The sequence below is a fragment of the Papaver somniferum genome, chromosome 8, assembly GCF_003573695.1.
Source record: "Papaver somniferum cultivar HN1 chromosome 8, ASM357369v1, whole genome shotgun sequence".
Classification (NCBI taxonomy): domain Eukaryota; kingdom Viridiplantae; phylum Streptophyta; class Magnoliopsida; order Ranunculales; family Papaveraceae; genus Papaver; species Papaver somniferum.
In genome coordinates this window covers 80,742,312-80,814,400 of record NC_039365.1, presented here as the reverse complement: position 1 = coordinate 80,814,400, position 72,089 = coordinate 80,742,312, and the positions used below count along the sequence as shown (strand labels likewise).

Sequence of the window (72,089 nt, the reverse complement as noted above, 5' to 3'; positions counted from 1 at the left end):
GACAAATGCAGCGACAGATTATTCGTACTCGGGTCATCAAATGGAATGGCCCGTGATGGTCCAAAAGTTTTGGTCCCGACCAAAACTATCGAGTCGAGGTTACCAATACACGAGATTATGGTGAATAAATAACCTGGGGACGCCTTGGGTTGTTAGCGTATTGTAACACACGGATCATTCGTACTCGGGTCATCAAATGGAATGATCCGAGGTGATCTAAGAGTCCTGAACGAGTCAGGAGCTAATCGTAATGGTCATTCGTACTCGGGGTGACGCCAGTGTGGAAGTGCCAAGGTGACTTACACTCGAATGGTCATTCGTACTCGGGGCAACGCCAGTGTGGAAGTGCCGAGGTGACTTACACTCGAATGGTCATTCGTACTCGGGGTAGTGGCAGTGTGCCAGTGCCGAGGTGACTTACAGTCGACTGGTTATTCGATACTCGTGGCGATGGCATGGTGCAAGTGCCGAGGTAGCCTAAGGGTTCTGGTGGTTGGAAACCAGCAATCGATTATCAAGGCATGAGTACTTGATATTCGAGCATGCAACATTTCTACCATCGCAAGTGTGATCGATTATCGAGGCATGAGTACTTGGTAACTCACTTGATCTGGGATAGTCGTTTGATGGCACCCAGGATATTCGGGTTATAGGACCTAGGCAAGACCTAATACACTTCCATTGGGTCGAAGCACCAAAGATGAGATACCTCAATCGGGACATGGCATTGGGCCCGATGACCCTCCTTGTTGAGTGTGTTCGACATATATGGAATATTAACTAATGCCTACTGTGAAATGCTTAGTATTACAGGAAAACATGTGCGCTAAACTACGAACACTCATGAAAGCGCACAATTTTTAATGGACTTAATTTGTCAAGGGCAAGTGGTACTTGGATGATTCATTTGGGAACCCACAGGGGCACGCGACGTATATCAGCAACCGGGGCAACACAATGGTGACGAAAGACCTACCAAGTCATCAGCATATGAAACTTGAATAACGCGTTAACAGGGGATAACATGAACCAAGGAGGTAACATACAAGGACACGGAAGATAAGAAGAGTAACTGTCTTAGTCGAGAATTGTCAACAGTAAAAGCTACGGACCGAGGTCACCAACCAAATGAACGTTGCAATGAGACGAAGGATGCAATGAGATTACGGAGTTTCCCGAGTCTCTGAATCAAACTAAAGATTGCAGCAATGAACTATGTTGTATCGACATCGCTAAAAATCACAAACAAGTAAGAGGCATTCGCGAGGCAGGGCAGGATATAGCTTACGGCTAGCCTTCTCACACCATTGCAAAATGCAGCGGAACAATGCGCCCAAGTGTGTGGACTTGCCAGGTCGATACAAGGAACTTATGGACTTCATCGTCAGCAGCAAGACCAAAATCTATCACCGAAGAAACGAGCTAAGTGTCGCTTATCTCTAAGGCTGCAAATTGTTTTAGCTAAAGGGGACATGTCATCCATACATTTCGGTTCCTCATCGGGCACTATACAATCTCAACTGATTACTCGTTTGAATAGTGTTAAAACAGGAGCTTAAGTACTTTGTGCACAGATATGGACGCATATCTTCGGGTGAGAATAAAGACATGGAAGCTAAGGAAAAGATCTAGTATGGGGATCAATTATTGTCTCGAGACTCCGCAAACGAATAGGGTCAAGTACGCGTACTAGGAAGGTGTTAATGGTATTCCTTTGCGCAGTCCCTTCAACAACATTGGAGAGTCACAACACCGCAAGAAAAATCTTTTGGAGGAGCGCGAGAAAACCCTCATATTTTGAAGCAAATCGAGGACACCAATATCGCCAACTGGTTCACAAGACATCTAAGTATCACCTATCTTAAGTAATTGTCTACTGTGTGTATTCAGTGGTTATTATTTGCGTAATCACAATGACTAAGGCAAATACGTATATTAGGAAACTTGACATGCCATTTAGATAACTTGAGTGACTTTCATATATCTTTTCACCTTAGATAAAAAAAAAATTCCTGATTTATACTATGAGCATGTTTAGTGAATAACATCGCGAGTACGGGAACAATCGGTCACATCCTTAGAGTCGTGTGAAAACAAGTTTGACCACAAAAATGCTAGAAGTTAAAAAACTCATTATATTTTCAAATTTAAGGATTAAATGTGAGCCTCTCGGAGCATAGCGTGAACCTTACATTGCTTTTTTCAGTTAACTGAATAGTCACACGGGTCGATTCACTGTGATGTTTATGCTAACAACAAAGTTTTGATTTCGCATCGTAATATACTTGAGATATAGAAATTATCATTTCTCCTCATAATCAGCAACTACTCATGTCCATCTGGAGAGTTTCAACTACGATTCGACAAGAAATGATGCCTGATGAACCAGTAAAAGTTTGAGCATAGACCACCAAGGAGAAACACAACAACTTCGAACATGATGAGTGCATGGCCCAGAGTCTAATCAGTTCGGGGATGATCCATGTATACTTCAGTAAAAAGAATAGCAATCCAGCACGAAGCGAGCGACGATTACCAAGGGAGACTGATTGCTCGGGGCAGAGGTCACAGTTCAGTTCACAATTATTAGCTAAGACTAGACAGTTCAAACCGACGGCAGCAGTGTTGCAAGGAATAGAATATCACGGCACGACGACAATAATCAGCAACCTTTGAACCAAGAGTTGCTTTGAAACTTCGCACAAGAATAGGGGCAAGTATGCATACTACAGACGCAGTTTGTATTCTTCTGCTCAGTTCCTTCAGCAACAATGTGAAGCCATGCAGCCCACCGCAAAGTACGTCTGATGCACCATTCAGCCAAAATTATCGACCTACCCCAACAAAAGACCCACAACAAAGGCAAACACCACCAGACTAGTATCAAAAAAGGAAGTCAGTTAAAGCCGAGAAGAACGACTCAACATCAGAATTTCCCAACAAGAGTGCAACATTGAAGCGATAGTCAGCAACACCAAGAGAGATGATCACCAAAGTTAGACACAATTGAATAGTCTCTTCGAATCATGGACCCTCTGTATTCAGTTGTATCGAATTCGACTCGTTAACACATTCCAGACACCAACACCATCTTGAGCAAGTGCTAAAACAACTGTCCCGAAGATAACCGCTACCATCCAGAAATTTCAACTCCAGATGAAGCCGGTTCAGAAGTATAAGTATACCCGAGAATTTCAAATCAACCCTTACAAGACGAGACACTTGACTCGGAGACGATCATCTATGAAAACACGATTTGAATTCGTTTACAAAATCGAGAAAATCCAGAGCCGAGTAAAGAGGAAATAATCACGCAACATCGAGTACAGTTGAAAGAACCAACCGGAAAGTACAACAAAGAGCGGAACCGAAGACAGTGATATGCCTAATCGGGAGGCCAGATCCAGACAGCTCGGAGCCCAACAAGAAGCTCAAGTAGCCATTATCAAGCAGTTTACAGAGAATCAATAAGTCAAGGCCCGAAGAACAAGTATCAAATGCAAAACAACAGCAAAAACAACCGCACAGTTGCATGACCCGAAGGATTTTCTTAAGGATTGCTCTTCGATCAAACCTCAAGAAAAGGGGCATAAATGTAGGAGCAAAATATGTAACGAACACGTGTCAAAAGATCAAGGCGGAAGTAACCTAGTTTAGATACAACTGTGTGTAGGAAATCAGATCTTCTCACTAGTTCTTATCCTGTCTAGTTAGCCCTAAGGACAGTATTGTAACTTGATTTGTATCCCTACCCTTTATAAGAGAAAGAGAGAGATGTTTGTAGGGGATCGACTTCTTCCTCCTCCTACAACTAGAGAGAGCTCTTAAGTTTGTAACACTTCTTCCATTAATGGATCTTCATGTAACACTCCGATCATAATGAAATCCCTTGGACGTAGGCTTCATTAATGGCCGAACCACGTAAAAACTCTTGTGTTCATGTTTACTTTGATGCACTTCATCTCTTACTTGTTAGTAGATCTCCATCTTAGGTATTACATCTCTTTGGATGTGGTTGTTAAATTTTTAGCAACTACAGGTGCAAAGCCCGATAACAAGGATGAAAGTCTACTGACAATGCTGAAAGTACCTCAAGTCACCTGACATACAAGAGCCAACGGAAACAAGAGATGTAGCAACAGCACCCAGGGAGACCTTAAAGCAATGCCAACAGCCTATATGAGCTTCTTTGATCCAGGGGCACGTGACATTTCTACCTAGCATCACCAACTACGCCAAGTACCACCCGCACCTCAAGCCTACGGACTCAACTGCAAGCGAGTAGCTGAAATCTCCGTGAGAGCAGGAAGTAAACCGTTAAGTCATGAAGGAAGCTAGCATATGACACCACAAACTACAAGCTTGATGATGGATGATCTTCGGCAGTAAGAAAAGATCATTCAGTGTACCTGAAAGACTCTACGTGGGAAATTACTTTTGTTCCCACAAGCTTCACTGCTTCGGCAACCAGCTTCCGACACCAAAAGGGGGCATAAATACAACACACAGCTAAAGAGTTTGCAAATACTCATATCCCTTACGTTTCGACAATATTCGCATACATTTTTAAATGCATAGGCATACATTCCTAAAATATTTTTAACTACAGAAAATGGCATATATTTTATAGTACATATACATACATTCACTTCATAATCTCATTTCGCATATCCTAAAGAGCCGGGGCAAGCACCACCACTCTTTTTGGATACCGATGTATACAATGGAGCACCGAGGCAAGCACTACCAGTCTCAAACATCATAATGGGGAAAGCATTTATGTGCAATCTCTCCGGACTCCCCCGTAAATGTCTATGAGTGTACGACCGGGGGAAGGCTTCTATAAGAAAGAGATATCCAACATGACACGCCTTTGGTAACTCAGCGAAACATGTGTTTGCAAAACACTCAGTTTTACACCACGTCTCTGGGAGTTTCTCAGACCCCCACCGTTCATTAATTCCCTGGCCCGGAGTTGGCCAACCGGGTGACAGGTCCAAACACTCAGCCTGCCTCTGCAATATTGAATTACACATTCACAAAAGGCAGAGGGCAAGAGCATTCACATGAACACATAACAAATCTGTACTACCTAACCATGTACTCATATTTCATATTACACTTATGCTTTATTTTACTTGAGATAATACAGGGGTTGGTCAAGTACATAACAACGAAGCAAACGAGAAACTGCCAAGCGAATCTTACCAACAATAATGATAGAAGCAATCACATACGTGTTCGGACCAACAAAGAAATTTAACCAACTGTGACGAGGGAAGCTGACTCAAGGCAACTCGACATACAACTTGCACTGCAGGAGAAATCCGACATAACTCCAACCGCAGTTCAACCTTGCAAGCCTGTGGATGTTAAAATATATTCAGCAACCGAAGAATAGGAGAAAGCAAACCCGTTAACGATGATACAGATGAAGTCTTAACTGCCATTGACGCCGCAATCAAGTCTCAAGTGGATTCTTCATTTTCTTTTCTTTACAGGTTTACAAATGAAGTAGTCTCACTACCAAGAACAAGAAAGTATATACTCTAATGACAAAGGAACGTGCTAATAACCAAAGGAGCTGCAGGAAGGAGCTTAATCAACCTCAATTGTTGCTGCTATGTACCTGCGGCGTGCCAACTTCATTGTCAACGACGCTGCAACGCCGCCATGCAACCGCAGCGTAGCCTGGCATAATGGTGCTGCAAATCTGACATATAACCGCAGCGTGGCCTGGTTTAATGTTTCGGCGCCCATGCTGCTATTACCCCAAGTGCCCGAAGCTGTAACACAGTGCTCATTAAAGCTCGTTGCCTGCTACCTCGATGTCGATGCTGCAGTCAAGTTGCTGCCACTAAAGTATGGACGTAGTTATTATTATCCGGCGGAATCATCAACCTTTGTTGCTACTAGCTAAAGAGCGTTCGTTGGTCAAGAGCGTTCGTTGGAAATTATCCGTCGATGTTGATACACGAAGTGGAGTGACGAAGAACAACCGATGCTGCTACCCGCCACGCTGCGAGAAGGGGGCATCATCGTGCACCTGCCAACTACTACCGAAGACGATGAAGCATGTAAATTAAAGCCGTCATAGCATGTCGGAGCTGTGTACCTGTCATCGTTGATGCTACCACCTGATACTGCCAGTAAGCTTGCAGAAACGAAGCTACGACGAGAAACTCATCTTCAATAACGGAGCACACGTGGGGCAGGCAGACAACAAAGAGCGGGAGAGCATACAACGAGAAAAGGGTGACATCTAAAGCTTCTGTACACATGATAACGCGGATTGCAAACCAACCATTGCCACTATTGACTCTGCACCAGTGGATGTTGCCAACTAATGCTGTTGTAAATGGGTCAGACTGTTACCTGATGCTATGTCAAGCTGCTACACTGACAACGAAGGTTGTCCGTTAGTCCATTAACATAGATTTATCAGCAACTGCGGCCATGAAGTACTCTCAGCCAGATGGATACAAAGATACATGAACCAAAGCATACCTGGTGACTCGAGCATACCACTGGAAATCTTTGATTCGAGCAGGTAAGTATCAATATCTTTTATTCGCAGGGACGTTTCACATTTTAGATGAAGAATAGGGGCAAGTATTAACTTCCCGCCCTAAGTAAAAATTTTCTGAAGTGTGAGCTCGAAGTAATTTTTGAATTGATCATCGGACCTTCCAAAGTGCATGTTACTTATAATACAGTGGATTCCTTCATCGGAAGCTGTCATTCGGCTTCGGTCCATCACTCCAACGGTGTATCTTCGGTCCACTGCCAAGTTAAAAGATCAAAGGAAGCACCTGATAACATGCAACACCGTTTTTACCCGAAGACAAAGATGATTACTGTAAAGCCCGATGACGAAGATTCAAGTAACCCGATGATACAATCACTATGCAATCCGATGACATAGCCTTAGTCCGATCATGCAGATGTATGAAGCACTCCCGATCATCATTCCAGTGATAGCTTCTGATCATCCACCACGAAGATACAAAGGTCTGTGACGATGATAGTTTTGGCATGCATAAAGCTGCGGAGGAGCACAAGACAACCCATGAAGGCTCACCGTTACTATTGAGGCACACACTTTATGATAGACGCATGAAGAGGGCTGTGAAGGACTACCTACACCGCTGGCTACCTAAGTTTGGATGATCATCTTATATATCTTCCAGTCGTTACAGACCTGTCAATGCTGCTGCTACAAACACGATACTAAGGAGCTACCACGATCCTGCAACCCAGTTGGTGCGAATTTCCGGACATAGCTGTTACCATCCATTAGAATTATCCACCGATGTTGCAGCATAATTGAGGACCGACGTAAAGCTCACCCACAATCTGAAGCATATACCAAGCAATCTCAAACAACCAATAAAAGTTGATTTGCCGATGATGATACAAACAAAGTCTTAACTGCTTGCAACAAGCGAGTCATGTTACGACGTACATAAAGCTACAACGCTGATATTGCAGACTTCTTTCAACATGGGCAAACCCACAACCAAATATGAAAAGACACCATTCGGATGAAAAGGACACGGTAATATGAATTTTCTTGTTGACAGGTATGCTTCGGAATTTCGATGAAGAATATGGGCAAGTATTAATACTTGGATGTATTATATTCTAGACCGAAATTCCTCCATAAAGAACGCAAAATCCGCATGGATGCACAGGTTAATCACGAAAGAGCAACGAAGAAGTGATTTTTCTCAAGGATCATTCACCAACAACCCTCGAGAGAAGGGATAAATTGTATACACCAAGAAATACCTTAACACGTGGACGGGGATTATGAGCTGAAGCTGGATACAAGCATACAACGACATACACCGAATCAGTTCTGAGTTAGCTTAAAATCTAAGCAGGTGTCATTTTAGTAATAAACAAGTATCCCTTTTCCCTGTAAAGGAGGAAGATAAGGAAGAGAAAGGGGAGGACTTGGCTTTGGTTGACTAGGGAGGAGGGAGAGACCGCTACCTCTAAAGAGAGGAGTAATAGCTGGGTTATCTCTCACTACCTTCGTTCCTAGGAGACCTTCGGTCACTCAATACCCATACTTTCACGATACATTTTCAGAACTTCATCCTCTCTAATGGAGTTCCTTGTAACACCAATGAATAATAATACCTATCTTTTTTTTACCCGTGGATGTGGACACTCCGTTGTCGAACCACGTTAATCCCCTTGTGTTAATGTCTTCTTAGTTTCCTGCACTTTCCATTTTTCTCATGATGATTGTCTATTTACATCTTATTTTCCATACTGCTTTATCATCTTAGTTATTTGGTTGGGATGCTAGAAAAATGGTATTCACACCTGTTTACTGTTAACAGGTCCAAGAAGCCCAAATCCGAGACAAAAATCCAAGGAAAACTCGTCCAAATTCAACACACGAAAGTTCACTAGAACTGGATTTTCAAAACAACTTTTCCCGCCATTTTTCAGTGTTGAAGATGGGATGCCCCATATCCAACCCGAGGGTGCACATAGCAGCTGTCTTGGGGTGCCCCTTATCCAAATGAGGGGTGTCTTTAATGATTTTCTCCCACGAGCACAAATACCACTTTTCGAGCCAATTTTTCCATGCATTTTATTTCTCCAAAAACATCTACAAAAAGATGAAATACCAAAATAAGTACAAAAATGGGTGCTAACAATATAGAAAATCGAGATCAAAATAGACATATAAATGCGTCTATCAACTACATATATGCAAGTACGCATACTATGCTTATATCCAATTGTTCTAAACTCTCATTTCAACCATTGAAACATTCTTGGAAGACGACAATAGCTGTCTCACACAAACTGTTAGCTTCAAAGCAATTTTCAAGTGATCGAATGATCAATACGAATCATTCCGAGCCTACAACAAATGACTGTCTCACACAAATCATGTAAGATGTTACAAGGCGATTTCACATGATCATCTTTTGACTTTCGTCAAGAATATAAGATGAACTTGGTTAAAGCGAAAGCTTACCAACACATATTTCGAGAAATATGTAACCGAGTTAAACTCAACTCGAAATATCAAATGTGCATAATTGAAGTCTATATAGATATACGACTTTTATCTCAAATAGGAGATAGAGTAGATAGACTTTTGAGTGATAGATGAGTTCAAGTCTCCACATATCTTTTGTTGATGAAGTTCCACAAGCTCCCCTTAGCAGTTCTTCGTCTTCTATCGATGAACGCTGTGAAGTCTAGTGCTCAACTACACTTTCTATCATAATCCGAAACTTGGCTATAAGTAGACTAGAAATCAAGACTTATAGTTTTGGCAACTAAACTTGACAAACAAGCTTGAGATAGCAACACTTGCGAGTTCAACCGAGCAGTGCTCTAACAAAGAAGGGTTAACAGTTACTAAGTAAAAGGAAACATGTGCAGCTATATTTGGTAAGTTATTCGTACTTATTTTGTTATAAGTTTAATTATGTGCATACTCCTCTAAAGAATGTATACTTGACATGTTCAATTAATTGGTTGATTTGTTAATTGATTGTCTCGTTATCATCCACGTGTAAATTCTTGATCCTTCTTATGTAATTTCCTAAATTAAATTACCGGTGGAAATTAAAATGTTACGTGCACATTCTTCAAAGAACGTGTACAAGATCAGACTCTTTTGTCTCCTTTAAATTGCAATAATTTTTTATACATCCCGAAAAATTCTCACGGTATGCATAGAATTACTCTTTAAATTACGTGGGCTTGGCTCTGTTCAAGTCAACATTAATGCCACATCAACAAATTTAAATACCATTGGATAAAAATTGATGTGTGTGGTTCAGGAATTTTATTTGAATCTGTTGATTTTGTTCAAGTTTATGCGCCAGATCCCAATGTTTGAAAACTCTAAAATGGATAAATTTTTAATTTTTATATAAATTTAGGAGAACCAATTTCATAAATATTCTTCTAAGGAATATGCTTAGTGGCCGACCGTAACGTGGAATCTATTTCTAATCATATATACATTTTTTTCCAGCCAAAAAATGATAATTCAAACAGATGCATGGCACCACTCTACATGTACAATAATTTTTTGGGACTGCCGCTCCTATGAGCAGTTGATGTTATTCGACAGTGTGTATGTGGCGCAGCCCATTATCAACGAACATAAAATATGAGCTGATGTGAGAGTATCATGTTTTGTTTTTTTTCTCTTTGATCAGTGATGTGCATAGTGTTAGGTGATGTCCTTTGACACTATTGGATTAAATAATAAATTAAAATTAAAATATAATTAAGAACACATATGGAGGGAAGAAAAATCTTAGAAATTGGACATAACAAGCAGAATGGATGGCATACGTTGCATAACTACATTGGTAGTGCTTTAAACATGACTACATTGGTTATGCTTTGAAAAAGAACCCGTCTAGGAGGGGAATGAATCAAATGATCATCGAAACATTCATTTTTATTTTTATTTTGAAGTTCGTCCAAATATAATTTCCTTCGAAGTTTAAAAGATGTCTCTGCCCCGGAGCAGTTCTTTTTTTTTTTTATAGAAACCAACCAAGTTACATTAAAAGTTATTATAGGGAAAGGAAAAAAAAAACGAACAAAACAAATGATAGAAATCACAATATCCCTAAAGTGATTTGGTATTGGGCAACATGTGCTTCTTCTTAAAAAATAATGACAAGAAAAACCCGTAAGAAAAAAACCTTAACAAAGAAAAGAATAGAACGCCACGGATTCGAAAGTGAAAATAATAATAAAAGAAGTATCAGCATAATCTAAATAAAAGTAAATTTTCAGTAAACTAGAAAGTTCTAATTTTCCTTGGATACTACCGAGAAGTCTTATATTATTGGCAATATGTAAGAGTTCGCGAACAGGTTATAAACATCCCAGTTCGCGATAGAACTATTAAGATGGGTTCATGTGCTATTCTAGTCACCTCATGAGTGGTATAAGTGCAAAGACGGTGTACCCAAAAATAGGTTGCCCTATGAAATAGGAGGTCCTACTAACGATTGGGGATGGCGGGTCCATTGTCACAATCGAGGATTTAATTGGTGAGTATAGAGGTTATATCTTCGAAGAAAAAAAAATTCATTTGGACCACCAACCCTTGAGCTTAATCTACTTAACGAAGAAGCTAGATTAACATATCTAGTATTGTCATAGCAATTTAGTTTGCGTATAAAGTTGATATTTACCATACGTAAAAAAATAAAGAAAAAAACTTTAATATTTGTAATTTTGTTGTTCACGCAGTTGGGTCAATCTAAGCTTTTTAAAGAAGTTCTACAAAATCTTGTGCGGTTGTCAATCAGTTTGGTTCCTTCACGGTACTATTGTGCATGGAACTAAACCCGATGAGAATACTCTAAGTCCTAATGGTTCCGAATCCGGGTTCTAATATAGTGGACCCGGGATCGGATTCGGAAAAAATCCTAGATTACAATCCGGTCCGGATACCCGTTAAGTATTGAAAAACCATCAATTTTTTTCTTGAAAGCTTAATATCTTCAAATTTTTCTTGATCCAAATTATTAATATTATTGGATAACGGTTATTACATGAAACTAGTTGGAAGCCTAACAAACTAAGCTTCAACAACATACTACTACATTAATTGGACTAGTTGTTGTGCTAGCCTACCAGCGAGCCTCATGGGTAACCTAACTAAAGGAGCCGAAGCGGATGGGTTTTTTTTATTCTGTTTCATATCTTCTTTTGACAACAGGAAAGCTTCCTCGACTAAATAGAGTTTCTTGGTTACCAACCGGAGATTTGCAAAACCTACAACAACGGGCTAAAGAGGATGAAAGGGGTGGGGTGGGGTGGGGTGGGGTGGGGTGGGGGGGACCTCCTAGACCTTCTGGCTCCAACGTGGGACCTCCTGAAACGCATGAAACTTTGGGGAACGAGGATGACCAGCTGAGCTAGGTGTCCGTTCTTAAACAGAAAAACATCAAAGTAAAAACTCGACAAATAATTTGAATTTTGTTAAACTGGTTAATAAAATAATAAATGATCGGGTTATCCCGGGTACACCTGATTGAACCCGATAATTTTTGTGGTCCAAATAGGATATGCCTATTGCCTGTTGGGTATTTAAATGGCTACTGGGCTGGGTCCGTTTCCAGGCAGTTAGACACCCATTGACGATCCTATTGTTGCCAAATATTTAATTGCTAATATTCCTTGTGTGGTCGTTATTGAGGACAATTTTTCTCTACTTGTGGAAGATCCTCTATAATTGAAGTTATTTCCTTTAAAGTGGTCTCTGATGTCCAAGAAGAATTAGCTCCTATTTTGTTGATGTAGTCCGCCAACACTTTACAATCATTGTATTCCGGAACATCTTTGCACCTGAATCAACGGGTGCAAAAAGATAGTATTAGCTCTAATATTTTTAATAAAAATGAAATTGTAGACCTTTTGTACTTTATTGCTTAGTTAATATATTTTACCATTCTCATTTAAAAAAAAAACTAAACAAAAGATATTGGCTTTAATATGCTTAATTCCTCCTATCTCGGGTTGGATGGATTCCCACTAGTGTTTTTCAGGAAAAAAAATGGTACGTTGTGTCAAAGGATATATTTTTTTTATTCTCTAAATATTTTATAAATGTAGTTTTATTTTTAAAATATTGAATAATACTTTCATTCTCTTCTTCCTAAAATTAAGAATCCAGAAGAAGCTTATGATTCTAAACCTATCAGTTTGTGTAACACTTTGTGTAAAATTATATTTAAGCTTTTAAATGCATGGAACCTCTATTGGATAAATAAAATTCCCCATTTTGATCTGTGTATGTCCTAAACAAACGGATTTTCAATAATGTAATAATAGGGCATGAATTAATTCATACACCAAAGAGAAAAATGAAGTTTATCTGAGAATTAAAATCGACATGTCCTTTCCATTTTTCAATGATGATCGATGTAATATGTATAAGCACTACTATATCATATGTCTTGTTAAATGTCTTTCCAGATAAAAACTTAAACCTTCTCGAGGAATTAGGCAAAAAGGTCATTTATCTCCTTACCTATTCATTTCGTGTATGTAATTTTTTTCACACTATCATCTTCCAACTGAAAGGACGATTCCATACATGGTACCAAAGGTTTCTAAAGACAGTCGTCTTGTCAACCATATTTGTTCTTCACAAATGACTATTTGAATTTTGTTAATGGCAATCTCATAGAAAGCAAAAGTATTCTTAGAATGTTGACTGATTTCAATTTTTCAGTAAATATGTTCTTATTAATTTCATAAAATTATTATTATAATTTTAAATTTTCAAAAAATAAAATTGGATGATAATTCACAATTATTTCGAAAAATGTTTGTTTTGAATTCGCTATTCAAAAAATTTCCAATGGGATTAAGGGTTGGAAGAGTCGAATCCTTAACCCTTTTGAAAAGAGTTTCCCAATAAAATTTGCTAACAAAATATTTGCTCTCCAAAGAGATTTTTTTTTTCTTTTTTTTTTTTGACCAAAATCCATTTATTTATTTGTTTCATCTATTCCATGGCCGAAACAGGAAAGGGGGGCATTTTATACCTCAAAGCATGGTCTGGTATCTATAAGAATAAATATGGGATTTGGTATAAGAAACATTAAAATTATAAATGAAGTTATGAGGGAAGAGAAGGTTATACCTCAAAGCATCGTCTGGTTTTATAAGAATAAAGATGGGGGTTGGGATTTAGAAACATTAAAACTATGAATGAATTTCTGATAACTAAGGTTGATCGGAGGTTGATTACCTATCCTAATTCTTTGTGGGAAACCATCCTTAAACTTAAATACTTCCATATAAAAAAGTACTTTGAAAACTGACTTTTGGCTTTGTAAAGGTATTTGTTAGATTATCGCTTGGTCGAACTCACAACTTTTGTTGTCTCAAACTTGTTGTAGATGTTAGATATACAAAACTATATCTTGATTTCTAGTCTACGAAAGTCAAGGTTTAAACTAGGATTACATTATAGTAGTTGGGTATCAGACATCAGTGAATAACCCTCGAAGGTTGAAGGTTGAAGGTTGAAGAACAAACAAAGACATTTACGAGAACTTCATCAAAAAAGAGGTATGCGAAGACTGACATATCCCTATTTACTCACGACATTTATCATTCCATCTTACGAGACAATGTCGTACGATATTAGTAGATTTAATATTGCAAAGAAGAAATTTCGAGTTTAAGCTTATCTTAGTTAAACTATCGAATAAATAATTCAAGCAATGGATGTTCGTAGATCCTTAGCAATCTTAGTTAGAAAATTTTATTGTTCGCTAACTATTTGTGTTTCAAGTTGATCATTTGGAAATTTCCCAAGAAACAACGCGTACAATATATGGCTAATTGGAATGTGTCAAATTAATCATGTGAGAAAAAAAATTTGTTGACAATAGGTATAAATACTTATATGTTTTACCAAAATCAGTCTGAACTCTGTGAATTGTATAGGTAAACCCGGTTTGCGAACCCTTTAATCTGAATTCTGGAATGAGGTAGGTTTGCAAACCCCTACCTTCTGACTTTCGCAAACTGCCGAGGTTTGCAAACGCTTGTGACATGAGTATCGCAAATTGTTAAGGTTTGCAAACCCTTGTGCACTGACTTCGCGAACTGTCAGAGGTTTGCAAACCTGTATTGTTCTAGTATTAGCAGAGTACATGAACTACTACATATGACTATGTTCGCTTTTGCTACAACTCCCACAAACACTTTCTGACAACTTTATTCACAAAATCACTTTGTGCTTGTGGATCACCGGTTAGTCTTAAGTTTTGCTGAAGACCGCTATGTGCTTGTAAGTTCAAAGGCTACTTATCCGCTATGAACCATCATTGTGCACTGTTCCAAAAACCTGGACCATATTGCATATCCTTATGTGTGATTTTAAGGAAGACTTCTCACATACTTACATGAATTCCTATTAAGAACATCATCTAAACTGAGAAAGTATTTTCTTGGATCACAAGCTACCTTAGCTTGAATCCAAAGCTACCTAGAGTCTTGAAAATCTATAAATAGATAGACTCTTGCAACAGGATTTCTCAATCCCTGGCACTCTTTTCTCCTAGTTGCTAAGCTTGAGTCATCCTCCAAAACCTAGGTTTCATCTGAGAAACATAACTGGGTTACGACTTTGAAGATTTTACTTAGGGATTCTTGAATCCCGATCACACTATCTTTACGTGATAGTACTTGAATCTCAATATTGTTCTTATTGGTCTTTGAGGTTTTCGTAATCTTGGATCAGGAACGAGATAGATAGAAATCACAAAGTTTTTTCGTTTCGGGCTTTGTGATTCCTAAAGATAAATATTTAAACTCTTTTTTGTTTTGTTTGGGTTGTTCTTGAGAGGTGGTTAATAATCCAAGCTTCTCAACTAACTGAGTGTAAGTGTTCCGAATTCGTGAGGTTCGGTGGACTTTACCTATTTCAACAGATTTCCAAACCTAATTTAAAATGAAATCAAATAGGCTTGTCTGTTAGAGGAAGATTGATGTCAAAAGTCTTCACTGAAGTTGAAGCAACTCGTAGGATGTGTAGGATGTCAACTAAGGGAATCAACTACGTCGAACCTTACGAGGTTCAAGGGACGTAAGGAACACGGTTGTGGCTGAATTTCTTGGAGGGTGAATTCGGTCTCTACTACATTCCAATCTGAATTCTGATAGTACGCTAGTGTCTGTAGAGGTTTAATGCAGTGTGGTGTTCAAAGCTGGAAAGGTCCACGGGTTTTTCTACAGGTGCAGTTTTCTTCGTTAACAAAATTTCTGGTGTCCTGTGTTTTTCTTTTTCTGCATTATATTGTTTATCTTTATGATAAAAATAACAGCACAAGTAGTAAATAATCAATCTAGGTAGTTTAAGTCCTTCTTATTTGAAATCAAAAACAGGACTCGTTCTTGTTGAATTCACATCTTAAAAGATAGATTATAAGTTTCATACTTGTTAGAATTTGGATCATCTTAACTCAGATACAACTAGATTGATCTTGGATATTGATTTTTGGGATCCTCTAAGAACTCTTCTACACAATGAGGTTGGTGGACTTTTGGTCTATACATTTGTCTTTAAAAAAAGTTACCATTTATTGAAAAAAAAATAACAAATAAAATAAATAGATGATGTTATATACCGTGACAGATGGCATCTGGAGAAATTTTTTATTGCATTTTAGCATGTCATTTCAGAACATTACCATCCAGTGTAGCCTGTAGGTAACGGGTGTTTCATCAACTTATATTACATACATCAAACACCATTTCTTTACTTTATCTTAGATATTTCTATTATATTTTCAGTTTGACTCCAATGATTCAATTGAGGCGTGTCACCGCATCCATCTAAACGGGGATGAAATTATTTGACTTACACACAGCAATCATGTAATGCAAATTCATTCCCGGTTTAGTTTGCAATTGCATCTAAGTTTGCTGGTATAAATAAATACTTTGAAAGTTAAGTTTTGCTCCTAATATAGGTAATTGATCATAAATATCATCCACCAGAGCATGTAAAGTATTGCTGCGATAATCTCCTAGCTCAACTATTTTCTGCTCATGCTCTTCTCTTTAGGAAGAGAAAGATGCAGAATACGCAGAAGGGGAAACCCATTGCAGATCAAGTTGTTCTTCAAATGGAGCAACAAAAAACTCCAAGATATACAGCTGAAACTGATGTTTGCAGTCATCCAAATTCTCCATCCACACAGCAAACACCTAGAACTCTTAGAAGATTGAATTTCTCAAAACCCAAATCAAGATTTGCCGAAGTGAATTATCCTCACCCAACAAAATCACCAATGTATCGTGAAACCGAAGGTATAGACAGTGCCAACAATTCGTCATCAGATGATGACGACGAAAACGAAATATGGCACCGAGAACACGAAGAAGAAAGAGATCATTTTAGGAAAAATAACAAGAGATGTGGTTGGAAAATTATAGCGGAATGGATACTTTTTGTTGTTATTACAACTGCTTTAGTATGTAGTCTTACAGTTAAATCATTGAAGGACCAAACAAAATGGGGTTTAGAAACTTGGAAATGGTGTTTAATGATCATGGTAATTTTTTCGGGAAGATTATTTTCCGGTTGGGTTATCGCGATTATAGTTTTTTTCATTGAGAAAAATTTTATGTTGAGAGAAAAAGTTCTTTATTTTGTTTACGGTTTAAGCAAAAGTTTTCAAAATTGCATTTGGTTGGCGCTAGTTTTATTGTCTTGGTCATTAATGTTTAGCCCTGATGTCCAAAAGAACAATGAGATTTTTAAGAAAGTGTTTAGGGCTTTAATTGCGGTACTTGTTGGTGCTACAATCTGGTTGATCAAGACTGTTCTAGTGAAAATCTTGGCTTCCTCGTTTCACGTGGCAACTTTTTTTGATAGAATGAAAGAAAGTGTTTTCTACCATTACATTTTGGATTCTTTATCTGGTCCTGCACGAGGTGAGATTGATCAGACAGTGCCGGCCAAGCGTAAGATTTTCGGACCCTCAAGGTATCTACAACTTTTAAACTGCTTTCTGATAAGTTTATGTTTTTAGCAAAGTTGGTTTCATGTTCATATTTTTGAATTTCTGGTAATTCAGTTACCTCCGATTATTCTTACACTTATCTTTACAAAGTAGTACTTGCACAGGGTTCAAAGAGCTAAACTTTTTGTATTCCTGGAAATCTGTTTTTTGGATCTCTAATTATTAGCACACAGAAATAGCAAGGCATTGACGCTTAACATTCTTACAATATGTAATTAGGTCGATGCCAACAAATTTGAAAGATGGGGAAAAGGTGCCTGGAGGAATAGGTGGTTCAAGGAAGATAGACATTGAGAGGCTGAGGAAGCTAAGTAGGCAAAGTACTGCTTCAGCTTGGAGCGTCCGAAGGCTGGTGAACTACGTCATGTATTCTGGTCTGTCCACAATCTCAAGGACAGTCGATAATTTTGAGACTTCAGAAATCACAAGCGAATGGGAAGCAAGAGTCACAGCCCAAAGGGTTTTCAAGCACGTCGCCAAGCCTGATGCCAAGTAAATATTACATTACTATTTCCTGCTCTTGATCCTTCATCATCACCTATATATAGCAAAATGCATCTTTTGGATAAACTTGCTTGTGGTGTTGTAGGTACATACTCGAGGAGGATCTGCTTAGGTTCTTAAGAAGAGAAGATATCCGCACGATATTGCCTTTCTTTGATGGAGCTGTTGAAACTGGGCAAATCAAAAAATCTGCTTTTCGGAATTGGGTGGTAATTAAGATTATCTTTTCACATATATATTTTCTTTCTTTCTTTCTTTCTTTTGTCATCAGCAAAAAACAATACAAAGACAACTGGTTTAACATCTGCAGGTACAGGCTTACATTGAGAGAAGGGCTCTAGCTCATTCCTTGAATGACACGAAAACAGCGGTTGAGCAGCTTCACAAGTTAGCTAGTGCACTTGTGTCGGTTCTTATTGCCGTGGTCATAGTCCTTGTGATGGGGCTTGCGACATCCAAAGTCATCCTCGTGATCACATCTCAGCTACTACTTGTGGGTTTCATGTTCCAGAATACGTGCAAGACAATCTTTGAGTCTGTCGTCTTCGTCTTTGTAATGCATCCATTCGATGTAGGTGACCGGTGCAAAATCGATGGTGTCATGGTAAAATTCCTTATCCTAGAGGCAACTAACTTCCCATTGTTATATATACTAGGCGTAAAGCTGGATTACCAATTTGGCGTTTTGTTCAGTGTTTATTTACTTTTGGATTGCCAAAGTTCTCAATTAAAGAAAATCTTGACAGCAATGTTCCTAATTTGGCAGATGATAGTTGAGGAGATGAATATCTTGACAACAGTGTTCCTCAAAATTGATATGGAAAAGGTCTACTATCCGAATTCTGTTTTAAGCACAAAACCGATCAGCAATTACTATAGAAGTCCCGATATGCTTGACTATGTTGATTTCATGATAAACTCCTCCACATCTTCGGAAAAGATCAATCTTCTTAAAAAGGACATACAAACGTAAGCAACACAAAAGACATTTCTAGTTTACTCTTTTTACAAACGCATTATTTGTATCTTTTGAGTTCATGTTGTGTCAGGCCATGATCTGTTTTTTAGTGCAGATTTATAGAGAACAAACCAAAGCATTGGGCCCCTAAACACGCATTGCTGGTGAAAGAAATTTCGACTTTGAACAAGTTGGATATGAGTCTCCTTGTGACACACACACAAAACCATCAAAATTTCTTAGAGAGAAACTTACGCCGGGCTGAACTCATTCTTGAACTGAAGAAAATCTTTGAAACCTTAGGAATCAAGTATCAGCTTCTTCCACAGCAAGTTCATCTCACTCATGTTTCCACGGCTAATGGAGGGGCACCAACACAACTTTGATGTGGTTATTACTGCACTGGATGAAGTCATAATCCCCAGGTTATCATACTTTCAGGGGCTATACACTATGATAATAATTAAATGAATGTCCCCGATCTTACTTAGTCTTATGCTCCTATTTGTGTAGAAGTGTGTATGATATTGCACCTTGAGTGATCTGTGTTGCTGCAGGCAGCATATTATTTATAAGATTCCTCTACATTTCAGAGGTTGCTAAAAGATGAATGAGTGTGTACTGTGTAATAGAGATTACTAGGAAGTTGATTTGGAACTTCTCTTGGAGTCCCATATCCATATGAGATTACATGCTTTTCTTAGGACATTATACGGATAATAAATAGCTTACATAAGTTTTATAAATTATCTCATTACAGTTTGATATGTTGTTGGATTTGCATAATTGAAAAGGAAACTCTAGTGCGCATAATTATTTCTTGTTCGAACAGAGAGGAGAAAAGAACAGAGAGAGGCAAGACATGGCGTGGTCTGTGGTGAGTCAAGCCCGGAGGCAGATATGTCGACGAAGTTTTTGCAAATGCAGTTTAACTCAAAAAAAAAGAAAAAAAAATGCTCTACCGATATGACGGTTGTTTGATAACCATTATTATAATATATTATAAGCTCATAATTAATTATCTAGTCAATAGTCCTTTATCCGAGTCTGTGTTAAAAAAATTATAATATATAGTGGATTTACAGTTTTACACCACATTAAAATTTCTATCAACATACGTACTCAGTTTTAATATAGATAAAATCCCTAAGAACGAAATGACAATCTTCCAATATGGAATTGTTGAACTAGCTAATCTGGTCTCCCCCACCCCTTTATTCTGAAGAGCAATGACATGCTTTGCATCACTCCTTAAATAAATATTGCTATAACCTCTAGCTTTACCTTACTTTACAGTTTCAATTAAGGTTATGCATTCAGCTTCTTCTGGATTAAGTGCTTGGCCTGCGACTGTTCTGCATCTTTTGAACTCCCTGTTTCGTTGAGAACAACAATTCCAACACCAGAACTATTAGTATCTTTATCATGAGAAGCATCACAATATACTAAACAACAATCAAGTGGGAGATTTTCATTAGAAGGAGCCGCTTGAACTTGAACAACAATACAACTACTATTAGGTATAAATGAAGTTAGGAATTCATTGGTATCACTAATCATCTTAGATGACAGTCTGACAGTGCCTAGAGTAATAAGGGGCTTATGTTGAAAAATGTGAAAGCATCTGTCCTTCCAAATACACCACGCAGTAGTTAAAGCAGAACAACCGAGAGCATCATTAGACGAAAGATATTTGCTAATCCAATCATAAACAATAGTGGCAGAATCTTGAAGCACCATATTTCCAAAGGGCAAAGAAGCCCAAACATATTTAGAGTAAGAACAATGCAGAATGAGATGTTCAACTATTCAGCAGTATTAGTATCACACATACTACAAGTATTATCCTGATTAAGTTTGAAAAAAGACACTCTATCCTAAGTTAACAGTATCCCTTCAATGCATTTCCATAAAAACAATTGAATTTTAGACAAGGGTAGTTTTCCAAAGATTTATATATATAGGATTTGGATGAGTATTAGGATCAGCAGAAGGTAACTCACCAGCTAAAAGCTTATAAGTTGATTTAACTGTAAAGGTACCATTTTTAATGAATGGCCAAAACAATTTATCTAATCCAGACAACGGAATTCTAATATTCATTATTTTCTGACTGTTGTCTTGAGTAAAGAAGGCTTGCACTAATTCTGAGTTCCAGGTGTTAGAATGTTTATCAATCAAACTGCTCACACACAGGTTAAGATTAGGATGAGAAATGCATAAGGGAGCAGACATGTTAGGACCCATGCCAATTATTAACAAAAGCATGAATGTTTTCACCATTTCTAATTTTCCAAATAACATGATTTTTAATGATACTAAGACCATGACAAATACTTTTCCAAACCCATGAAGAATCCTTAATATCTAGATGATGCAAAGGGTGCATGGTTCTTAAAGTACTTGCATTTCAAAATTTTAAACCATAACTCATCTTCAGAATGGATAAGTAACCAAGCAGTTTTAGCTAGAAGGGATACATTAGTAAACTTTAAATTTCTAAAACCTAATCCGCCTCTCATTTTGTGAGTGCAAACTTTTCCCTATTTTTTAGGGTAAAAACCACCATTTGAACCTTTACCCTACCAGAAGTCTCGTTGGGATTGCTCCATCTTATGAATGAGGTTATTTGGGAAAAGAAAGGAATTCATATGATATGTGGGAGAAGAATTTAAGACATTATTGACCATAACAGACCTACCAGATTGGGTCAGATTCTTACCTTTCCACTTAGCCACTCCTTTCGCGAAATGATCAGCAAAAAATGAGAAGTCTCATTTTTTGATCTTTTCATGAAAAGGGGGATACCTAAGTGTTTGAGATTAGGATAAACTTTCTTAACATTAAGTGATCTAATGAAAGAGACACAATGGTACGAATGCACATTCTTACTGAAGAAGCATCCTGATTTTTGAAAATTTATCACTTTGCCTGAAATGAGACTAAAATCCTAAATGAGAAACATTAAGTTGTTAGCCTCATCATGAGTAGCATTAGTATAAGAAGCAATCGTCAGCAAAGAGGAGACGAGAGATACTAGGGGCCTCTTTACTGACTTTAAACCCATGAATGAGCTGAAATTTTCAGCATGCAACAAATATATAGAGAAAGACTCCATGCATAGAATGAACAAATAGGGAGATAACAGATCACCTTGTCATAAACCTCTACTAGGTTTGTATGCAGGACAAGGAGAACCAGTAAGAAGAACAGAAATACTAGTGGTGCTAATGCATTGATAAATAATCTCACACCAAGAGTCAGAAAAACCAAAACATTTTAGAACATCAGTAAGAAAGGACCACTCCACACGATCAAATTCTTTAGACATATCCAACTTTAGACCCATAATACCCCATTTATCCTTTTTCCTTTTCCTTTTCATGGAATGAACTAATTCTTGGCCAATAATCAAATTATTTTGGATATTCCTGTTTGGAACATAAGCAGATTGGAAGAGTGATACAATTTTGCTTAAAAGATGTGTCATCCTATTTACAATGATTGTAGAAATTATCTTATAACTAATATTGCATAATAAAATTGGCCTAATGTCAGCAGGAGTAACGGGATTGTTGAAATTTAGGTATGAGAGACAGAAATGTATGATTCATTTCTTTAAGCAAATGCTTAGAGTGGAAAAAGCTTGGAACAGTTCTGAAAATCATTTTCCATTAATTCCATGTTCTGCTTATAAAAACCTGGTGGAAACCCGTCAGGCCCTGGGGCAGACCACGAAACCATTTGTTTTTATTGTGTCTCTAACTTCTTGTAAAGTAATGGGACTCAACAATTTTTCATTGTCATCATTAGCTATACAAAGATTTATGCAATTCAGAAATTTTTACTACGAAAAGGATAAGACGTAGTACCAATTGAACTAAAATGATTAACCAAAGGTCTTCAAGTTGATTTGTATCCTTAGACCATGGGCCATTGTTCGATTTGAGAGAACTGATATGATTAAAATGCCTTCTTTTATTGACATATGTGTGATACAAGTTGGTATTTCTGTCATGCCCCTTCATGAACTCGACTCTGGAATTTTGAGCATAAAAGTCTTCTTGGATTTTTTGCGAATGCTCCAACTGTATCTCCACTGGCTTAATAGCTTCAAGGTTCTGGATAGTATTATCTTGACTATTTATAACTTGTAGTTGAGTTCCAAGAGACCTGATGACCTTATGATCAACATTACTAAAGTGTGAAATATTCCAATTTTTCAAACCAGTTTTCACATTCCTAAGTTTATTAAAAAGTTGAAAAGCATGGGATCCTCTAATGGGGATAGAAAAAGCATTTTTAATGACTGAATGTGAATATGGATCACTGTACCAACACTTAAAGTATCTATAGGGTCTTTTTCCTTGATTAGAAAGAGTGCTTGTAACCAAGATAATTGGTAAATGATATGAGCCTATAAAGTCAATATGGAAAACTTTTGAGTTGACATAATGACTCAGCCACAAACCATTTACCAGTTCCCTAGCCAATATAGCTCTAATATTGTCATCACCAGATTGTCTATTAGACCAAGTGAAACGGGAACCACAAAACCTAAATCAGGTAAATCAGAATTATCGATAATATGTTGAATGATAGGAAAATCCTCAGTAGTAGGATTAGTGAAAGTAGACCTCTCATGGGAAAACATGGTTATATTGAGATCACCAATTAAAACCCATGGGAGATTGGCTTGTTTACCAATCCTGCTAATGTAATCACATTGTTGTAACTTCTCATCATGGTATACGGAACCATAGAGAAATGTTACAAGGAATTCCGGTTTGCTACGGTCATAAGAGATTATAGCATTTATCATTTTATCTGAATTATCCACTATTTCAAGGTTGAAACCACTCTTCGACAGTAAGCATATGCCACCAGAGAGATAAACTGGGGGAAATATCCAACTGTTAGGATAGTTGAATCTTCTCAAGTACTGGCTCATTTTAGTGGAGTCATTTTTGGTCTCACATAAAAAAATCACATTAGGATTTTGACTCTTAATAAGATTATCTAAAGCAGTTCTCGTTGTAGGGTTTCCAAAGCCCTGAGAATTCCACGAAAAGATTCTCATGATGAGAATGTTTAAAAACAAACAAGAACTGCAAGTAGTAAAATTTTGACAGACAATAAAAATACATAGGTTGAGAAACTGACTAATCCACTCTAGGACCAAGCACAAACCAGAGTCCCCGGGAGAGTATTCAATAATAATAATGATATACTGTATAGCAAAGAAATCAACCCAAGTTAATAAAACAGCCAAGTCAATTAGATGCCACTCAATAGAGCAACTAAATTGATTAGAGTCAATCAAATCAAAGAACCAAATTATAAGAGTGTCCAAGTCAATCAGTTGCAGCTCAACAGAGTAACTAAATTGATTAAAATCAATCAAATCAGAAAACCAAATTAAATCAACAACCAAGACAATCAATTGCAGCTCAACAAAGCAACTTGAATGATTAAAAACAATCAATACACAAGCACCCAAATAAGAGAATCTAATCAGGATTTCAGCAGATAGTGAATTGGGGATTATAATCACACAATGATAGTTAAACAACTTATACCTAGATGTGATGTTGTAAATCGGCTAGAAAATAACAATTGATAGTGAAACCTACGTGAGCAAGATTGTAATTTTTAGACAGAATTAGGGCATGAAAATAACAGGAAATTAACATAATATGAACCCGAAAAAAAAATAGGGTTTGAAAGTTTAGGAGAAATAAAATCAAAGATTAAAAATACCTTGTTAGCCGCCCCCATGTTATTAATCAGTGCAATTTCTTCCTCAACTGCTTGATCCTTCTCAATTTCCTCCATTTTCACACCTTCCATTGGTTCCATTTGGTTGCTAGAAGCCTCAGACTGGATGCTTTTCATCTTGACATCAGAGAGTTTCAGATCGGAATGTTTGGGACGAGGATTTGATGTTTTGAGAAGAGTAGGGTTGGATTTCTTCTCGTTGATGCTGCTTTGTGAAGAATCAGAAGTTCCATTTCGAGATTTTTTGTTTTGTCTCTCCTCGGCATTATCGATTTATTCTCTTGCAATTTCTACGGATAAGGGTCCATTTTCTATATTGGCATCCAGGTTATGAGTAGGGTCACCAGGAATGTTATCAGCTGCAACTTCTCCTTCGGGGCCAGCAGCAACTTCATAATCTTCTTCTTGTTCCAGACTCCACAGTTCGTTCTCCTCTTGAGACATAAAATCCAGTTGAAGTGCAAGTTGCTCACAGGTATCATCTGAGTGGTCCATGACCCAACATTGACCACATATATGGTACAACTGCTTTTCCCAGTGATATTTAACCCAAGCTTCTCCTCCAGAAGTTGTTTTTATCGATGCACCTCTCTTAAGAGGGGATATTATGTTCATTCTGATTCTTGCTTTTACCAATCTACCAATCCTTGGTATGCATTAGGAGGATAAATTTCAATTTTTTATTCCAAGTCATGAATAATCTCATCCACCAGGGACACATTTAGATGTTCCAACTGAAGATTTCTGAACTTGACAGTCCAGTTTTGATGAAGGAACTTTGCATCTGCCAGTGGAACTATGGGGTTGTAAATATCCACAGCTAGTAAGTAATATTCGATCGTCCAAGGAGTTTCCTTAATGATCTCATCTTGTTCTTTATCCGAACTAAAATTGAAAACAAAGATATTAGAACCCATAATTTTGGTTTCCTTATTTTTTATATTTCTTCCAAGTCGCATTGATCTCTTCTAATACTTCTCTGGCTTCCAAAACTTCGGGACAAAAGATTTTACCGAGCACACTGTTAATCCAATCATCAGCAACATCATTGACCACTTGAGTAGATCCAAGAGTTCTTCTTAGAGGTTTAGCAAGCCCAATATTGACTGTCTCACACAAATCATGTAAAATGTTATCAGGTGATTTTCACATGATCATCTTTTGACTTTCGTCAAGAATAATGATGAACGTGGTTTCCAACACATATTTCGAGAAAGATATAAGCGAGTTAAACTCAGCTCGAAATATCAAATGTGTATAATGTATAGTCTATATAGCTATACGACTTTGTCTGAATAGGAGATACAATAGAATAGACTTCTAAGTGATAGATGAGTTCAAGTCTCCACATACCTTTTGTTGATGAAGTTCCACAAGCTCCCCTTAGTAGTTATTCGTCTTCAATCGATGAACGTCGTGAAGTCTAAAGCTCAACTACACATTCTATCCGAATCCGAGACGTAGCTATATGTAGACTAGATATCAAGACTTATAGTTTTGACAACTAAACTTGACAAACAAGCTTGAGATAGAAACGCTTGCGAGTTCGACCGAGCAGCGCTCTAACACTTACACTCCTATTCACCACCACCCTTTCACCTTATTTTCACCTGTTCACTTCCCTCAGTACTTTGTAACCACCATCATTACTAGTAGTAACGGATGCATGCCCCTTAATTCTATTGTAAATGATCTTCTTTTATCCCTATAAATAAAGAGCATTTCTCTTGTAATGAACACATCTAATAAGAATTCTTCTTTTTCTTCTCTATATTTGTGTGTCTCCTTTTAGTTTATAACACGTTATCAGCACGCTCTACATCGAGCTTCGGAATTTTTAAGAAGAAAACTAGCAAAGGAGAATTGATACTATAAGAAGTTTTTCTTTCTAAAAGATTTATCTTAGTAATTGTTTATAAATCTTTCAATATGCATGCACGGTATAATTTTAAACCTTATACTAACTTTTGGTTTGATGTTTTGTATGTACTCTAATACAACTTTGATACATAAGCAAACAAAGACGATGAGTTTGTATAATTTGCAAGCACAGTGGATTCTTTTAAACAACATATCGATACTTATCTAATTTTATTTTTATTTTTACCCGTAAAGATGGTATTGTTGGTTTCTTTATTAACCCACTTTCTTGTACCAATTTTGTTAAGATATTCTTATAATATCTTTTAATTATTTTATTCGATGATAACTACATAGTTGATTATTGAATCAATTTAATTAGTCTTGTTTGGAATATTATTGTTTTGTCTCATTGACAATAACATATGAGTTCATAAATATGTTCTCATTAAAATGATTTTTTTCTGCGATGATTTAATATCTTCTCCGCACCAAGTTTTAATTTTTGGGTGCAATTGAATCAAGTCTAAGAAGACATGGTCCATATCTATGGGTGTTGGTGATCAATATTGAAAATTTGATTTCCTTTCCTCTCTATGTTTTTATATAAAGAGAAAGATAAAAAACATCATCGAAAGTTTACAATGTTTATTCCTTTAATGAAATTGTAATCACCAAAAAAATTGTTGTCATCGCAATTTAATTACCTATCCGTTAACTAATCACGTGCATGGCTGAAAATATTTCCCCTATATTTGGGGGGAGACTATATACTAATAAGTTAGTGTTAATTAACTTTAAGAAGTTATATCAATTTTTCTCCCATTATGAGCACATTTAAAAAGGTTGCCGTCAAATAGGCGTGAAAATATCGCATTTAGTTTTTCCATAAGCTTATACTATTCGAAAAGGGAAAACCAAATCACATTTAGAAAGCATGTTATGTTTTAGAATATGCTATGGATAGTGCTCTTATAGAGTCTATCATATTAGAACTCACATTCTCAAAATTAATATCTGCTCGTTTGAAGATAGGGAGATTATAACGCCGGTGGTACCAGTAAATTCTGAATATTCCAATATATGTATACACCAGAGAATTGTGTGGGATCGTTGTAAATCAATGATTTTTGAATATTCACATTAGCTACTGAATAACAAATGATGGTGGTTGTGAACCCTTCTACAGAGAAATATCGATAAATGTGATTGGTAGGCACAAAATCCGAATTATGTTGGATTAAAATCTCTTGAATAGCGCAATATTTGGATCCAAGACTTAACACCTTAATCGTGCAATCCTGAATTCTGAAAATTACAGGTTGGTGTAATCTTCATGTGTTATATGAGAAATATGATCGTTGTAAAAATTATTTGAGAGTTTGATTTTTTTTTCCTCAAACCCTAGGATTGGTTTAATATATAATGCTTTGTTCACCCTATATGATGCATTTGGCGTGGTAGTCCTTAAGGACTCGTATTGCATTCAATAAGAACTGTGGGTTGAATTCAGGCAGCCAATTTACTCGATTATGTCAGGTTTAACAATCCTTTATGTGTTTTTAGAAATTTGGTAATCCGGATTAATTATTTGATGATATCAACTTTATAGGTCTTTTAAGGAGTCCTTAAAATCACAAAAATCCACGTTTTGGCAACATAGATTTTTTAAAAAAATCTGCAGTTTAATATTATGTTTGCATAGAACTTGACTATGATAGAGACTAGAGTCATGAAGTTGATGCTTGTTTGTTATAATACTCATACAGTTGAGTTGACATCCATAAATTGTCAAAAGTTGCACTCTTTTTCCTTCGTTTCAGGTTTTGTCCCATGTGGTTTTTCCTGACAAGGTTTTAACGAGGCAACATCTTGTGGACGTTAAATTTTTATTTAAAATGTTGATATTGTGATCCTTTTCCTTTGTTCGTATATTTCTTCCTATTGGGTTTTTAGTGAGGCAATTTAATTCAACATGGTGGTCATCCAAGGGGAATTGTATCAATTTTGGTTATTTGGTGGATTCCCACCATAAACGAGGTCAATATGTTAGACCAAATCAACATAACCATCTCCTAAAATTTTGGATGTTCTTCTGAACCACATTAGGTTCAATCACAAATACGGGTTTTGTTTACATATTGTAATGTATACATATCCTGGGACTTTATTGAAGAAACTACATCAACTACTTCTGCAAATCATCTCCGAGAAGCTAGCAATTCAAGACACAAGCCCTCAATGCATTTAAAGAAGTATGAAAACTCGAGAACACTACTACTAGAAGACTAGCACAAAAGAAAACTTCATCAACTAGCAATTTCTTCATGAAGGAACAAACAATCTTTTGCATTCATGAAATTTGTTCATCGAAATTGGGAAGTCTCGCCTTAAATATTTGTAAGACAGATTTAATTGAAGTACTTATGAGGGGGAGCGCCATCATCAAAGGTGAATTTACTAGACTTTTCATGTTTTACTATTTTTCCTTCGTCAAGGTTTCGTCCCATTGGATTTTCCTTGTCAAGGTTTTAACTGGGCATCATTTGCGCGTCACTCTATACGTTTTGTACTTTTTTTCCTTCGCCTAGGTTTTTCCCTTTGGGTTTTCCTAGCAAGGTTTGATGAGGCACTGTCTAGTAGCGTGGTTTCATCCAAGGGGGAGTATTACGAATAAATATACAGTGGATTCACACCACACTTACACTCCTCTTCACCACCATCCTTTCACCTCCTTTTTTCCTTTTCACTTCCCCATTACTTTGTAACCATCAGCATTACTAGTAGTAATTAATGGATGCATGCCCCTTAATTCTATTGTAAATACTAATCTCTTCTCCCTATAAATAGAGAGCATTTCTCTTTTAATGAACACATCTAATAAGAATTCTTCTTATTTTTCTCTATATTTTCCGTGTCCCCTTTTAGTTTATAACAGATAACGGTTTATTTTAATCATAATTGGAAAAACTCATTAAAATCATAAATAGGAAAATATTGTTTTTAAAAATTATCATAATCAATTATTTATTTATTTTACAAAATTGATTCTGGGTTTATTCTTCTTACTCTAAACAATCCATAGAGAGAAGAAAAAAATAGCGAACTGAAAAAAAATATCTAGGTCCTCGTTCTTTCCTCTTCTTTTTGAGAGTGTTTTTAAGATAATCAATTGTTTAAAAATGGTGTTTGTGGATATTTATCATAGAAATAATTCAATTAAAATTGTTTATCTATTTATGATTATCTATAATCATACATCTACCAAACAAGGCCAACAAGAGGAAAGGTCATCCAGAGTAATCTATACTTTCAGGTCAAAGAAGAGGATCGCACGCTTCGAATACTTAGTGAGATAGGAGTTTGGAATGCATATGTGGTGAAGATCCATTTTGGTTCCCAAGTCCTTTACTTAACCAAAGCAGAAATGGGTCCCAAAATCCGTATTCTAGAGGCAACTTATTCCCTCGTATGTGTTTCTTCATGTTTCATAAGCGAGATTTTAACTGCGGTTATAACTGATACGTATCAAGATAACACCGAACCAGTCCTTAGATTTACTTAAGGCCATGGAGGAGCCGTATGATGCGGAAGTATCATGTGCGGTTCTACAATAGCGATAAAAGCAATGATTTTGTCACCTACTATAATTATCTAATAGTTCAAGTATTGTTGATATATTTGAGGGGCAATCCAAATATTTGGGGGAGGGGGCGTCAATGGATTTTCCCTTTTTTTTCGAGACGTCCATGATGTTGGACAACCATCTTGGGTACTATACTAGTCGAGTAAATACCTCCTTTAATAACTCATCGACTTCTTCCGTTATGATTATTTTCTTGCTCAGCGTATTCCGAATTTTTTGAAGAACAAGACAGAACTTCTCGTCAATATTTTACCTGTGACAAGCTATATCCGGATTTATCTCTGGCATCTCAACGAATTCTGAAAAAGCGGGGGTATAACAACCATACCCAATAATTTATTCGACAATCTGTATGGACTAACTCCAATATAATTCCGAGAGCACCAGCTTATAAAGAGAGCTCAATCAATAAATATACTAAAGAGTTATATCTCAATTTCTCAATACAATTTGCAATCGAACAAATAGAAATTTGTGAGCCCGATTGATATGAGAAATAAATTGGACGATACCAAAGACCAATGCCCAAGTGCTAATCAATTATTATCCAACAATCAAGGTCGTATTTACCAACTGATTAAACTACGCACAACCTGTGATATTTCAATTATATAAACCAATATAACGTGGAAAAAAATAATATAGACACTAGAAGTTTTGTTAACGAGGAAACCGCAAATGCAGAAAAACCTCGGGACCTAGTCCAGATTTGAACACCACACTGTATTAAGACGCTACAGACACTAGCCTACTACAATCTAACTTTTGACTGAATGTAGTTGAGCCCTAACCAAGTCTCAAACCGATTAAGGTAGAGTGGCGTTCCTTACGCCTCTTGAACCACGCCGGATTCTACGCACTTGATTCCCTTAGCTGATCTCACCCACAACTAAGAGTTTCTATGACACAAAGTCGAATACTTATAAACAAATATGTCTCCCACGGATAATTCTATTCTGATAGATAAATCTGTATCCCACAGAAGTACCTATGAAGTTTTTGTTTTGTTGATAAATCAAGGTGAACATGAACCAATTGATAATCCGGTCTTATACTCCCGAAGAGCATCCTATAACTATCAATCACTTAACAATAAATTAACTATATGGTAGTAGAAGAAGTTATTGTGGAATCACAAAGAATGAGACGAAGAGATTTGTGATTACTTTTTATATCTTACCTATCGGAGATAAATCTCGAGCAAATCTTAGAGAATAAAAAACTCAATATGATATAAAAAGTAAGATCATATCACGCAACTACAGAGAAAATAGTTGGGTCTGGCTTCATGAATCCCAGATGAAGTCTTCAAGTCGTTAACCTATAGTGGTTTTGGAAAAACCTAGGTTAAAGGAGAATCGACTCTAGTTGCAACTAAGACACAGGAAATTGCCAGGATTAGGTTTCCAGTTGCTAGAGTTCTCCCTTATATAGTATTTCAAATCAGGGTTTGCTTTCAATCAAATCTAATATAGCTTACTAACAAGGCATTCAATATTGACTGTTATATGAAAACCTGATTTAAGATTCAAGTTAAGTCTGCTTAAAACCAAAGCAATATCTCTCCACCGTTAGATGGTCTTAGCTTGTTATACACAAATGAAATATACTTTCATTTAGATATGGGTAACCGTGCCTAAACGTATATATTGAGTTGGCTCAATAATAGATAACTGAAGTTAGCCATATGAACCCTTTTGTCTTAACCACATTCATCTAACACTTCTAGATCAACCATGATGATCAATCAATCATGAAAGATAATAAAAAGAATCTAATTATGTTTCAAATAGAGTTGTTCAATTGTTCACTATTTCACAGAAACATATATGAACCAATTGAATCAAAATCGGATTGATTCATAAGAATCAATTCATGAACATTAAGCCACGGTTTGCAAAGATTGCATTTCTTAAATCATAAATGTATTTTTTCATGAGTATGAAAACATACTTAACCAATTTTATAACTTTAACCACTAAGTTTGCAAACAGGTACACAAATTATAGCTTCCGGACTTTGGTCTTGTCCAGCAGTTTGCAAACGGGTATGCATACTGATGTCCCATACCTTAACTCAGGTAGAACCGCTCACATACTGGTATGCAAACTTGGTTCCCGGACTTTAACAGTTAAAACCGTTCGCATGCTAGGTATGCAAACAAGGTTCACATACATGAATCATACCAAAACAGTTTGCATACTGGTATGCATGTTGTGTTGTATCCAGACAAAGGTTAATTGTTCTAAACTCCCATTTCAATCATTGAAACATCTTTAGAAGACGACACTAGCTGTCTCACACAAACTATTAACTTATAAGTAATTTTTAATTGATCGAATGATCAATACAAAACTTTCCGATTCGACATCAAATGATTGTCTCACACAAATCATGTAAGAAGTTTCAAGGCAATTTTCACATGATCATCTTTTGACTTATTATTTAGTTTCCAGCAAATAAATTTTTTCCAACTAAACTTGTCAATAATATGATGAACATAGCTAAAGCAAAAAGCTTCCAACACATATTTTGAGAAATAGATAACCGAGTTAAACTCAGCTCGAAATATCAAATGTGTATAATATAAAAGTTTATACAGTTATACCACTTAGTCTCATTAGAAGATAAAATATAATAGACTTCTGAGTTATAGATAAGTTTTAGTCTCCACGTACCCTTTGTTGATGAAGTTCCTCCACGCTCTCTTCAGTAGACCTTCGTCTTCAATCGGTGAACGTCGTGAAGTCCAAAGCTCAACTATACATTCTAACCTAATCCGAGACATAGCTATAAGTAGACTAGAAATCAAGACTTATAGTTTTGATCAACTAAACTTGACAAACATGCTTGAGATAGTAACGCTTGTGAGTTTGACCGAGCAATGCTCTAAAAAAATCTCAAACAAAGATATCTACATTCGGTTTCAACATTGTAAGCGAAACATTAAGATTGTGCACGGGTAAATTTGCCCTAAGAACATGGATTTTTTGCCCTCGTTCCTGGTTTGGAACTCAACAAGTTTTTTAATTGTTGGAGGGTCAACAATATCCTCCGATGCAAATGATTCTGACAGGATAGGTTTTTATAATTGTTATTTCTTCTTGATCCACATAGTGCGGTTCCCGCTCACCTCTGATTAACCATGTTCGTCAATTGCACTTTCATGACATTTATGGACTGCCGTATGGTCACTTTTCACCTTTAGGACTCCTTCAGGTGTGATAAACTTTAAACACTAGTAATTTAAGGATGTCCTCAACCAGTCTCGTCCTATGATCGCATTATAAGGAGCTCAGCGTCCAGCAACAAGAAATCGCCAATAATGAATTTGTTGCCGACACTTTTATGTTATTTTACTTTACCAATCTCCTTAGAAACTTTTCCATTAAGACCAATTTCAGGATTTTTGTTCTCTTCGATCAAATCATTGGAGAGGTTTGTAGTAGAATATGCTTGATAATTAGACACTCACAAAGCTACATGTATCTACAAGAACACGATGGACACATAATATCCCAATCCAAGCAATAATACCATTAACATCATTATGAGGGTAATACACATCAATCATAATTTCTACGATGAACTCGATCTTTTTGCAAACCAACTCAGTGTTTTTGTTCCCTTTTCACTGGAAAAATCAATGTGATTTTCCATGTACCATTCAGTTACTTGCCTTAGCTTTATACTGGTTTCATCTTCATCTGCTCGCCCGAATATATTAGGAAATAAGTGGATTTCCTGTTTTAGTCCTTTTCCATATTGAGATAGGTTTCTCTTTTTTGGTCGATTTCCACATTTAGGTCGATTTCCTAATCTAGGTTTGATAGAATTTAGGAAAGAGTTTAGTTTCCTAATAGGATACTAATACTTGGTGACCAAGTTTGTGTTCTCTTCATATACGACTAGAATTGTAGGTTTATAGACATCCAACCTAGAAGAGCGGCAAATCCTTGTGCTTAGGTTTTTGGTGTCTTTGTTGGGAGGGTTGAGTGCTACCGTGAACGTCAATATCGGTGTGAGAGAAAAACTTGTAGAGAGAGGATTTTGGTGTTTTACTGTTTAGGGTTTAGGGTTGTGCCCAAAACCAAGTTTCTAGAGTTTCCATGTTTCTCCTCTGTTACTAGCAATTGTGAAGAAAGCGTAGAAGAGAAGACATGAGTTTGGTTTGCGGAATGGTTTAGATAGTTGGTTTCTATGGTTTCTTCAATGGTGTTCTCGTCTTATTTTCGGTATTGGAAAATGCATGTAATGGTCTTTGGTTTAATGGAAGTTTTTCTGGTGGTGTTGGCCGTGGATGTAGCCTGTAAAGGTGAAGCACGTATATCTTGTGTTGTGGTTGTGTGTTCTTCTTTATCTTCTGTCTCCTTTATTATTTCTCCATGTTTGGTTCAAATTACCAATTGATATAGCACAGCGGAAACGATTTGAAATAAACCGACACGCGGGTAATCCACTCCAGTAAATAGGACTCAAAAGAGATAAACAACTCCAATCCAGGAGCAAAGTAATTGATAAACGATCAAGATGATCAATCTCTCAAAGAGAATCAAACAGGTTTTTAACCAAATGGTATTTTCATTTGACGAGCTAATCCAAGCTAAATTTCAATGACAAAGGAAATTGTTATTTATATCCAGCAAACATAAAACCCTAAATGATTAAAGTTACTAAACTAGATTAAGAGAATGTATTATTCTCATAAAACAAGATAAATCTTAACAAGAAACCAATTATCCTAATAATCAAAATACTAAAATTAATAGATATCCAAGATTAAGTCAAATCTTGGAATATATGTGGCTTTGCCCAAATACGTCCTATATCTGGCTCCCCTACTGAGACGAAACTCGTCTCGAGTTTATACTGGAAATGACAAATCGAAGAAAGAATCTTAATATTCCCACATCCTTTGAAACAGCTTGACCTCGAGTTGTGCATAGAAATCACTAAATGTTCGCAAAACAAATTTGAGTTCACCGCATGTTGCTTGGTGTTTGGCTTCAGGTGTATAAAATCCCGTAAAGAGGACGGTTGCACTTCATAATATTTAGCAAATAGGTCTTCATAACTATACATAGCAGATAAACCAGCATCTATTGACATGTCGGCTGCACCTAACACGTCTTTATGGTGAGAGACACAAATCCCAGATGTACCTGAAAGTGAAACTAATTTGAAATCTGCACATACATCTCTTCGTATCAATGTATCAACAGCCGGATCTTTTTGTTCAGTTAAATTTTTTAGCAAACTTTCTTCATCCACTGTCTCAAATCCACTGGACTTCACGTGTACTGTTTCTCCTTTGGATTTTTCTGGGGGCCGTTTACCCGGCATTAACTTGACTTTCGTTTTTTTCCATAAGAATTCACAAATGTTATCACGACATCTTGCTCGGACATCAAACAACCACGGAGCACCCAACACGACATCAAAATCAACTACTTCACAAAATATTGTATCGGAGTAACACTTACCAATTGCTATAAGAATTTTACAAACACCCAAACAGGTAACTACTCCTTCGTTGTTGCTTACCCATTTAATCTGGTCCGGTACGGGATACCAGTCCATCTCATAACCCAGAGCTTCCACCATTTTAATGGAAACCAAATTTTTTTCACAACCTCCATCTATAACAAAGTTTAAAAGTCTCTTTTGCAGTATATATCGACCACGAAAAGTATAGGTTTGCATCTGCATCTTGATTCTGCATATAAATTAAATTTCCCCCGGCTAGGTACTGCTTGGAAGGTTTGATGACTACCCCTTGATAGAACAGATACCTACTGTACTGTATAGCACTAAATTTAAATGGGCTTTTAGAGACCAGTAGAGTAAAATAATTAGTGGGCTTATGTAAGAAGGGAATAAGGAAGGGGAAATTAGGGGGAGATCCAAAAAAAAAATATTATCATTGTCAGGCCCACAATTAATTTTGGGTACCGTGACACCCATAATTATTTTTTTGACACCGATAATTATATGAAATTATTAAGAATCAATACATAACTCGTTATGCATACTATTTTTCAGGCATAACTCGTTATGCAGCCTAATTTTTCAGGGGTATAATTGGAAGCGCAACTTGGACATAACATATCTAAAAATCCGCGCCTTGGAATTCTAAAAAATTTATATCGTTGGAAATATTTTTAAGAGATCTACACAACGAGTACAAACAACAATATCAAATTTTTGTTTTTCACGAAAAAAATCGGAGTTGATCATCATTTTAGGCAAAATTTTCGAAAACTTGATACATAACCATTATGCAGCCACCAAAAAAGATGCATAACACATTATGCAGACGCATAACGAATTATGCAACCATTTTCTCGACTGCCTAACAAAGTTATGCATTTATAACAAGTTATGTTGCCATTGTTTTGGTTGATTTTAGTGCGTACATAAAAAATTGATGCATAATGCATTACGCAGCCATATTTTCCAATGCATAACAGGTTATGCATCAATTTTCTCGATGTATAATGCATTATGCAGCCATATTTTCGAATGCATAACAGGTTATGCATCGATTTTCACAACTGCATAACATGTTATGCAGATATTATTATTGGTGCATGACAAGTTATGCGGTCTTTGTTTTTGTTGGTTCCGATAGTGACAAAAAAGTTGCTGCATAACATGCTATGCAACGGTTTTCTGGACTGCATAACAAGTTATGCAAAAAGAAAACAAAAGAAAAAAACTGCAGATAGTGTTATGCAACCAATTTCGAGAATGCATAACAAGTTATGCAACAAATTTGTAGATGCATAACCTGTCATGCATCATTATTCACACCTCCATTTTCTTTTAAATTCACGTCACACGCACGCCAAACCCATCATTCGTTGCCACCACATTACCGAAACCAGTACATCGTCGCCTACGCTTGACCAGAAGTTTGGCCGGAAAGGCATCAAATTCACAGAGACTGGCAGCATTCCGACTGTTGAGCTTACCACTAGAAATGGCAGCTCACTGTCCTTACTAAACTAAACAGAACAATTTTTTTTTGAGTGTAAACGATATAAAAAAAACTAGTGCATAAGCACTCATTTACAGCCAAAACATATCCACTAGATGTTCATTCATCCACCAACATCTCTGTAATTCAAGTTCATTATCATCCACTCTACTAACACAAGAGTATTTCAACCCACATCATTCCAGTTGCAACAACCCATTTCTATTATGTAACGCCCAATCAGTTCATGCCTTTACACAACCAAAATCATCACTCACTCACATAATAACAAGCATGAACAGGCTCAAACTTCCTTCCTCTGTAATTAACAAACCACCAATCATCTCTATTTCAAATCTTACTAAAACCCATCTAAATTCTATAATCACAAAACAATTTCGCAATATAATCTTAAAATCAATCAAGAGAAAACTCTCAAATTGAACTCCATATTACCTTTATGTTCTGAATTTGTATCACCTCCTTAAGCGACAACATCACCATGATTTTCCTACCAACCCTTGTTTTCTAAAATCCCCTTCAATTTCAGATCCACCACCAACCCTTGTTTTCTCCTCTACATCAGTTCTAATCATTGAACTCAAGAACAAACCCTTCTTCATCGTAACGGCCAAAGCCCATCTCTAATTCGAATCAATACCATCTTCATCTTCTCAATCTTCTCCATACCATAACTGTAGTTTCAGAACACCACTCTCCACATCTCAACCCCCATCTTCTAAATCTTGATACATCCACAATATCTTCTGGATTGCAACACAGATTCAGATTAGAATTGAAATTCCTTGCTGCTGTAAATTTTTTCCTGTTCATCTGCAATCCTAACCATCACAAAAAACCATCAATTCATCATATCAATCTTCATAGCAGCAACGGACTCAAAACCCCCGTCGATCTCATATCATATTCATTACCAGTAACAATAAAATATTCTCTTCAATCATCACCATATTCGGCAGCAGCTTCAACTATCTTTCTGCAACAACACAACCGTAGCTCCATCGACCTCAAATAATCGCTCTTCTCGATCTGATTCAAGTGTTGATGAAGATCTGCAGTTGGGAGGAAGAAGAAAAACGAATTGAAGAAGTAGTTTCCTTTTGAAAAGAGTAAAACAGAATTTTATAAATTATGGGTTTTAGAATAATTTTTTCCCCAAAAATGGGGGCGCGCCTGAAGTTTTCTGTCCGTGGGTTTCTCAGTGGAAAAATCTGAGAGAATGGGTCTCACTGTAGTTTTCACAACAAGGAATGTGACCCGCTGCTTCCGAGTCTCCACCGTAACTAGGTTTGTACTTTCCACTTTACGAGATGATTTGGCGAACAACTGATTGACGTAGAGGACGAAACCAAACTGTACGCAACTTGAACGACCTTTTCATCAACACGTAATAAAAACAACCTTGATTGCCAAAACCGGAATCAATAATCGACAAGAGATAGAGATCTTACCAAACCGTGATGAACCACTCCCACGAGATTAACTTTTTAAACACAGGTCAAACTTTTTTTTTTTTGTTAGATAAAATACCTAGATATCACAGGACTCTTCAATTGATTCTTCTAGGCAACCCACAGATGAACATCACGGGAAAAGCCTGCTCTGGTAGCACCTGATATAGCACAGCGGAAACGATTTAGAATAAACCGACACGCGGAGAATCCACTCCGGTAAATAGGACCAAAAAGAGATAAACAACTCCAATCTAGGAGCAAAGTAATTGATAAACGATCAAGGTGATCAATCTCTCAAAGAGAATCAAACGGGTTTTTAACCAAATGGTAAACTAAATTTCAATGACAAAGGAAATGGCTATTTATAGCCAGCAAACATAAAACCCTAAATGATTAAAGTTACTAAACTAGACTAAGAGAATATATTATTCTCATGAAACAAGATAAATCTTAACAAGAAACTAATTATCCTAATAATCAAAATACTAAAATTAATAGATATCCAAGATTAAGTCAAATCTTGGAATATATGTGGCTTTTCCCAAATACGTCCCGTATCACCAATTGCCCTTTGCGATCATGTAATTCCCCTGCGCTCGAGGTGCTAATTTTCCCAACAATTGGGATCAGAGCCCTTGGACGGGATGGTGTGATTGAACCTGGAATTGAATGATGGTTTATTTTCCGGGTGGAGAAATATTGTTTTGAAGATAATGTTTCAACATGTATTTACACAAATACGGGTTTGTGATGTAATTTACAAATCGGAGGTTCAACTTGGTAGAAGTGTATGTTCTTTGTTTGGTTTTATGATGTAGTATGAGATGCAGTATAAGGCTGAATGAGTTGGAATATATATTTACATCTTGAGGAGTGTTAGTAATCATACACTATAAAGAATGGTTTACAAAGTTTCAAGAAAAGATAGGGCTGTGAAGTCTCATGTAAAAGCAAGTCCAGTAATGCTTCGAAGTTATGCATGAGATGTTATAGATTTATGTTCTTAAGTCTATGTTAAAGTATTCTTGATGGGTTTCACGTAATATCAAGAAAGTGCCCGATCTCGAAAGCATGTACCACGGTAATATGGGCATTCACACGATATATTTTCTAAGCGAGTATATTGGGTGCGATGGTGGTGATGAGTATGTCAGATTGGTTATGGCTTTGAGAATCGCTTAGAGGATTAAGCCTGTTAATCATGATGGACATATCTGATGGTTTGTTTTAGTTACACGTCATGACATGTACTGGAGTATGATATTGAAGTTAATTCTTCCTTTCGGGGTTAGAATTCAATATGTTGTTAGCTTATTGGTTCGGTAGATCTAGCGGTGATTCTTCTGGATGGTTCTCTTGGTGATCAACGGTGGAGTCTGTGCAAGGATTCGTTGGTGGTGGTTGAAGATTTTCATGGTGTATATGAAAAATGATCAATCTCGCAAGTATTCTTCTGATAGAAGATGGTTTGAAGACTTTTATCAACATCGTCATGGTGTTTTGATCGAAGAGGTGGTTCTACGAAGATGAAAGTTCGGGTTTGAGCTTCAAAAAGTAACTCTACGGGTATATAGAGATAGTGATCAACAAATCTGGTGGAACATGGTGGTGATTTCATGTGATCTTCTTATGCTTGATAGCATGATCCGAGGTCGATATTGTTAGGAAATAAGTGGATTTCCTGTTTTAGAACTTTTCCATACTGAGATGGGTTTCTCGTTTTTGGTCGATATCCACATTTAGGTGGATTTCCTAATCTAGGTTTGATAGAGTTTAGGAAAGAGTTTAGTTTCCTAATAGGATACTAATACTTAGTGTCCAAGTTTGTGTTCTCTCTATATATGACTAGAACTAGAATTATAGGTTTGTAGACATCCAACCTAGAAGAATGGTAAATCTTGTGCTTAGGTTTTTGGTCTCTTTGTTGTGTGGGTCGAGTGCTACCTTGAAGGCCGTGCAAGAGAAAAACTTGTAGAGAGAGGATTTTGGTGTTCTAGTTTTCAGGGTTTAGGGTTGTGCCATAAACCAAGTTTCTGGTGTTTCCATGTTTCTCCTCTATTACTAGCAATTGTGAAGAAAGCGTAGAAGATAAGACATGAGGTTGGTTTGAGGAATGGTTTAGAGAGTTGGTTTCTATGGTTTCTTCAATGGTGTTCTCGGGTATGTCTTGTTAACTCTTTGGGTCTTGTCTTGGGTTGCGGAAAGAGTATGTAATGGTCTTTGATTTAATGGAAGTTTTTTTGGTGGTGTTGGTCGTGGATGTAGCCTGTAAAGGTGAACCATGTATATCTTGTGTTGTGGTTGTGTGTGCTTTTTTTTATCTTCTGTCTCTCTTCTTATTTCTCCATGTTTGGTTCAAATCACCAATTTCCCTTTATGATCATGTGATTCCGCTGCGCTCAGGGTGCCAATTTTCCCAACAGAATATTAAGTGGATCCTGCCATGGCTGACACTATAATTACATGTATAGCGGCCAGCTACAAATATCCCGAACCTTTAGGAAATCCATTTTGACGTAAAACTCTAACTCTCAAGCATTTATCATCCTCTAGACCTAAAATTCTCAAATATCGACAATTTTCAGTCGTGTGACCAATGTCTTTATGGAAATCACTGTATTGTTATCATGTTTTTTGTGTATATCTGCCGCCAACGGTCGAAGGGGCCTAAATAATTTTTTGATCTTGTCATACAACTTAGTTAACCCGATTTTCAATGGCGTCAACTTTTTATCTTGCTATCTGTGAGTTATTACCTAGCTTCTCCTATTTCACCATGATTTTCCACACTAGCTTCATCTTGATCGTTGTGCTGCCCTTGGAGACGATTATTTGATTTCCCTTTTTCCCCTTTTGAGGATAATGGGATGATTTGTCTGTCTCTTTAGACTCCCCATCCTTCTAATCGTCCTTGATCCGAACGTACTCTTATGCAAGATTGTACAATTGCTCTACAGTTTTGGCCGATCTACGAACTAGAGAGTTGTATATCCTGCTCGAACGTATGAAATTCTTAATTATATGCCTCGATTATCTACTGGTCATTGATATCATCTACCTCGGACAAATCTTTCTTGAAGCATTAGATAAATTTCCTGACACTTTAACCCTTTTATAATTTAAAAAAAATAGTGAAAGAGAACTATATCAATCGTTGATATGATTATTTCCCAATCGCACGAAGTCTACAAAGTAGATATGGCGAGTACAGTTCGTTCCACTAAGATTGATGAAACAATTTCTAGTTACTAAACCAAATTTATGTTACAGACTAAGAAAAGAAATTTTGAGGAATTTTTCTTGTGATTTTAATTGAAAAGACAACTATGAAAAACAATAACTTTGTAGGCCAAGGAGAGAGATATATCTAGGGTTTTGGATTCCCCTACTTCTTATGTTTGTAAACTCAATATTAATAACTTTGACACAATACTCCAAATTAATCAAGGAAAATTCGAACCCAATCTTATGCCTTGGAGGATATAACGTTACAAATTATTTTTATGACTCTCGTCGTTATTCAAAAGTCTAATTTTCCTTCGCTTATAACGGATCAATAACTTTAAAGCCTATTCAAGACAATTAAACACAAAGCACGTAAAGAAGAGACAATTATCATGCAATTTTTAGCACAAAAGAGAGTAAATATATCAAAGGAATTAATTACTGAGAATTTCATATCAAAAATAGCTTCCTTCATAACCTGGAAAATAAATTTAGCTACTCATAAATTGAAAATTAGGAGAAAGTTGATTAAACATTGTATTAAAAAATAAACAAAATTGCTTATAATGATTTCCAGTTGCAAAATATATTCAGCGACTACACAGTACAGATGCTAAAGAGTTATCGCGACTGAAAAATAAACGATAATCTTTTTATGTGGTTGATTAAACCACTGTTTCTGCGACAGTTTTTGGAAGCTTAATGTTCTTCGTGTTCATGAGTTTTGCGGTAGCGGGAAACTTTCTGTAACTTATTTTGCTTCGATTCTAAGCCTCCTAGACATTTTTTCCTCTCTTTCTATCTCCCCAGAACCCATTATATACACCACAGGCTCTTCAATAGCTCCCTAAATCTTCAAAAAATCTTTTATTTTCTTTCTTGCCAGCCACGAGAATAATTTTCTTTAATAATTTTCTCACGCGTTAACTGGTAGCTGAAACAATTCAAGAACGTTCCCAACACGTTACAGATTGAGTCTAACTTTCTGTAACGGGAGGAATACCAATCAACTTTCTGTCATCTCAATCAACTCCCAAATATAGCACATATAACTCTTGAAAATGGGAGGAATACCCGAGATACTCTCATGTTATATTTCTTTTCTCCATGTTTTGATGTAACAGGCTGGTATGAATCAATTGGAGTGATTAAATCTCACCAAGACTCTTCCTAAATCACTCCAGAGAATTTCGCATAACTGAATTTTCAAATATTTGTTGTTCCCACCAAAAAAAAAATTACATAAAGAAATAAGGGGTGTTCCCCTATCCATATGAAGAGTGCCTTTAGTAACTGGGGTGTCTTTAACACTTTTCATGGGTGCATTTAACACATATTCGGGGTGCCCCGGCCCCCGAGAAATTTTGGAGGGTGACTTTAGCAATTTTTCGATCTGACTCCCAAAATATTTCTTTCTCAAAAATACCTAAACACACATAAAACCCCATAATTAGTACAAAATCGAGCAGTAACAATACAAAAATTAATAAAAATTCAAACACAAAAATGTGTCTATCAACAGCGACGATTGTATTTGTAATATGAACATAAATCTAAGATTCCAAACTACATTTTGGGTCATTAAGGATCTAAAATATCTACGAAAGCGTAAAATTAGAAGTTCTAAACAAAGATTTAACCCAAATTTAAACCCTCTTTGAGAATATATGCAAGAACACCTCTCAGATGATACATATATAATATTGAGTTGATTTGCAAATCAAATATACACACAAAAAAAAAATATAACGGAAGGTAACCGAAGAACATAATCAACACTTCGAAACTTTCGAATCATGAACGGTCATCGTCATATGCACTGTCTAATCTATCTCTGAAACTGAAAGTGGGAATTGAGTAAGCACATTATCTCCGAATGGGTGCCCAACACAAATAACAATTAAATTTCAAGTAATCACTAATTTGAAAACAATGCAAGTTTTATTGAAATCCGATATATTGAAATCCGATAAAACACGGATAACAAATAAATCATATCAGATAACAACTGTACGGAAATACAAAGTTCTACCAACTAATCTTCCGGCACACAATCACAACAAGTATATAGTTGAGTGATATAATCCTTTGGATTAGTAAGGTTGACTCGTGTGGATTCTTCAGTGATCATTAAAGCGCCCTCTTAGTCAGGTTTAGATTTGAATCCTTACAAGTATCTCATTCATACACGCACTATACATAGCAAGTACTCAAAAAAAATAAAAATGGGGGTATAATATTATATCCGACAGATGAATCTATCATGGAATTGCCCATTCAAACCATGCGTCAATCCAACAATCAATATTAGATTCTCGTCATCCTTCTCTATAAATACCAAAATACATTATAATATATTTTTCAAAGTAATTAAAAGAACATTAAACATCCATGTATGAGACATGAGTTTCCCTATAGAAATAGAGAATACTACTGCGCGCCCTTCCACACCTATATATTATTGCGTACCTTGCCGCACCTATAGATTTTCATAAAATAGATATAAACTGGGACATATAGCTCATACTAATAAAAAGGGAACCTTGTTTGTTACATGTTAATAAAGAGTAAAATATGTAACCGCTTTCCAATCAATGGAAAAAACACTTTTCAAAATAAGTAAATAATCCCAAAACACATGTATTATTTGTTTCTGAAGATCCAATCCAATTCTCCATTATGTCAAACTTTGGTATTGATTTATTGGTTTTACTCCCTACACGGTAGGAACATAACAGTACTGGTTAGGCTGGTCTAACTAACAGAAGACAATTGGATCTATCATTTATTAGTCATGAAATTTTCAAAGAACCTATGCTCTATCATTTTGACAGACTTAAGGCAATATCTCAAATTATAAATTGTGTAATACTAACTTAAGATGGACAGTGAAGTGCTTTTTTTTTTCTCAAAAGAAAAGAATTTATTAGATAGAAAGAATATACATAAGTTCTACCAGAAGTGGAGCAATTAAGAAGAAAGAAAAATAACATAATTACTGGGAAATAGCTTCACAGTTATTAAAGACTGAACTTGCAACGTTCAAATGCACTCTTCTGGCGGCAGCGTTGGCCCAATCTAAGACCAAACATTTCACATCATTACATAAATACGAGTCAGTTTTGAAGAAGTAATTCTGCTCAAAAATCTGTCTATTTATTTTCTTCCAAAGTGTAGACACAACTGCAGAAAGGATGAGACTCCAGATATAGTTCCATGAATTAGGGAAGTTCTTATGGTGCCAGCCATGAGCAAGCATTCTCATGTTCATTGGAGCTACCCAAGACCAAAGATTTCTTGAAATAACTGAGGACCAGACTGTATGAGATATTTTGTTGTGCAAAAATAAGTGATCATGTGATTTGATACCATCTCCATAGAGGACACAGGAATTATATATATGTATATACCTTTTTGTTGCATGATATCGATGATATTTAGATTCCCGTGAACTATACACAGGATCAAGAAGTTTATTTTTGGGGGGATTGGCTTGTTACAAATAAAAACATGAGGAAAATCATCTTCACCAAAATTCTACACTAATTTATAATAGAGAGAATTGACTGTAAAGGTACCACTTTTATGCAAGGTCCATCTTCTTGTGTCATGCAACAAGTCTAGAGCATGAGGGCAGTTACCGGTAACAAGTAGAAGCTCAACAAACCGATTCTCTTCCATGTCAGAGAGATGTCGTTTAAAATCAAAATATCAAGTTTTCATCTGGAGAAACCATGTCTGCTATCTTTGAAGACTTTGATCTTGATATCATATATAGAGAATGAAATGTAGAGGCTAGAGCTGCATTCCCTACCCAAATATCATTCCAGAAAGATGTTTAACTACCATAGTGGATGATAATAGTTGAGTTGACATCCACAAGATGAGCAGAGTCAACAATGGTCTTCCAACAAGAGATGCCATGAGAAGTTCTGACCTTGTCTGGAACCCAAAAAGAGAAGTCATCTCCATACTTATCTGCAACAATTGTATATCATAACCTATTTTTTTTTCAAGACCAAACCTCCAACACCGTTTAGCAACCATTGATAGGTTCATTAGCTTTAAATTGCAAACACTAAGCCCACCTATTTCTTTGTCAAACATACTACACCCTAGTTGATAAGATGAAATGTTTTAGAACCGACATTATATTCTCAGAGAAAGTTCCTCATCTTTTTCTCTAGGATTTTTATGACTGAAGCAGGTGCCTTCAAAAGAGACAAGTAATACATTGGTAATGAGCTGAGAATGCATTTTAGAAGAGCTAATTTACCTCCTTTAGAAAGAGATATTTGCCTCCATATTGACATTCTTTTATCAAATTTCTCAATGACAATATTTCATATTTTCTCGGATGTGGACTTTGCACCAAGTGGCATGCCGAGATATATGAAGGGAGATTGTTTGTGGTATAACCAAACTCAGTAACCCAAGTAGTTAATTATGGGACATCACAAATAGCTATTAGTCATGTTTTAGACATATTGACCTTCAAACCTGCAATATACTCAAAATATTGTAGTGCTTAAAATATATTGTGCAATTCTTATTTTTTGTAATCAATGAAAAATATGGTATCTAATAAAAGTGATTTATGATAAAACCGGTGGATGAGACAACAAAGCCACTAAGCTCTTTTCATGTACCTTGAGAATCCTTCCATGGCAATAATAGTTGGACAATAATCTCTTTTCGTCTTTAGTTTAGGTCATGCGGATTTAGTGTTTTAAAAATTAAATGAATCTTGTATCATTACCTAATTGTAGAAGTGAGTCTATAAAACATAACATGTTACCGGCATGAATTGCTCGATAACTACGGTGGATTCATTTGATCGATTAGAGGATATGTAGCGGTGGCGTTTATAATCATCGAATATTATTTTGTTTTTCTCTCCTAATTCTCTCATGCTTTGTTTCCATTAGATATGATTTTAAGTCTTTTACTTACCTATATTTTTTTTATTGTGATTAGGGTATCATAACGGAGCAGGGTTTCAGTTAATATTGAACCTTGTATCTATATTATAAAGGACAGTGGTGTTTTTACTAATCGATGACCATCTACATTTTGAACACATAAAGCGTGGTCCAGATTCATCTATCTAGAGACTTAGTTTGGGGATATAAACGATGGTCATGATTTAACCATCTATTTGATTCCCATAATTGTCAGGTGCGCGTAGTGTGCATGGTCAATTTAATTCCTTGCTACATTTTAGCAGTAAACATGCCGTTACTAGCAATAAACATGTCGTTACTCCTCTTCTCGACAAAACGTTTCTAGGGCTAAAATTCTGTGGTTCGTGAGATCTGGATTGAAATTTAGGCGAACATCAACTACTACTCTGATCTCTGGTTCCATGTCTTACATTAAACTTTGCTTGATATATCAAAGGTCAGTGAAAACCCTAATATTTTTATGGTTCCCTGTCTTACATTAAACTTTGATTGATCTATCAAAGGTCGGTGAAAACCCTAATATTTTTATTTGTTTTGCTTGATCTATCAAAGGTCAGTGAAAACCCTAATATTTTTATTTCGTTTTGCATCGAGCGGGAGTTTTTAGGGCTTTGGTGATTTCTAATATGATTAACAATTTTAGATAATGGAATTCTGTTTAAATAGATCGATATTCTTATATAGGTGGATTTTTGTTTATGAATTAATTGAGTAATTTTCCGTTGCAGGTTAGGTTTTCTTAGCTGGGAACATATTTTCGATTCTCTGAACGCTGGGAATGTATTTTCAATTCTCTTAAATGTAAGACTTCTATGCATTTTTTTATTTAATTTTTGTTTGATTTTTTTTTGTTTAGTATCAAGCGGCCATCCTACGGGGGTCTCTCTTTCATATAGCACAAACGATTGTTGGTCTACCTTATGTATGTGATTAACTTTCTTCTGTATCAGACGACCTTATTGGCCTAACTTAGGTGAGAGATTTACTTCATGTTGACAAACGATTGAACTACCAGAGATATTTTCCCTATTTGGATATACAGATTCAAGTCAAAAAGAAAAGGAACTCAAACAATGGCTGGAAAAAATAACTGCACTCGATATAAAATAAGATGCAATACCCAACAAAGAGATTTTCTGATCGGTATCTTTTAACAAAGGGGTATGACAAACCCTTTTGAAAAATATCCTATGTCGTTGGATAAAAACAATCAAATGGCCCGTAATTTCCATGACGTGGCGACATAACTACATTTATTTTATTCGGCTCAGTTAGCCGAGCCAAATTTCTCTCATCTATTTCCTAAAAAATACGAGTAAAAATGAATATTTACTTATATTTTCTCCATGAGAAAAAGCACGATCTCAATTAGTTTTTCTTTTTTCTTTTTCTTTCTAGGTCTTTCTTCTTCTTCTTCGCTTGCTCCTGCTCCTTGTTGATTCAGAAGATTGTATGCGATCAAAGAGACATATTCATCACTTCAACTTCCTTATACAAAGGAAAACAATGGTTACTGCATAATTGTTACTTATAGAAAACAAGGCCTGCTCGCGTCTGACCTTGACTATTAATCCACATTTTACAAACGGAGGTACTTTGTTTCTACTATGACCTCTAATACTGTTCTTGTTAAAAAATCGGATATTATCACACTATCATGTATTACATTCACCACTAATGTACTATTCAAATATGCTCACATGTTTTTCCTAAATTCTAAAGTATAACTATGCACAAGTCCAGTTTTTAGTAGAACCCTAGTTATTTCAGTTGACGGTAAAAGAAGCCTGACAATATTTTTTGTGATTCCAGGAGCGATGGATGATTTAGCAATCATGATACTTTGACTCCAATTAAGAAAAACCATAATCTAGAAACACCATATGAAGGGATGCAATTTAACAGTTATGAAGAAGCCAAGGAGTATTATACTGAATATGGACGACGCAATGGTTTTACAATTCGTGTTCGATCAACAAATAGAACTCGGAAAGGCTTTGGAGAAGTGACAGCAGCTTACATGGTATGTTCTCGGGAGGGAAACAAAGTAAAAGTTGACAATATAGAAGGAGTAGATAAAAAAACAGAAGTTGCAGTACTATACAATGTGGATGCACAACAAAGATGCAAATCCTTCTTAATGAAGACAATAATATGTGGAAGGTGATGGCATTTTCAGATGAACACAATCACAAATTTGTGTCACCACTAAAAAGAATGCATATGCGGTCAAATAAATGCATGCCAGAAGATGTAAAGGATATGACAGAAAAATTCCATAGAGAGAACCTTGAAGTTGGAAAAGTTCCTGTAATCCTTGAGGGTCAAAATATTGGATTTAATAAAAGGGATTGTTGGAATCATCTACGCAATGTTAGGCACAAAAATTTAGAACTTGGTGATGCCCAATCTGTCGTTGATTATTTACACAGGAAACAATGTGAGAATCCTCAATTATTTTATAGAGTTCAAGTCGACGAACATGGTAGAGCGGGAAATTTTTTCTGGGTGGATGCGCGATCACATTTATCATACGAACAATTTGGTGAGGTAGTTTTCTTCGACACTACATACAGAACGAATAAATATGAAATGCCATTCCCACCATTTACGGGGGTAAATCATCATTATCAAACTATCCAATTTGGGTGTGCTCTTTTACAAGATGAGACTGAAGTTACATTTTCATGGTTGTTTAGCATATGGCTTGAAGCTATGGAGGAGAAACATCCATCAGCAATCATAACTGACCAAGATGCTGCCTGGCCGGTGCTATAAAGAAAGTTTTCCCAAATGCGCGACATCGTTTATGCCTTTGGCACATTAAGAAAAAATTCCCTGAAAAATTATCACAAATTTATTTTAAGAAGTCAAAGTTCAAAGGAGATATGAAAGAATGTATTCATCATACTTACAAGATACAAGAGTTTGAAGAAAGGTGGAAAAAGATGATTATAGAGTTTGATTTGGGCGACAATGAATGGTTAACTGATCTATATGAGATTCGAGAATCTTGGGTACCTGTCTACCATAGAAATACATTTTATGCGGGTATTAATATAATGGGTCGCAGTGAAGGGGTAAATGCCTTTTTCAAATCATTTGTCTCATCAAAAACCAATCTCAGAGAATTTGCGATTCGGTATGATCAAGCAGTGAAAGAAATTGTTGATAAAGAAGATAGTGAGGATCTCATATCAGAGCATAAAATCCCGAATATTGATAGCAGAAATTTGATACTTAAGCACGGTGCTACAATATACACTCGCAACATTTATAACAAGTTTCATGAGCAACTATTAGACGCACAACGTTTCAAGTCCGATGAGATAGAAAGAGGGGATGAATTTAATACTTACTTAGTAACATCTAAGATTGGTCACCCGCAACAGTTCACTGTAAAGATAAAGCCAGGTACGTATGAGGGGTATTGTGAATGTCAATATTTTGAATTTAAAGGTTTACCTTGCAAACATGTGCTTAAAGTTCTTATGAAGCTAGAGGTAGATGAAATACCACCACATTTTATTCCGAAGAGATGGTTGAAAGGTGCCAATTCATTTAGGATTATGGATGAAACATTACTCTCTGATAATTATGAGAACTCATATTCATTTTGACTTAGTCATCTTTGTCGAAGATCAACTCAGCTGTCATGTTTTGCTATAAAGTCTGATATACTATATAAAATGGCAATTGAAGGCATTGAAAAAGTCTTTGCGCATATCAGGGATGAACATAATAAGACAGTTGAAGCTGATAGAACGGCTCCAATTTCAAGTTCTAAAATTCAAGAAGATACTGAAGTTGAGAAATTAAGTCATCCTCCATTTATTGCTGATCCACATATATCGCAGGTGAAAAGTAGACCTTCTGAAAAATCGAAAGGAAAAATAAATAGTTCCGATAGAATGTTAAGTTTTGTTGAAGCATCAGTACCCAAGCCGAGAAAGTGCTCTTTATGTGAGGAATCCGGGCATGACAAAAGAAAATGCCCACAAAAACCAGATAAAGAACAATTGAAAATTATTGAACCATGTAAGTGGTACTCTTATTTTGCACACACTGTTGAGTACATAGTTTCATATTTAAAATGATAAATGATTTGTATTTGAATGGATTTCCGTGTAGGTTCGACCAATGAGAAAACCACTTCACTTTGAAATGACATCACAGGTTTCCAAGAGAGTTCATATGGGTATTTATACAGATTTTAAGTTTGAGGTAAACTGTGCAAGCCATTTGAGTGTTTACTATTTTGGACTAAAATGACTTAGAATTTTCAGAAGCATATAATTGTAGTGGAACTTAATGTTGGTGTGTCTATGTGTTGCAGATCCACAAGTTTGATATCCTAATCCGTAGAAAGACGACGAGAAAGATGATGAGCAGTCAGAACTACATTGTCTATGTTTTGCAGAAGCCTTCTAATTTATGATTCAAGTGAATTTTATGAGCTGTTGATTCACGTTTTTTTATGTTTTATGAGTTTGGATTCAATGACGAATAAATGAATATTTTTTTTAACTGTTTCCTCGAATGATTTGGTATGTATTCATAAGTGATCAGTGAATTATATTGCCAACTGCATCTGTACAAAATGAACAGAATCTGTAAGACAGTCTCGCACTGAGTTCCAAGGAAAAAGCTGCAACAAACACCAATACCATAGTACATGGAGGCTAAATACTAAATTCTGAAGTAACAACGACGAGAATAGATTTTCATTTTTCTTTTTCGATCGAATAATACCTGGCTTTAAGCTCTTATATGAACAAAATGTGTCTCACTGCTAGCAGTGGTGCAAACTTCTCTTGTTAGGGAGCCTAAGAATAATATCAGTTGTTGTAGTTAGCTACGACACATTTTCATCCAAGGACCTAAGGCCATCATTTAACTGTTAGAATGGGACATAGATTTAGAGTTGTGGCAAGTGGGAAATAATATTCTTATTCTGCTGGTGCATGTGCTGCCAATTTAGAATACCTTCCAGGAAATGTATAGTATGTATCTCGGTAATCTTGTTCCGTGTTTGGTAATAGTAAGTCGATTGCCGCAGATACGTAATTTTAAGTTACAAAAATGAGCGCTTCCCTGAATTATTGTTCACCTACAGGGATGCCTTTCTCATACATTTTCATGTTACAAATTGCTATTATCTCTAATCACCTTAATGGAAGGGATACCCATGTACTGCAAATAAAGGTTTATGGACCTGCCCTCTTAGTATTTTCTTGCCTTCTCATTCTTATAATCTTTAGATTTTTCAGTCGTTGTTGTTTCCTTTTGAGCAACATGGAGCTTCTTGGATAGTTTATCCTATGATGATCTTAATGTACAAAGTACAAGGGACAATTTATCCTCTGGAGTTTAAGACAAAGTTCATATAATTAAGGTATACACAGCCATATATCAAGGTCCAGAAGTAAAATAGAACTCGAAAAGAAACGAACCAGAATTAGCAAAGAGGAGCAAGGGAAGAAGACGATAAATCTGGAAAAAGAAAAGAAAAAAAAGCTAACTGAGATCGTGTTTTTTCTCCGTGGAGAAAATATAGGTGAATCTTTATTTTTGTTTTATTTTTAGGAAAAAAATGATAGAAATTTGGCTCGTCTAACTGAGCCGAACAAAAAAAATGTGATTATGTTGCCACGTCAAAAATATAGACCGCCGGATTATCTTTATCCAACGGTATAAGAGATTTGTCAAAGGGGTTTGTCAAACCCCTTTGTTAAAAGATCCCGGTCCTTTTCTTATAGGTGAATACAGCTTACTCCCAAAGTTCATATTTGATATTGTATCAAATCAAGAAAATATCCAAATTAAGGAATTTTGTGTTTGATTTGTTTCCCCAATTGGTGTGTTCGTTAGACGTTAGTTTAATTGTGTAACATCTTGCTGTTAACAAAATTTTATTTGTTTACATAAAAATAGAGATTGTTAAGCCAAGTGATGTGATTTTCTTTGTTTACACAAAAATTGAGATTGTTGACCCAAGTTATGTGATTTTTTTTCCGATCTACTTAGTTGTTGCAAAATGCAAACCATTAAAGTTTTTTCTGGGCGTTTGTATTAGTTGCTTAATGTGTCTTTTCCTTACACTCTCAATCTGTTTCGCATAACTTTAACATTCTAAAAAACCCACGAAACAACTAGTACAAACCCTATAAAAACCATCCCCATTTATTCTAGAAATGAAAATAACTTATACATTCTTAACCACTCAAATGCTGAAACTTCATGGACTTGAGAATGGCTTCTTAGAGCATCCATTGAAATGTTAGTCTTAATTTTAATGTATCAGATATCTGTTTTAAGGGTTTGATTTTGATTCTAATTTATTGTCGGACTCAGCAATTGAGAGATGAAAAAAGGGTGTTCAATATATTGGTTTTTGGCGGTGAAAAAAAAAAATAGTATTGTTGTTTCAAGTTGTGGTTGAGATTGGCATTTGCTGTCAGACAGACAAAATTCTTAGGTTTAGTACTCAGATGGCTAATCATGGGGTTAGGAGTAAGTTTCTGTCTGTAAATTTGAATAAATCATATGAATATCCTTCTAAATCTAGCCTGTAAGGGGTATAGTTAAATCTTAGGATAGGCCATTTTCATTTTCATTTTTCATCTTATAAATCATAGGATTTGTTTTTTGGTACGTTGGTTAGAGAAGCTCATTTGTTCGATTGCAGAGATGATAATGATGATGAAGCCAATATTTTGGTAGTGCATGAGCTACTCTTCTTGCTGTTGAAATTTCATGCAAGAAAATTAAAAAGATGAGGATTGCACAAAAGACATATGAAGTGAGTCATTTTGTCAGGCAAGGAGACATTCGACGACAACCAATTTCAAAGTCAACTTTGGTTTTGCTCGATTTTTCTATCTTGAGGTACCCATATATACTTTACTGAACTATTTAATTCATGGTTGTTACTTGATATCTCCTTAGTTGTATAATTATACCCGACATGAATTTACTATTATTATATTGTAAGGTTTTTAGTCCGCTGGATACTAACTAACTTCATATGCAGGTAAACCAATGAAGTTAGTGCGGATCTGGGGTGAGAATAAGTTTAAAGAGGTAATCTAGACCATTAAATACCAAGCAGGCAAAGCTAGCTAGAAAATAGAGGACAGTGGTACTTGGCCAGGCATCATCAGATAGCAGAGAACAAGAGTGGACCTTAGCTCATTCCACTTAATAATTAAGTTTTTATGCAATTTGATTCTTAATACTCCCTCCGTCCCACTATTAAGTAACCTAGTTGAAGTTTGCACAAATTTTAAGGCAAACAAGGAAAAAGAGATTTTTAAGCATTTTTTACAATTATATCCTTATGGATAATAATTAATAAAATTTTGAAATGATTTATCTCTCAAACTACACCACGGATGTTCGCAAACTTTATACCATTGAAAAGCATTTTAAAACACCTACGTAACGAATATAAACATGCCTATCAAATTATGCATATTTCTTATATTTCTTATGATCAATTAAAAGGGTAATTTTAGAAATATCTCATTGTTTAGTGATATAGGTCACTTAATGATGAGACAAAATTAAAAACCAAATAGGTCACTTAATGATGGGACGGAGGGAGTATGATTGTGTACAGGGGGTAGTAAATTAGTGATTAACAGGATTGATGGGTAAATTACAAGTGAGTATCTGCATAATATAAATTATGTGACCTTGAGTTCAATAAACTGCGTTGTCTTCAGCTTACTTTCAGAATGTGGTTTAACGTTGCTTGAAATAAGAAAACTGAACCTGGGTTTTCAGTAAAAACCAACTTTACCAGAGACGGCGAAACTATAAAAGTACCTGGATGCTAGCATATAAAAACCTGAAAAATTGTTAGAGAAAATGAGTTTATAAAAATTGAGTTTATAAAATAGTTTGGTTTTTTGGTCTTGAAAGGATTGGAACTTAGGACCAATTGGTCACTAAGAACACTAGCTCATTTTCATTTATTGTGAATGAACCTTTAGTCCCACATAGGGAAAACTAAAGATGATACCTTTCCATAAGTATTGAATTTTTTGATATTAAGAGTGGCCCTTGGGTCATTAGCACTCTTGTGCGAGGGGGAGGACTTAGGCAATGGGCTAGTTGGTGCAACCACATATTTTCACACACGCGCGGTGCTTCACGCCGCCGTCCGTGCGGGCGGGCGGGCCGGTCCGGGCTCGGGCTCGGGTGTGGGTGTGGGTCTGAGTGTGGGTCAACCAAGACTTATCTTTTTGGGAAACTTCCTTTGAATTATTATCTAAAAGATTTTAAACAAATCATTTCTTAATCGTTGGGGGCGTCTGACCCAGCAGATGTTTCCTTACGTTTTACAAACACATTATGATGCATGAAACGTGCATGAACGTTTTACAAACACATTATGATGCATGAACGTTTTATAACCACATTATGATGCATGAAACGGATTAAATCAATACATGAACGTTTTATACTGTTTCGAAAAATTTGAATTAATTGAAATTAATTCCATTCGATTTAATGCGCATCAATGAGACTTCTCTCATTTCTCCTCTATATAAACCGACCACATTTTTCATTTTCAATTCGTGTCCAGAAGAGCTACTATCCTCTTCTTTTCGTCTTCTCCCCCTGTGTGGTCCTTTATTTTCATTCCGTGCGCAATTGCTGTTGAGGTCGTAAGAGTGGGCAAGTACTTAGTACTAACAGTGCTTGCAACGGGCAGTTTTATCCTGGATACGAACTTGACCACAGGGTATAGGCATCACTCATTCTTGAGGCGTACCGGTCAAATATCGTGTTAAGGACAGCGTGTTGAACACGTGACTCTGTCCTCTGTTTGCAGTCCAATTGAGTGTCTATTTACTTTCCAGAAATTAATCCTTTTATTCTAACATCTCTCTAACATCTTTCTTGAGTGTTTTATTATTACAGAAGCAACAATCTTAACACGATATTTCTGTTTTCTATCTGTAACAATGGGTAAGAACGATGTTCAAAGGCCAGCAAAGTTTTCTGGAAAAGACTTTAAGAGGTGGCAGTCAAAAATGTTATTTTTTCTGAGTTATCATGAGTTGGACTCCTATGTTCTGAAACCGTTTGATGAGTCATTGAAGAATGTTGGTAGTGAGTCTCTTTTTGATGAATGGAAGAGGAACAATTACATGGCTAAAAATCATATTCTGAATTGTTTAGAGGATGCTCTGTATGATTTTTACAATGCTAAAGAAAACTTTTCTGCTTTTGATTTATGGGCTGTTTTGGAGGCGAAATACCAAGCTGAAACTTTTGGAAGTAAGAAATTCTTGGTAGCTAGGCTTTATGAGTATAAAATGGTGAATGACAAATCTGTGGTTGATCAATTCCTTGAACTCCAGCAAATTATGAATGAAATTCTAGCCGAAGGTATGGTGATTGATGAAACTTTTCAAGTGTCTACTGCTATCGAGAAATTGCCTACTTCCTGGTCCGAGTACAAGAAGAAACTGAGACATGAAACTGCTGAAGTTACTATGGTTGAACTGGGTAAGAAAATTCAAGTTGAAGAATTGTTGTGCTCCAAGGACAAAAATGTATCTTCTTAAAGGGACATATCTTACAAAGCTCATGTGACTGAACACAAAGGTTTGAATGCTGATAAGAACCGAAACAACTCCAAGAAACCTCCAGGCAAGAAAGGTATGTTTCAGAAACCTAAATCTAGCATTAATAAAATTAAGGGTGATTGCTATGCTTGCGGAAATCCTGGCCATATGCCGGTTCACTGTAGAAACCGTAAGGACCTTAAAAAGAAAAATAATGCTAATTTGGTTGAAAACAACAAAGATGAATTTTCTGGCACGGTGTCTGAAGTAAATTTGGTAACAAATGTGAGAGACTGGTGGGTAGACTCTGGGGCTACCAAACATGTCTGTGGGAACAAAGAAATGTTCACCTCCTACAGTAAGGTAGGGGAAGGAGAGAAACTCTATATGGGTAACTCATCTGCAGCTGCGGTTGTAGGAAAAGGCAAAGTTGGGCTCAAGCTCACTTCTGGCAAGACTCTCACTTTGAATGAAGTTCTTCATGTTCCGGACATCTGCAAAAATCTTGTTTTTGTGCTGTTTTAGATGATAAGGGTTTTAAAATTGTAATAGAATCTGGGAAATGTGTTGTAACTAAGGGTAAGGATTATGTGGGGCAGGGTTATAAGACTGAGGGTCTGTATAAGCTTAATGTAAACTCTGTAATGAATAATAATGATTCTTCTGCTTATGTTTGTGAGTCTTTGAACGTTTGGCATGGTAGACTTGGACATGTAAATTATAAGTCAATGCTTAAACTAGCCAATGTGGGCTGCATACCCAAATTTAGTTTGGAAAAGGAACACAAATGTGAAATATGCTAGAATCAAAGTATGCTAGAAAACCTTTTAGCAAAAATGTTCATAGAAATTCTAAACCCTTAGAATTAATTCACTCAGACCTAGTTGACATGAAATCAGTTCAAACTAGAGGCGGTAAGAAATGGTTTGTTACCTTTATAGACGATGTACTAGGTACTGTCATATTATTGCTTAGAGGTAAGGATGATGCCTTAGAAGCATTTAAGAGGTATAAACTAGAAGTTGAAAACCAATTGAATACTACCATTAAAACCATTAGGTCTGACCGTGGTGGTGAGTACATAACTCCTATAGGAGATTTCTGTGTAGAACATGGCAAATACACGAGGTTACCCCTCCTTATTCACCTCAGTCGAATGGAGTAGCTGAACGTAAGAACCGCACCCTTAAGGAGATGATGAATGCCATGTTAATTAGTTCAGGATTACCTTCGAACTTGTGGGGGGAAGCTGTCCTCTCAGCCTGCTATATCCTGAACAGAGTACCTTTTAAAGGATCAGACAAAACTCCATACGAATTGTGGAAAGGTAGACAACCTTCTTTAGCATACTTTAAAGTGTGGGGGTGTTTGGCTAAGGTTCAGATCCCTAAACCTAAAGCAACCAAGATAGGACCCAAAATGTTGATGTGTCTTCATAGGGTATCCTGAGCATACACCTGCATATAGATTTATGGTTGTGAATTCTGATGTTTCTGAAATTGGTGTAAATACTATTATGGAGTCTAGGGATGCTGTGTTTTTGAAAATGTTTTTCCTTTAAAATCTGACTCTCGTAAGAGAGGTGTTGATCCCCTAGATGTTCCTTCAACCAGTCATTTACCTTTAGAGGAAGATGAAGTAGAATTTGATCTTAGGAGGAGTAAAAGGGCTAGAACCAAAACCTCCTTTGGACCTGACTTCATAACACTAGCAGAGTCTGATCCTCAGACTTATAGAGAAGCCATGACTTCTTCTGAAGCTCTATGGTGGAAAGAGTCTTGTATTAGTGAAATGGAATCCATCAAAGAAAATGATACATGGGAGATAGTAGATTTACCTCTAGGGTGTAAGGCCATAGGATGTAAATGGATCTTCAGGAGGAAACGTAACATAGATGGAACTATTCAAAAATACAAGGCTAGGTTAGTAGTCAAAGGCTACAAACAAAAGGAAGGTGTAGATTTCTTTGATACTTACTCAACCGTTACGAGAATTACTTCCATTAGGATGTTAATTGCTATAGCCGCGGTTCATAACCTAGAAATACATCAAATGGATGTAAAGACAGCTTTCCTACATGGTGAATTAGGCGAAGAAATTTACATGGAACAACCTGAGGGATTTGTAGTGAAAGGTTGTGAAAACAAAGTTTGTAAACCGAAAAAATCTTTGTATGGATTGAAACAAACACCTAAACAATGGCATGAAAAATTTGATCATGTAATGTTATCTAGTGGTTTTAGAATCAATGAATCTGACAAGTGTGTATATACTAAGCTTGTAAATGATGCCTGTGTGATTGTATGCTTGTATGTTGATGATATGCTTATACTTGGTATAAACATGGATGTAATTAATTCCACTAAGAACATGCTGAATGAGAACTTTGACATGAAAGACTTATGCCCTGCAGATGTAATCTTAGGGATGAAAATTAGGAGAAATTCTAACGGTTATAGGCTTAGTCAATCTCATTATGTTGAATCTGTAATTAGAAAATTAAATCATTTAGATTGTAAACCTGCTTATACTCCGTATGATCCTTGTTGTAAACTCAAAAAGAACAGAGGTAATGGAGTATCACAACTTGAATACTCACGAGTTATAGGAAGTCTGATGTATTTGATGAACTGTACTAGGCCAGACATTGCTTATGTTGTGAGTAGGTTAAGTAGGTATACTTGTAATCCAAGGCAGGAACACTGGGATACACTTTTTAGAGTGTTGAGGTATCTGAAATACACGTTGACCTTTTGTTTGAATTATGAAAGGTATCCTGCTGTCCTTGAGGGATTTTGTGATGCAAACTGGATATCAGACTCAGAGGAGTCTAAGTCTACGAGTGGATATGTTTTCACTCTAGCATGTGGGGCTGTTTCTTGGAAGAGTTCCAAACAGACCTGCATAGCTCGATCCACTATGGAATCTGAGTTTATTGCGCTAGATAAAGCAGGAGAGGAAGCCGCTTGGCTAAGATGCTTTTTAGAAGACATTCCTCTCTGGCATAGGCCTGTGCCGGCTATATCTATACATTGTGATAATCAAGCTGCCATAGCTAAAGCTAAAAACAGCTACTATAATGGGAAGTCTATACATATAAAAGAAGACACGATACCCTAAAACAACTAATCTCAAAAGGCGTTATTTCCATTGATTGGGTTAAGTCCAAGGAGAATATCGCGGACCCTTTGACGAAAGGTTTGTCCAAGGAGATAGTTAGTAATGCATCTAAGGGGATGGGGCTTAGGCTCATTAAATAAACTTGCCATGAAGGATACTCAACCTTGCTGACTGGAGATCCCAAGATCAAGGTTTCGAATGAGAAACTAATTTGTGGCGGGTCAAGGTAAACACTATCAGAGAATTCATTCTCTGCCCCTTCCCTATGGTGTAGACGTGATAGTGTGACTGCATGTGAGGATGACTTTGTATTAAGTCTTAATGAGTTCTATAGTTTCAATTTTAGATTGAAGTGGGGTGTAGCAGTAAAACTCTTGATGGAACTCACCTATCTGAATGTGGAAGTGGGTCGCTTCCTATGAGAAAAGAGCTGATTCTCTAGAGCATTCGAGAAACAGGATTTGTCCAGGGCCAAAAAGGACACAACGACACGAACTCGACAGCACCTAGAGAGATATCACGCGTGGTTATTATCGCGAATTACACTAAACGATGGTAGTTCAAGACATCGCGTTCACTGTCCATCAAGTAGTTCCGAAAATTTATTACTAAGCAAAGGTTCAAGACCTTATGGACACCTCTTGCCTAAGTGGTATTTCTCGTTTTCCGTTTTCTGATTTTTTATCGGTATTTCATTCATGTGGGGGATTGTTAGAGAAAATGAGTTTATAAAAATTGAGTTTATAAAATAGTTTGGTTTTTTGGTCTTGAAAGGATTGGAACTTAGGACCTATTGGTCACTAAGGACACTAGCTCATTTTCACTTATTGTGAATGAACCTTTAGTCCCACATAGGGAAAACTAAAGATGATACCTCTCCATAAGTATTGAATTTTTTTATATTAAGAGTGGCCCTTGGGTCATTAGCACTTTTGTGCGAGGGGGAGGACTTAGGCAATGGGCTAGTTGGTGCAACCACATATTTTCACACACGCGCGGTGCTTCGCACCGAAGCACGCACGCCGCCGTCCGTGCGTGCGTGCGGGCGGGCGTGCCGGGCTCGGGTTCGGGTGTGGGTGTGGGTGTGGGTCAACCAAGACTTATCTTTTTGGCGAAACTTCCTTTGAATTATTATCTAAAAGATTTTAAACAAATCATTTTTTATTCGTTGGGGGCGTCTGACCCGGCGGATGTTTCCTTACGTTTTACAAACACATTATGATGCATGAAACGTGCATGAACGTTTTACAAACACATTATGATGCATGAACGTTTTATAACCACATTATGATGCATGAAACGGATTAAATCAATACATGAACCTTTTATACTGTTTCGAAAAATTTGAATTAATTGAAATTAATTCCATTCGATTTAATGCGCATCAATGATACTTCTCTCATCTCTCCTCTATATAAACCGACCACATTTTTCATTTTCAATTCATGTCCAGAAGAGCTACCATCCTCTTCTTTTCGTCTTCTCCCCCTGTGTGGTCCTTTATTTTCATTCCGTGCGCAATTGCTGTTGAGGTCGTAAGAGTGGGCAAGTACTGTAGTGCTAACAGTGCTTGCAACGGGCAGTTTTATCCTGGATACGAACTTGACCACAGGGTATAGGCATCACTCATTCTTGAGGCGTACCGGTCAAATATCGTGTTAAGGACAGCGTGTTGAACACGTGACTCTGTCCTCTGTTTGCAGTCCAATTGAGTGTCTATTTACTTTCCAGAAATTAATCCTTTTATTCTAACATCTCTCTAACATCTTTCTTGAGTGTTTTATTGTTACAGAAGCAACAATCTTAACACGATATTTCTGTTTTCTGTCTGTAACAATGGGTAAGAACGATGTTGAAAGACCAGCAAAGTTTTCTGGAAAAGACTTTAAGAGGTGGCAGTCAAAAATGTTATTTTTCTGAGTTATCATGAGTTGGACTCCTATGTTCTGAAACCGTTTGATGAGTCATTGAAGAATGCTGGTAGTGAGTCTCTTTTTGATGAATGGAAGAGGAACAATTACATGGCTAAAAATCATATTCTGAATTTTAGAGGATGCTTTGTATGATTTTTACAATGCTAAGGACAACTTTTCTGCTTTTGATTTATGGGTGCTTTGGAGGCAAATACCAAGCTGAAACTGCCGGAAGTAAGAAATTCTTGGTAGCCAGACTTTATGAGTATAAAATGGTGAATGACAAATCTGTGGTTGATCAATTCCTTGAACTCCAGCAAATTATGAATGAAATTCTTGCCGAAGGTATGGTGATTGATGAAACTTTTCAAGTGTCTACTGCTATCGAGAAATTGCCTACTTCCTGGTCCGAGTACAAGAAGAAACTGAGACATGAAACTGCTGAAGTTACTATGGTTGAACTGGGTAAGAAAATTCAAGTTGAAGAATTGTTGTGCTCCAAGGACAAAAATGTATCTTCTTCAAGGGACATGTCTTACAAAGCTCATGTGACTGAACACAAAGGTTAATGCTGATAAGAACCGAAACAACTCCAAGAAACCTCCAGGCAAGAAAGGTATGTTTCAGAAACCTAAATCTAGCATTAATAAAATTAAGGGTGATTGCTATGCTTGCGGAAATCCTGGCCATATGGCGGTTCACTGTAGAAACCGTAAGGACCTTAAAAAGAAAAATAATGTTAATTTGGTTGAAAACAACAAAGATGAATTTTCTGGCACGGTGTCTGAAGTAAATTTGGTAACAAATGTGAGGGACTGGTGGGTAGACTCTGGGGCTACCAAACATGTCTGTGGGAACAAAGAAATGTTCACCTCCTACAGTAAGGTAGGGGAAGGAGAGAAACTCTATATGGGTAACTCATCTGCAGCTGCGGTTGTAGGAAAAGGCAAAGTTGGGCTCAAGCTCACTTCTGGCAAGACTCTCACTTTGAATGAAGTTCTTCATGTTCCGGACATCTGCAAAAATCTTGTTTCTTGTGCTGTTTTAGATGATAAGGGTTTTAAAATTGTAATAGAATCTGGGAAATGTGTTGTAACTAAGGGTAAGGATTATGTGGGGCAGGGTTATAAGACTGAGGGTCTGTATAAGCTTAATGTAAACTCTGTAATGAATAATAATGGTTTCTTCTGCTTATGTTTGTGAGTCTTTGAACGTTTGGCATGGTAGACTTGGACATGTAAATTATAAGTCAATGCTTAAACTAGTCAATGGGTTGCATACCCAAATTTAGTTTGGAAAAGGAACACAAATGTGAAATATGCTAGAATCAAAGTATGCTAGAAAACCTTTTAGCAAAAATGTTCATAGAAATTCTAAACCCTTAGAATTAATTCACTCAGACCTAGTTGACATGAAATCAGTTCAAACTAGAGGCGGTAAGAAATGGTTTGTTACCTTTATAGACGACTGTACTAGGTACTGTCATATTTATGCTTAGAGGTAAGGATGATGCCTTAGAAGCATTTAAGAGGTATAAACTAGAAGTTGAAAACCAATTGAATACTACCATTAAAACCATTAGGTCTGACCGTGGTGGTGAGTACATAACTCCTATAGGAGATTTCTGTGTAGAACATGGCATAATACACGAGGTTACCCCTCCTTATTCACCTCAGTCGAATGGAGTAGCTGAACGTAAGAACCGCACCCTTAAGGAGATGATGAATGCCATGTTAATTAGTTCAGGATTACCTTCGAACTTGTGGGGGGAAGCTGTCCTCTCAGCCTGCTATATCCTGAACAGAGTACCTTTTAAAGGATCAGACAAAACTCCATACGAATTGTGGAAAGGTAGACAACCTTCTTTAGCATACTTTAAAGTGTGGGGGTGTTTGGCTAAGGTTCAGATCCCTAAACCTAAAGCAACCAAGATAGGACCCAAAACTGTTGACTGTGTCTTCATAGGGTATCCTGAGCATACACCTGCATATAGATTTATGGTTGTGAATTCTGATGTTTCTGAAATTGGTGTGAATACTATTATGGAGTCTAGGGATGCTGTGTTTTTGAAAATGTTTTTCCTTTAAAATCTGACTCTCGTAAGAGAGGTGTTGATCCCCTAGATGTTCCTTCAACCAGTCAGACTTTACCTTTAGAGGAAGATGAAGTAGAATTTGATCTTAGGAGGAGTAAAAGGCTAGAACCAAACCTCTTTGGACCTGACTTCATAACACTAGCAGAGTCTGATCCTCAGACTTATAGAGAAGCCATGACTTCTTCTGAAGCTCCGTGGTGGAAAGAGTCTTCTATTAGTGAAATGGAATCCATCAAAGAAAATGATACATGGGAGATAGTAGATTTACCTCCAGGGTGTAAGGCCATAGGATGTAAATGGATCTTCAGGAGGAAACGTAACATAGATGGAACTATTCAAAAATACAAGGCTAGGTTAGTAGTCAAAGGCTACAAACAAAAGGAAGGTGTAGATTTCTTTGATACTTACTCACCCGTTACGAGAATTACTTTCATTAGGATGTTAATTGCTATAGCCGCGGTTCATAACCTAGAAATACATCAAATGGATGTAAAGACAGCTTTCCTACATGGTGAATTAGACGAAGAAATTTACATGGAACAACCTGAGGGCTTTGTAGTGAAAGGTTGTGAAAACAAAGTTTGTAAACTGAAAAAATATTTGAATGGATTGAAACATGCACCTAAACAATGGCATGAAAAATTTGATCATGTAATGTTCTCTAGTGGTTTTAGAATAAATGAATCTGACAAGTGTGTATATACTAAGCTTGTAAATGATGCCTGTGTGATTGTATGCTTGTATGTTGATGATATGCTTATACTTGGTACAAACATGGACGTAATTAATTCCACTAAGAACATGCTGAATGAGAACTTTAACATGAAAGACTTAGGCCCTGCAGATGTAATCTTAGGGATGAAAATTAGGAGAAATTCTAATGGTTATAGTCTTAGTCAATCTCATTATGTTGAATATGTGCTTAGAAAATTCAATCATTTCGATTGTAAACCTGCTTATACTCCGTATGATCCTTGTTGTAAACTCAAAAAGAACAGAGGTAATGGAGTATCACAACTTGAATACTCACGAGTTATAGGAAGTCTGATGTATTTGATGAACTGTACTAGGCCAGACATTGCTTATGTTGTGAGTAGGTTAAGTAGGTATACTTGTAATCCAGGGCAGGAACACTGGGATGCACTTTTTAGAGTGTTGAGGTATCTGAAATACACGTTGACCTTTTGTTTGAATTATGAAAGGTATCCTGCTGTCCTTGAGGGATTTTGTGATGCAAACTGGATATCAGACTCAGAGGAGTCTAAGTCTACGAGTGGATATGTTTTCACTCTAGCATGTGGGGCTGTTTCTTGGAAGAGTTCCAAACAGACCTGCATAGCTCGATCCACTATGGAATCTGAGTTTATTGCGCTAGATAAAGCAGGAGAGGAAGCCGCTTGGCTAAGATGCTTTTTAGAAGACATTCTTCTCTGGCATAGGCCTGTGCCGGCTATATCTATACATTGTGATAATCAAGTTACCATAGCTAAAGCTAAAAAAAGCTACTATAATGGGAAGTATATACATATAAAGAGAAGACACGATACCCTAAAACAACTAATCTCAAAAGGCGTTATTTCCATTGATTGGGTTAAGTCCAAGGAGAATATCGCGGACCCTTTGACGAAAGGTTTATCCAAGGAGATAGTTAGTAATGCATCTAAGGGGATGGGGCTTAGGCTCATTAAATAAACTTGCCATGAAGGATACTCAACCTTGTTGACTGGAGATCCCAAGATCAAGGTTTCAAATGAGAAACTAATTTGTGGCAGGTCAAGGTAAACACTATCATAGAATTAATTCTCTGCCCCCTCCCTATGGTGTAGACGTGATAGTGTGACTGCATGTGAGGATGACTTTCTATTAAGTCTTAATGAGTTCTATAGTTTCAATTTTATATTGAAGAGGGGTGTAGCAGTAAACACTCTTGATAGAACTCACCTATCTGAATGTGGAAGTGGGTCGCTTCCTATGAGAAAAGAGCTGATTCTCTAGAGCATTTTGAGAAACAGGATTTGTCCAGGGCCAAAAAGGACACAACGGCACGAACTCGACAGCACCTAGAGAGATATCACGCGTGGTTATTATCGCGAATTACACTAAACGATGGTAGTTCAAGACATCGCGTTCACTGTCCATCAAGTAGTTCCGACAATTTCTTACTAAACAAAGGTTCAAGACCTTATGGACACCTCTTGCCTAAGTGGTATTTCTCGTTTTCCGTTTTCTGATTTTTTTATCGGTATTTCATTCATGTGGGGGATTGTTAGAGAAAATGAGTTTATAAAAATTGAGTTTATAAAATAGTTTGGTTTTTTGGTCTTGAAAGGATTGGAACTTAGGACCTATTGGTCACTAAGGACACTAGCTCATTTTCACTTATTGTGAATGAACCTTTAGTCCCACAGAGGGAAAACTAAAGATGATACCTCTCCATAAGTATTGAATTTTTTGATATTAAGAGTGGCCCTTGGGTCATTAGCACTTTTGTGCGAGGGGGAGGACTTAGGCAATGGGCTAGTTGGTGCAACCACATATTCTCACACACGCGCGGTGCTTCGCACCGAAGCACGCACGCCGTCCGGGCGGGCGGGCGGGCCGGGCCGGGCTCGGGTTCGGGTTCGGGTGTGGGTGTGGGTCAACCAAGACTTATCTTTTTGCCGAAACTTCCTTTGAATTATTATCTAAAAGATTTTAAACAAATCATTTCTTATTCGTTGGGGGCGTCTGACCCGGCGGATGTTTCCTTACGTTTTACAAACACATTTTGATGCATGAAACGTGCATGAACGTTTTACAAACACATTATGATGCATGAACGTTTTATAACCACATCATGATGCATGAAACGGATTAAATCAATACATGAACGTTTTATACTGTTTCGAAAATTTTGAATTAATTGAAATTAATTCCATTCGATTTAATGCGCATCAATGAGACTTCTCTCATTTCTCCTCTATACAAACCGACCACATTTTTCATTTTCAATTCGTGTCCAGAAGAGCTACTATCCTCTTCTTTTCGTCTTCTGCCCCTGTGTGGTCCTTTATTTTCATTCTGTGCGCAATTGCTGTTGAGGTCGTAAGAGTGGGGGCAAGTACTGTAGTGCTAACTGTGCTTGCAACGAGCAGTTTTATCCTGGATACGAACTTGACCACAGGGTATAGGCATCACTCATTCTTGAGGCGTACCGGTCAAATATCGTGTTAAGGACAGCGTTGAACACGTGACTTTGTCCTCTGTTTGCAGTCCAATTGAGTGTCTATTTACTTTCCAGAAATTAATCCTTTTATTCTAACATCTCTCTAACATCTTTCTTGAGTGTTTTATTGTTACAGAAGCAACAAAAATAAATGGGATGTATTGTCCTGAGAAAAACGAGGAACCTACAGTCGATCAACCAACCCTTATATGTGTTGACATATATGGTTAAATGGATGAACATTCATGCTTTGTGAGTCAAACTTGGGAACAGTCAGTAGTGGGCTGAAAGAAAATTAGTAACGATAAAGAAAGAGTTTGCGGTTTGCGTGATCATAATTCACCATTCCGATTATCATATTTCACCAATTGTGCAAATAGGAAAATTGATGGATCGCAAGATCACGATCAATAAAATTATAAACATCCGCAAATAGTCCTAGCTAGAATGAATACAACTGAAGTATTGGCAAACCAATAACTACAAAGATATGAATTTCGTCTTGCACCAATATCCTGTGATGTTGCAACATGGGTTTTGAACTGCTGTGGTTCTACATGTATACTACTCCCTCAAATCTAATGTTGTCTAGATGTGTGTGCCACATGAATCCGATGCTCGAGAATAGGTTCATCAAACACAAATAATTTACCATGTGTATATTCGCGGAACGATTGTTGTTCCACAATCGTGTGTAAAAACAAACATAAAGAGGCAATGATCTTTATGCAGAAAACATTCGTTATATATACAAATTCTACTTCTTGCGAGGGAATGCGTTTCTCTATTTTAACTTCCAACTTGCCTTGGATAGTCTGATTTGTTAAGAAGCTAACACCCGGTAATACCGATAACACAATCAAAGCCCATGCCGTTACGACACGGGTCATACCTAGTATCATCTAAGGCACATATATATTATCAGAATACATATACATATATATATGTTTAACTATATTTTTTGGTGAGTAAGGGATAGGTAAGAAACCGCAATTTTGCGAATTTTAGTATTTTTTTTTATCATTTTATTATATGGTACTCACGGTTTTAATACTGGCGAAGCGAGAAAATTTCGCATCCCTAGAGGATAACGAAAATTTGATCTTCTCGGCTTAAACAATCTCCAGAAATTTTAAAATAATATCACCAGAAGCTGGAATATCATATACCATATTATGAACGCAAAAGTGCTCTCCATGACGGTCGGTCCCAGAAGTGACTGTTACAAAGTGCTAGCGGCCGGTTTCTATCAATGGTCCCTGAAGTGACCGTTGCAAAGTGCTAGCCGGTTTGCTATAAAGAATGTATCCATTTGCTCATTTTTAAACTAATATTGCGTTGACTCCGTAGGCAATAAAATCTGGAGAATTGTTTGATATTATGTTGATACCATATCTATGTTTATGTTTCCTTTATTTTGAGTTTTATTTTATTTGTTTTTGTAAATAATGGATTCCCGAAACAATCCACAAAATGTTGTCGACTCTAGAAGTAGTCCAACATGTAATTTTTGGTTCTCCGTGGTAATCCAAAATATTATGGGTTCCAGCAATAATCCATAAAATAGAGTCCAAAAATGGTTTATAAAAATATCTGGATTCCAGAAATAACCCATAAAATTATGTATTCCGAAATAGCCCATGGTTACTAAATGTTTTTGTTAATTGCGTTGTTATTTTTCTCTCGTCTATCTCCGCCAAAGGATTCGAGAAGTAATTTATCCAAGTATTAAATAGAAGACAAAGATATTGTTTCATATACAATGGAACAACAAACATAATTTTTCAAGCCACTCATAATTTAATAACCTTAAATAGGTTTTATGGAATTATTTCGGGTTCGAATAATATGATAGACGGTTCCGGAAGAGCACGTATCATTTCGGTGGTGTAAAAATAACTACTATTGACGCCTTATATCATTCCGGATTCCTAAGGAATCTGTTGATTTTTATTAAAATAGTTGGTGTTACCACAGTGAAATGAAGAGAAGTTTATGAAGTATTTATTACTTCATCTGTTTTGTCCTAGAAACACGTGGTAGAGAAGCTTAAGGCTATCTCTCTTTTATGAGGTGTATCATATGAGTATTTGTACAGTCGAATCTTACATTGTCACTAACTAGAAGTTTAATGATCTTGAATTTTTTATGCTCATGCATTGTAAGTTTGTACACCCGATTTCTACCAAGATGAATAAAACAATACAAAATACTCATAGATATCCTTTACAAAACCTGAAGCTTCCCTTAAATAAGGGAGTAAATTATGTTGTTCGTTCTTGAGACGTTCGGCTCTATAAAATACATTGACATAAAACACTATGGTAACTAGTTGAATCATCAAATACTTTTGGTATTGATAGTGTAGGGTTTGTTCACCCTACACTATAATTTTTTTTCAATACTTTTGGTATTGATATTCGCGTCTACTATATACGTCTCTTGGTTATATTAACATGTAATGCTGTGTTTTCGAAGCTGTTTGAGAAAATCTTTTGGTTGCCTATCCATTTTTGGACTTTCCAATTAAGTTCATTTCTTGATGGCAATTACAGGGGCTTATAATGCCTTGCCTTAAGTTGGTGTTATATGGAGCATACATATAGCACATGTGCATGCTCAACATGGTATAGTTGAGATATTTTTAAAGCATTTTTAATTGATTGCTCGACCAACTATTTACCATCAATATTGTTTTGGGAAGCAACCTTACATTTCATATTTACATGTTTGGTCCATAACGTCACCTAACTATATATGTTGGTTTTATTTCATAAGACATTAAAAACCCTAAACTGGTAATGTCTTATTATAAATGAGACTGTATTCCCGCCGTTATGAGGAGGAAGTTAGCCACTACATGAGCGAATGGAATGTCTCATCTTTGTCGAGCTTGTAGCTGTTTTTGGTATACAGTTGCGGTTTAATTAACACCCGAAAACTATCATTCTCTATAAAATCAGACAAAATTATGGAACCAAAAGTTTCTAGAAATGAGATAGTAATGTTTCCACCATAATCAAGAAAACTAAAATGCCACCAAAAATTGGTGTGAATAAGGTTGCTAACCTTTAAGGTTCTCCCACTTTAATCAGGGGGAGAAATGTCACCACCACAGGTTATTGCGAATATTTCTGTTGATAACCTAAAAGTTCTGCCCGCCTTAGTCAGGGAGAGAAATCTGCCACCAAAAGATGGCACATGTTATGTCGACAAATTTAAGGTTTGTTTTTTGAAATCAGGGAGATGACAGTCACCACCAAAAGGTTGTAAATAAGAAATGTCAAAAACAAAATAGGTTATTAGATTAAGTTTTTATCCTAATCATAAAAGGTTTGGCTGCACACTAAAATTGGCGTGAAACATCTCAGTTGTTTTTTTTTTCTCACACCAAGATATTTAATGCAACTGAGGTGCTGAAGATTAGTCATGATTAAAACACATTTCTCCAATAGCTTTTGAAAAGTATTGTTTGTCACTTGCTTGAGGATGCAAACACAAGAAATTGTCTCAACAGGTTAATCATGCATCTCGCAGTGACCAAGTCGTGTGTTAAGACACACTTGAGGGGTGAATAACTGCCTCATATTTTCCTCATAAAAGAATCCAATCACCCTTGTAATATGTAGTGCTCTTGAAGGGACAACAGATAGTGCTCGTGCAGATTATCAGAATGTGATCCACATTCTCTAAATTTGTACCTCCTTATTACAGACGAGGAGATGATAACTCCCCCGAAGAGGCACTGGTACCAGTGTTTGAAACTTTTACTGAATGTGCATGCACTAGAGAAATGAGTGAGATCTATTGTATTGTCCATTATCTACTTAAAATGACGGTTATGTACCCTTCTGCAGAGGAACATTGACATGGTGATTGGTAGACATATATCCAATCCGCTCAAACTAAGCTAGAGATTGGAATCTCTCAACAACAACAAAAAAAAAATAAAAAAAAAATAAATGTTCGGATCCGACTCACACCATAAAATTATGAGGCATGAACGTTACAGGTCGGTGTTTGAGATAAAGCGTAGAGAGAGCAATATAATCATTTTAACTACGATTTGAGGGTTTCCTGTTGAACCCGGGGATTTGTTTTGTAAAACTAAAGTGTTTTCCTACTATTGATGCATTTTAGCGTAGTAGTCGCTGGAGGATATATTGCATCTCGCCATGGCAGTGGTTGGTGATTGTATTTAAATCCCAGAAGGATTCGATATTCTAAATTAGGAAGCCACTTGACTTTGTGAATCACCTCAGGCTTAAATTTGGTCACAATCACCACATGGAGGAATTTTGTGAACAATTCTTGTCCGTGTTTTATGTTTTTGGTATAAGGTTAAAATATGGATGGATTGATGATATCATCTCTGGCTTCTTAAAGAGCCCTTAATAACGCTAAATTCCACGCGTGAACTAAAATCATGGATCTCGTTGAAGTTAAAATATCTCTCGGCCTGAAGTTCGATAGTATACTAGCATAGATTATAGTATCTAAGTTTTGATACTAGTGATACTTATTGAGCTACTAAAATCAGCATCACTACTATATGACCCACAAAAACGGGAAGTGATCGATTTATCTGATACAAACGTCGAAATTTTTATGGTCCACAAGTACCATGTACGAATATAATGCATTCATTATCATGTTGTTGTTCTAACTTTTGTTTTGCAGGTTATTTATTAAAGGCTAAAATTGATTGTACGGTAAATATGAGTTTACAAAAGGCCTTTCATTGTTGTTATGCCTAAAGTTCAAACGACAAACTGAATTTGATGCGCAATGGATAAAAGGATCTAAATGCGAACTGTACATTGTTAGTGGTGCACCCGACGTAAAACCTGCAGTCAATCCCCCATAAACTGCAAATAGTAAAACAATTTTCTGATAATTTTATAATGTTTTGTAATATTTTCACTGCCAACCGCTTTAAGAAAGTTAAACTTCAGTAGGAGTAAACTAGTGAAATCTTTGTTGGACTTAAATGCGTTTTAATATTTTTCTTTCCCCAAAGCTTTTGTCCCAGGGGATTTTCCCTTTCGAGGTTTTAACGAGGTAGCATATATGTGTCCAGCATCATTGTTGGGCAACGTCTGTTGTACTCTTTTCCTTTGGTATGGTTTTGTCCCATGTAGTTCTCCAGACGAGGTTTTTAAGGAGGCAACATTGCATCAACGTCGACATTATTATGAGATTCAGATGCTCAGGTTTTATCCCAA

General features: G+C 36.5%; 1 protein-coding gene and 3 long non-coding RNA genes across 4 annotated transcripts; 3 read left to right on the top strand and 1 right to left on the bottom strand.

Annotated features, from left to right (window-relative positions):
• Positions 1-16,505: 16,505 nt before the first annotated feature.
• On the top strand, positions 16,506-19,657 carry LOC113301373 (mechanosensitive ion channel protein 10-like). Its single transcript, XM_026550145.1, has 6 exons — positions 16,506-17,524; positions 17,781-18,053; positions 18,151-18,274; positions 18,376-18,669; positions 18,832-19,034; positions 19,139-19,657. Exons 1-6 carry the CDS (start codon positions 16,611-16,613, stop codon positions 19,407-19,409), a joined length of 2,079 nt encoding a protein of 692 aa, XP_026405930.1. The 5' UTR covers positions 16,506-16,610; the 3' UTR covers positions 19,410-19,657.
• Positions 19,658-20,071: 414 nt separating this feature from the next.
• On the bottom strand, positions 20,072-25,527 carry LOC113302743. Its single transcript, XR_003337069.1, has 2 exons — positions 24,784-25,527; positions 20,072-20,396 (listed from the first exon to the last, which is right to left on the bottom strand). It is a non-coding gene; the product is annotated as an uncharacterized LOC113302743 (long non-coding RNA).
• Positions 25,528-47,237: 21,710 nt separating this feature from the next.
• LOC113301491 lies at positions 47,238-48,521 on the top strand. Its single transcript, XR_003336349.1, has 3 exons — positions 47,238-47,386; positions 47,679-47,751; positions 48,349-48,521. It is a non-coding gene; the product is annotated as an uncharacterized LOC113301491 (long non-coding RNA).
• Positions 48,522-48,771: 250 nt separating this feature from the next.
• LOC113301490 lies at positions 48,772-51,478 on the top strand. The gene is made up of 3 exons (XR_003336348.1): positions 48,772-50,988; positions 51,082-51,174; positions 51,287-51,478. It is a non-coding gene; the product is annotated as an uncharacterized LOC113301490 (long non-coding RNA).
• Positions 51,479-72,089: the final 20,611 nt, after the last annotated feature.

Bases quoted from the DNA above. Each gene is read 5' to 3' on its own strand.
- LOC113301373 (XM_026550145.1), top strand. From the start codon at position 16,611: ATGCAGAATACGCAGAAGGGGAAACCCATTGCAGATCAAGTTGTTCTT. The intron at 17,525-17,780 runs GTATCTACAACT...ATATGTAATTAG, and splicing joins AAGATTTTCGGACCCTCAAG to GTCGATGCCAACAAATTTGA. The intron at 18,054-18,150 runs GTAAATATTACA...GTGGTGTTGTAG, and splicing joins GTCGCCAAGCCTGATGCCAA to GTACATACTCGAGGAGGATC.